Below are 72,089 nucleotides of genomic sequence, written 5' to 3'. Positions count from 1 at the left end.
GGAACATAGAGAAATGATAGTTTATTACACTTCAGATGTATTAAAGAAGGCTTAAAAAAGAAGGTGTTATTTTAGTTGAACTTTGCAGGAGGAATTGGCTTTTAATCCATACAGTAGCTGAGTATTTCAGCAGGTGCCACAGCACCCTCTCCTCTTCCTTTCCAACCCAAGTGTGTTCTTCATAGATAAAGTATAATGACAGATGACTGTAAGGCCTGATGGTCCATTCATTCAAACAACAGTCATATTTGTTCTTCCTCTGAGCACCTAATGCATGCCCAGCACTGGGCTAGGCACTGAAAAATACAGAAGTTAGGAAAATAACATTGTGTCTGCCCTCATGGGGATGAGGATGGGGCACTGATTAAACAATGCTTTTTAGATTTCCATCAACTCTAAAATACTATGAGGAATTAGCTTTCAAACTTCCTATTTATTTCTTATTGAGCTTTATTGAAAAAAAAAGTAGAAAAAACTGGTTTATGAAGTCATATGCATGGTAGTTAACTAATAATAAAATAGCTACTGAACTTAAATATACCTAACTTGAAAATAATCAGATGCTATTTCTCTGCATAGCTGAGGAATCTGCAGCAAACACTGAGGCTTGGTCCTCAGGCTTTTAATTATTTTTTTGTTTTTATCCGGGTGTGGGGTGGAAAATTTTGAAAATCCATGAACGAAATAAAGAAAGTATCCCAACTGTCTGTTTCCTTCCACATATCCCTTAGGCTGTTTTTTCTTGTGTGTGTGTTTTCTTAAGCTTCCCCATAAGAGATGTGACAGCTATTATTTATTATTGATTTCGGCAATTTGGTGAGATGGCATATTCAGGGCGTTGCATTGGAAAGTATGAACCAGAGAAAATAAGAACAAGAGGACCCCCCAAAGTTGCCAATAATCAAACCTATAGGATTTTAAGCTATACTTTTGAAACAGAACAACTGTCCCACACATGAATAGAAATGTCTTTTACACATTCCCAAATGTATGGGAAAATGTGTGGTCTATATGTGACCTCTTCCTATCCTCTGTACAAGACACACGTCATTAACTAAAAATGATGCTTTTTCCTAGCTGAGCCTGAACGCAGCATCAAAATTATTATAAAGTTAGTGCCATGAAACTATTCTCAATCAGAATTATTGAACACATGAAAACCTATTTACTGTCAGTGACCTTGACCAAAGATGTCATTTTACAGATATAAAAACAGGATAAAAGTGTATTCCTGTCATGTCCGTTTATTTAATTAATGGCAAGACATGAATAATAGCCTATGAGTTTGTCCAAGTCTTTTCCTTAAGAAATAATTCACTCATCCAATATTTATTGAATACTTGCTATTTGCTAGATGAGGCACTAGTTTCAATGGCTTTTAAAAATATATCAGTGAAATAAATTTTAGTTTTATGATTGAGGGGAAAAATTTGAAACAAAATTATGAATTTAGACATCTCTAGTAAACTTTGAAAATAAAACACCTTCTAAATTTTTCCAGAAGTGCTGTAAAGGAAATAAATAACAGATTCTTAATTACTATTTAGTTTTTCTAGACTAGTTGGTTTAAACAGGTCAAATTTTTATAATGCTGAAACACTAGATTTTTGATATTGTACTATTGTATTTATTTCATAGTTACATTGAGCTTCTTAAATAATTACACTTCTACTGGAATTATAGCCTTGGGACTTGTTATGAAGGAACTTAAACTAAGCTGGGAATCAAAAGAACAGGGTTATAATATCACCTCTGGCACTAATTAGCTATGTGACATTGCCCAAAAAATTTGATCTCAAAGGTCTTAGTAAAATTAAAGTGGAAAAAGTGACATTAAAGGTTATTTCTGGTTTTAACAATGACTAAAAGTATAGCATTAATATTTTATTATTAAATTACTTTAATTCTAAGTTTCACAGTTCTTATGTTTTAATTTTGTAGATTGTTTGTTTATATATACCATTTTATGTCTATGCTAGCCTGTTTACAAATAAAATCAGCAAATAAAAAAGGAGTCAGGATATATAATATTTGAATAATCCACATGAAAGTATTAAGAATAAAAAATATGATTGTTGAAATTAGAATTACAATAGATAGGATAAACACTGGTACAGGTACTGCTGCAGGAAGAAAGAAAAGAAGATAGACAGAAAAAAAATGAAGACAGACCTGAAGAAAATGTACAGAATGAAGTACAGGGAGAAATACACAGTCTGCACTTTTTCTTTTAGTTTAAATTCACGGACATTTTCTAAAATTGTCCACATTAGTATACTAGTGTTATATCATTGCTTAAAAGTCATAAAGTGTTTTTATTAAGTTGATATAATTTATTAACTGATCTCTATTCTTTTACAATTGAGTTTTAAATACTTTTGCTCTCTGGTATTCTGGCATTCAATATTGTGAAACAGATAGCTAAGAACAGTCTAACTCTTGGAAAAGATGATTTTTTTAGGTCATAGGTTCACAGCAAAACTGAGAGGAAAATACAGAGATTTACCATGTAAATCTCCTACCCCCATCCATGCTAGCGTCCCCCAATAACAACATCCCGCACCAGAATAGTACTCCTTACAATCCATGATCCTATGTTGACACATCATTATCACCCAAAGTCCACAGTGTGCATTAAGATACACTGTTAGTGTTGAACATTCTATGGGTTTTGACAAATGTTTAATGACATGTATTCACTGTTATAGTAAAATACAGAGTATGTTCACCACCCTAAAAATTGTCTGTGATCTGCCTGTTCATTCTTGCCTCCCCTCTAATCTCTGACAACCACTGACATTGTTTTTCTTTTTTTTTTTTTTACTATCATCACCACACTTTTGTGTTGTCCAAATGTCATATAATTAGAATCATACAGTATGTGGTCTGATTTTTTTTTTTTTTTTTTTTTTTTTTTTTTTTTTGAGATGGAGTCTCACTCTGTCTCCCAGGCTAGAGTGCAGTAGCGCGATCTTGGCTCAATGCAACCTCCGCCTCCCAGGTTCAAGCGATTCTCCTGCCTCAGCCTCCCTAGTAGCTGGGACTACAGGTGCGTGCCGCCACGCCCGGCTAATTTTTTGTATTTTTAGTAGAGCCGGGGTTTCACCGTGTTAGCCAGGATGGTCTCGATCTCCTGACCTCGTGATCCACCCGCCTTGGCCTCCCAAAGTGCTGGGATTAACAGGCGTGAGCCACTACACCCGGCGACTCTTTCACAATTCTTGTAACATCTGTTTTGCATTTTTTAATCTCAGGAATTTCCTGAAGTAATATCTAATTGTCTGCTCTTCCTTTCTTTTTTCTTATAATTTATGGATTATTTCAATACTCAAATTCAGGTCTCCTCCCATTTCAATAATGCATTTTTATTATTATTATCATCATCACTATTATCATCATTGTATTTGAATACTCTTTCTGTTCACTCTTGGAACATCAGTTATTTGTTTTTTTATACCACCTATTTAGTCTTTCATATATATTATTCTCTCTGATTCACTGAATTGTGGATGCATCTCAAACTTACTAATGTAGATCTAATTTTATGCAGAATTAATACTATTGTTCTTTTCACTGACTCTAAAGTAGTTGGTAATTTCTTTATGAACATCTCTTACACTTTCCAGTTCTACTCTGCTTGCTGGAAATGTGGCCAGTTAAAATCATATGTACATGTAGTTTCACTGCTAGCTTTTACAAATACGAAGTTAACTAGAATTTCTTTGTTTTCTTTAATCTAATACATAATAGCCATTTAGTTTGCATTTTAGTTCATGTGTTGGGAGTGGAAGTCTTTATCTATGGAGTTTGTGTGTATACTGATTTTGACAACTTTGTTCAAAATCCATTTATTGAGGACTGTTCAGAGTCTGAGGTTTAACCGTACCTACAAACTGACAAGTAATACTGCCACACTTTCATGGATGCAGGCAGAAGACTTGAGACCCCTGGGTCTGAGACAAAGTACTTTTTACTCAAACCAATAGTAGTAATGGTCATTAGCATTTTCACCAGTTCCTCTAACTCCAATTCCTTCAGAATAATATAACTAGGGCCAGGTAACAGCTACAAACACAGTGGGTTTTGTTGCAGGAGAGGAACCCCAAGCTTAGAAAACCTGAATTTTTTACAATGGACAATAAGCACACCTGAAGGAAGCATTATCTGTATTATACTTTGGCATAAGCAAACCACCCTTTGCTCTGGGAGTGAAGACAGTATGTTTATCTTCTAGTTACTTGCTATAGTACAAGCATCTTTGAAAAGACAGTCCAGAACAAAGGAGTCAATGCTTCTGCGTGCAAGATGTGCAGAAACAACAGAGACTATGAAGAGGTGTCTCCTAATACATACAAGTTAGAATTCAGTCACACATAACAGAAATCCTAACTAATGATGATGTAGATAATGACATATTTGCCTCATTCCTCATGCAAAAGTGTCCAGGGGGATGTGTTCCCACGCTGGTTTGGTGGCTCAGTGACACCATCAAAGATCAGGCCAGCCTCTTTCTATCTTCCTTTGGTTTTTATTCATAAGTATTCTGCTCCATGGTGGCAACATGGCTCTTACACTCCACACATCATGTCCACATTCAAGATGGGGAGAAAATGGAAATCTGAATCAAGAAAGCCAAAACCTGTGTTGAAGACCTCAGCTTGTGCTTATCCACCAAAATTATGTCGCATAGTTTTCATAATTGCAAAGTAGTTTGAGGAAGCAGGTATTGTTCATCTGGGCATTTTATTCTTGACTATTGTGTGATAATCCTTCTTCTTTAATGACTCTCAGTATGCCATTATTCCAAGTTCTGATCTCCAGGTGGTTGAAGAATCTCTCTGAGATTCTATAAGTGGTAGCCCCACCTCTGAGATTCTATAAGTGGTAGCCCCACTGCTATCGTTTTCTTTGTCTTGCTAGGTACAATAACTACGGCCCCTGGTGAATCAGCAAAGTAAAACAAAGCAGATTTGTTTTGCTCCATAGTTGGAGAAGTGCATTGCTGCACCCAGGGTATTTACAATGCAGAGAATCACTCCTCATTTCATAAATGTTGGAACAGGGACTAAAAGATTAAGTGATTTTCAAAATATAAATCAATATCAGAAACAGATCTAGAATGCCAGGGTGCATAATACTGCTTTGTATTTGATGCTGTTTCTATGGGTACATTACTCGTTCTAAATTGTTATTGATCTTTCTCTGAAAAAAATCTCCTAAAGCACCCTTCAGTTATCTCTTATTTGTGAATTTGTCTAGATCTTGACTGGTGCATGGAAATAAATGTGAAAATATTCTCTATATTTTTCGTATTGCCTGGGAAGTTAAATAGTCAAATACTCATCACTACCAGTAATGAGAAGAAGGAATGGATATCCTTTTCCAGCTCATCAGACTTATGTTTTATTTTTCATGTAAAAGCTTGAGTATTGTCCTGCTACATAGGAAAGTTAAAGCAAGAATTTAACCCAACTCTACCTTTTCCACAATTTTAACATTTCTACAAAAATGTCTCACAATTAAAAGATGGCCCAGAAAACATGTGTATCCTTATATATATTTGTTTCCCAAATATATCCCATGTTATAATGCAATGGTTCAGAGCAAGATCTTTGTAATATGAAAAATTTGTGTTTGAATTGTCACTCTGGCACTTAAATCAGACCATTTCTGAATAAGTAGATTTGTGTGTCTAGGTATATGCTTAATACTCAGGGCCTTGCTTAATGCCAGGCTTATATCATGGCTCAGCTAGATATAATTTCAGAGATCATTTGATCAAATAAATAAAGTGACCTCATACTTCTAGGGGCATCCTAGAAGGCAGGTACTCATTGAGAAATTCAACCCCTTCCCCGATCTAACCTATTTTTTTCCTCTTTTCAGAAGTGTTTCTATGCTGTCAAACTTTTTCTTAGTTCCTTGATACTGTCTAGTAATTCTGATTCCAAAATTCCTAAGGAAATCATGCTAATCTCCCAGTTCCACAAGGGCAGAGTGTGGCGTAAAATGAACAAGAACACTTTAATACACTGAATAAACTGAGAAATATAAAATAAAGTTTCTCTTTGAAATGTAGTCAGGATACTAAAATTAGCTCTGAGCTGCTGTCCTCACTAACTCAGTGGGTCAGAACTCTGATTTTTGTGGCTGACCACCAGCTAGTGTCCCTAAGTATGAACCACAAACTGCACATACTTTATAAACACTGAAATATATACATCAAAAATATCATCCTGGTCTTCATGAAAAATATTTGTGGATTTTGGGATAAGTAATATTGTATGTACTTTTATTACTAGACATCAGAGAATAGCATATTTCCAAATGTCTAGTAAACTTTAAAAGGACTGTGATTTTGTTTTAATGCAATAGCTAGTGGTCATAATTTAAATTTAAATTGATTTAAATTGTCTCAACACAATACCAATACAGATGATGACAAATGAAGTGTTTAATCAAACTGCTCATTTAATTTCATAGTCAATATAAGTAAGTGTTTGGCTAGTTCTGCAAGTTTTTTGTTTTATTTTTATTGACCAAGGTTAAATCTTTTATTATGTAATAAGACCGATCCAATACTGCCTCCAAAAAAGTGTTAGTAAGTACCTCCTTAATACCAGTGCCTTATTCTTTCTCTCTCTCAACAGGTAGTGTGCAGCAGTGCCTATTATCTTTGGAACATTATTCTTCATTCTAAGGAATCAAAATAATGAGTTCTTAACTCTGAGGGAGAAAGTTCACAGTATTACATGGAACCTTATTATTTAACTCAGAAAGAAAAATGAAAGCCCAATTCTTGATTATAACTGTAGGTAAACATCAATAAATGTAGTCATTTGTGAAATTACCCTAGGACATTTTACAAACTGCTTTTTAAAAATCTTAGAAAAACTGTGGAAATTGCTGAGATAGCATCTACTTATTGCTGTGTAATTACTCCTGAGGTTGTGGCAGAGGTGGTTCCTCCAAATGAGTGCACTTTTCACAGAAATGACGTCCAGTGGAGCTCTTTTAGGATCAATGTATATTCCACCTTTATCATTTGATTGCATTTTTACATAAATGTCTATGAATTAACTCTAGACTTCAATAGCTACCTTTCCTACCTGCCTCCTCCAAGCTTAATCCCAGAAAGGAGTTTGTAGCCTTAATGACCTGTCTACACCTGTTTTTACAGAGTGAAGCCTGCAGCATGGCAGAACAGTAGCAGTGTTTTGTGCTTGTCAGATAGAAAACCCAGCATCCCAGAGAGATGAAAGGACTTATGTCTATGGACTTCCCCCTATGAAGTGTGGCCTACAGCTGGACTCTTCGTGCCAGATATTTAGCCCTGTTATATGACTGCTGTGTCTCACACACACACACACATACATGAGAGAGAGAAAGAGAGAAAAAAAACTCACTGGTAGCATATGATGACCTGGTCCTACAAAATATTAATGTTGTCTGCTAGAATTCTACTGTAAAGGAGCTATAAAACAGTTTGAAGAGTTTGAGAAATCAGACTCAAATATGAAATAAGCAAAGTGCTATCAGGCTACTAGAGACCTATTTTCCCTGTCTTATTGAAAACAGGATATACAGGACAAGGGGAAGAAGATAAAGTCAAGATTCTTAATCTCTATGTGCTTGGCATCAAAATGATATCAAAATAGTATCAAAGCTCAGGCCTGGGATGCTCCACAGCACTTTGACAGTACTGAACTTTTATATCGCTACAACACCTGAAATTTCTGAAGATGCATCCAGCTCTTAGAATAATTCTATTGACTTTAATAAAAATCTATATATCTTTTGACCTAACCAGTTGGTGCCTGAAATTCTAGGAACATGGAAAACAAAAATAAGATCAAGAATTTTTTTTATTGTAAAAACTGGCTAACCATATACAGAGGAATGAAACTGGACCCCTGCCTCTCACTGTGTATGTACAAAAATTAACTCAAGATGAATTAAAGACTTAAATGTAAGACTGCAAACTAAAAAAACACAAAGGAAAACCTAGGAAATACTTTTATGATTAAGTCCCCATGAGCAATTGCAACAAAGACGAAAACTGACAATTGGGATCTAATTAAACTAAAGAGTTTCTGCACAGCAAACAAAACCATCAACAGAGTAAACAGCCTACAGAATGGGAGAAAATATTTGTAAACTACGCATCTGACAAGGTCTAATCTCCAGAATCTATAAGAAATTTAAACCATTGAACAAGAAAAAGAAACATTAAAAAATGAACCAAGGACATGCACAAGCACTTCTCTAAAGAAGATATGGAAGCAGCCGACAAACATATGAGAAAATGCTCAACATCACTAATCATCAGAGAAATGCAAATCAAAACCACAATGAGATACCATTTCACATCAGTCAGAATGGTTAAAAGAAAAAAAATAACAGATTTTGGTGAGGTTGTGGAGAAAGAAAATACTTATATACTGTTGATGGGGACATAAATTAGTTCGGCCATTGTGGAAAGCAGTTTGGATTTCTCAAAGAACTTAGAATTACTGTTAAGCTCAGAAATCCAATTACTGGGCAAAAGACAACAAATTATTCTACCAAAAAGATGTCCAGTCACATGTTCACTGCAGCACTATTCACGATAGCAAACACATGGAATCAACCTAGATGCCCATCAACAGAATATTAAATAAAGAAAATGTGGTACATATATGTCATAAAATACTATACAGCCATAAAAAAGCACAAAATCATGTCTTTTGCGGCAACATGGGTGCACTGGCGGTCATTATCCTAAGCAAATTAAAACAGAAGCAGAAAACCAAATACTGTATGTTCTCACTTATAAGTAGGAGTTAAATATTGGGTACAGTGGGATAAATATGTGAACAATAGACACTGAGGACAGCAAAGGTAGGTAGGGAAAGAGGTGAGAAAGGGTTGAATAACTTCCTATTGAGTACTATGTTCATTATCTGGGTGTCAGGATCAATAGAAGCCCAAATTTCAGCATCACGTAGTATATCCCCATAACAAACCTGCACATGTACTCCTGAACCAAATTTCTAAAAATAAATTTAAAAATTTTTTTTATTTAGGATCTTATTGGTTCAATGTGTGATTCCTCTTACGCGTATGCAAGTTACTTCCAGTCCTTATATTTTGCTTACTGACACAACTGCATTAAAACTCTGACTCTGAACAGTTCATATATATGTAGATTCTATTTTAGAAGGTAAGTTAGTTAGCAATTATTGACTGTCCTTCATCAAATATTCAAGAGAAAAAATAAATTCAGAATTTAGATAAATAAAAATCTTGCTTGATAATTATGTAAATAGTAGATATGAGTTACTAAAAGATAACTTTTTCTCTTTCTGCTTGCTGTGCATTTTTGTGTCAGTTACTTATAACGCAAAGAATGTTTTTCTCCCAGTAGATCTATACAGCCAATAAAGCTGTGGGTAGAGAAGCTGGGTATTCTCATGCTTCACCTACAAAGCTTACTTTTAATTGCAGAATTTGTGGTTTATCGATGATGCTAGGTAGAGAGAGCACAGCTTGATGTTCACATCACAGGCTGGATTCTCAGCTCTGATAGTTTTTAAAAATCAGCCTGCGATTTTAAAACTGAAAATGCACAGTATATGTAAATAAGAAAGAATAAGTATGGAAATCTTCAAGGTCAGACTCCTCAGATTCTTGTCACATTTCAAAACGAATACAGGAGAAACTATCTATGATATTATAATGATGCTTCAATCATTTATTTACTTGCTCCTCAAGTACTTTGTGAGCGTCTACTACGTATCAGGCTTATTCTGCTACCTGGAAATAAGTGATAAAATTGGCACCCCCAAGTTCCTCGTGAAGCACACAGATATAAGTATTATTAAACAAAAATGTCGGATGCTTGAGAAGTTATGACAGGAGAATCTGACTATGGACATAAGAAAACGTTTCCCCGAGGAAAGTCATTTGAGCCAAATCCAAATACCTGTAATAAGTGGAAGTTAAGTAAGTGAGGATGCCAAGGGGGATGGTTTGCCAAGAACAGCATGTTCGGTCCTCAGAGTGGGAGTAGCAATGGCTCAATAGTGAAAATGAACAGAGATTACTATTATTGGGACAGATAAATTAAGAGAGAATCACAGGAAATGACAATAATTATGTGAGTAAAAAGCTACTAAAGGTTTTTAAGCATGGAAGTAACAAGATAAGAATTAGGGCTCGAAAAGACTTGCATGCAGTAAAAAAATGAATTGGAAGGTGTAGAGCAAGAGTGATTGCATGGAGATTCATTAGGGGGCGTTTGCAGTCTAGTTTTGAGATGAAGGTGGCTAGAAATTAGATTGGAGTGGGTGATATACAGAGAAGAAGTCAGATTCTACATGGTAAAATTAGTAGGACGTAGTAGTAAGTATGATAGAGGAACTGGGGAAAAGGAAGTGAAGCAAAAGAAAATATGAAGAATATTCTCAGATTTTTAACTTAAGCAAATGAATAATTATGTTACTTCCCAAACTGAGGAATACTGGAGGAGGGCAGATTTAGGGGGAAGATCATGATACACTTTGGACACATTGCCTTAGAGGTGTTTTTGAGAAAACTGAGTCAAGATATTAAAGACATGGTTGGATTAAAAGGTCACACATTAGATGATGATACACATTTTAGAGTCATTGGCATATGGTTGGATAGGAAAGCCATGCATGTGTGATATGTTCCTAAGAAGAGAATATTAAAAAGGAAGGAGAAAGATGACTGAAACTTGAGGAGCTAAAGGAAAAAGGAAAGGGTCTAAGGTGAAAGTAAATTTGATCCAAGTTTTTGATTGTTTTAAGTTTGGAAGGATGTAAGCTTGCTATGAGCAAAGAATAAATTATTGACTTCAGAAACAGTTTCTTTTCCCAGAAGGCATATGCTACTTTTTTTTGAAATTCATTCTTTTTTAGAAAATGCATAATGTATTCCTAGAATTTTTCCTTTTTAGAGTGTTCATCATGAGAGAAATGTATCATCCATTAAAGTATAATCAGAGATTTATAAGCTAGAAAAAGGGTCAGAAACACCTTGATTTTGGACTTCTGGACTCCTGACTGGGAGAGAATAAACTGCTGCTGCTCTAAGCCACCCAGCTTATGGCACTTTGTCCTGGCTTCCCTGGGACCCGATATAGGCTGAGTTGATGTGACCACGCTTACGTACCATGCCCACATTCACAGGGAAGGGTGACACATCCCTCACATTGATCCGCTGGACATTTTCTATCAGCAGACCAGACAGAGGCAGGTGGAGGGTGGCTATCCTTGCCTGATGACTCTGAAAAAAAGACACACATGGTAAGTTTGGCCCAGGATTCTGAGAACCGAACTAAGTTTGCGCTGACCATCTCCTTTATTTGGATCCTTCCTATAAAGACAGATATTTGATTTTAGTCCCAAAACAGAGCAAAATCTTAGTGCTGTTACCATGAATTTTCTAACTGATTACTTTCTTTACACCACTTAAAATAAAGGACATTATTAATGCACATTCCTTCCATTGGGGACCACTCACCCTTGAAGCATATCTGTCATCAAAAGAATGCTTTATCAGCAGGTTCTTGAGCACACTGATGGTGATCAGACGGATCTCCCAGAACTCCTGGAGGGCTGTCCCCTCCTCCCTCAGTAACAGTCCCACCAAGAAGTGGTTTCTGCAGAACTCATCTGTTAATGAGTAGTCAAGCTGGAGGTCTGAAATGAGGATAGAAACTACTTGAGTTAGGAAAGATGCAATGCTCTTTGAATAAAAAAAAAAAAAAAACTAAGACCCATCCTCTGCATTCAGCCCAACCTGGGTATCAAGAGATGGTCAGACTTGACTTCAAATGAGAAAGGATCAATTCTACAAGGCTGCTCTACCTCTTAGCACATAAGGATCTTAAATGAAAACCAAATTTAAATACAAGTAAGTGCACTGGATTTTGGAACATATTGCATACTACATAATTAGTGAACAGTTTAAGTACCAATTTTTAGACTAGAGCACAGCATATGTTATATTACAAATATAACTTTGTTACTGACAAAGTTAAAAATGTTATTATACTAGCTAACAGAACTGTATAAGAGCAGTTTGTGCATAACAAACGTGTAATTAAATAATAAACATACATGGCTTATTAAAATGTTATTACATGAAAAAAAAGAAAAAGGGTCAGAAAAAGAGTAGTCTGGAAACAGTAGGAAAACCAGATTGTGATGTCATTGATGCAAATGGAAAGAAAGATTTCCTGGAAAGAAGAAGGGGACAATATTATTGAGTGATGCTGAGGGGTCACGTAAAGTGATCATTAAATACAATTATTTAATGGCAAAGCAATCATCAACGATTATTTTGGTAGAGTTTTAAGAATGGAAGCCAAATGTTAATGACTGAGGTGTAAATGAAAAGTGAAAAAATTGAAACTATGGGTGTAAGCTATAATTCTGAGAGACCAATGAAGGAGAGGAAAGGGTCTAAGGTGAAAGTAAGTTAGATTGAAATTTTTGATTATTTTAAGTTGGGAAGGATGTAAGCTTGCTATGAGCAAAGAATAAATTATTGACTTCAGAAACAGTTTATTTTCCCAGAAGGCATATGCTACTCTTTTGGTTTGAAATTCATTCTTTTTGGGAAAATGTATAACATATTCATAGAATCTTTCATTCTTAGAGTGTATACATAACAAATTAACTATTTTGAAATTGATCTAAATTGATTACTGAGATATGATTGAATTATCTAATCAAATGGTAATTTGTACACTCTTAGAAAAAAAGTCTCATTTGTTTTTTTTAAGTTATCATTTAGGGTTCAACCAGAGAAGAAAAATCGGCAGGAAAGATAAGATATTTTCTATACACACACATACACACATACATACATGTATATATAAATTTTGGGTAGACATAATTCAGCCCATAGCATCATGCATCTGACTTAACACTTTAAAGAGTGTATGTCAGATCCAATTACTCAAATTCTACATTTATTTGAGTGGCTAGGAATGTCAAACAGTTTCAAATCATTTGTCATTACACTCAATAATACCAAAGGTAAGAAAAGATTTTCTCTTCATCAATAGGGAGGCAGCATCCTTCCCTTCAATAATGCACACTCAAGGAAGGAAAAAACTTTCTTGGGCAGCTCTTCCTACTCACTTATCACCTTTCCAATGAGGCCTGCCATGACCACATATGCCTTATCTCACCTTCTGCCACAACCAATGTTTAACTTTGATCTATGTTTTTATAGTACCTATCATGGAACTTCTATATATATATATGTTTATTTTTTATTTTTTCCTATTGGAATCTAAGCTCCATGAGGACAAGGATTGTTGTCTGGCACTTAGTAATGCTCAATAATATAATATATCCTTATTCCACTAAAAAAGCTTCAATTTACTTATTTCAATTTTTTTATATTATTATGTAGATCAGATCATAGCCCTTAAAAATGGAAAACGAAGGGAAATTGAGACATGAACTTTCCAGGATATGAGGAAAGAATCTAAAAACCAACATCTCTGTGTAATTCTTTTATCAAACAATTAGAGAAATAAATTCAAAGTCCCTTAGAAGAGAATTTATACTGAATGAATTTATATAACTCTCAAATAATATTAGATACCTTATTTTCCTATGAGTGTTGTTTTTCCCCTTCAAGAAATATATAGTCAGTAGGGAAGATATGGAAGAAAGAAAAGTCTGTAATATAAATATAATTGTAATATGTTAAATAATTCCTTTATTTGCAAAGTAAAGGAAAGCAACATGTCTGGTTATAGAATTAAAGTGTTGCTGGAGAAGTTGAGATATGAAATAGAAGGAAATGCTATTTTGACAAGTGGAGGTGGAGGAGGGCCTTCCAGGTGGCCAAAATTAAATCAGAAAACCACACAGCCATGAAAGCCTGGGTGTAATGAACGTTACTTATGCTGATTTGACTGAACCCAGGGTGCATGTTGAGGCATAGTAGAAAATGTAACTAGAAATACACATTGGAGTGAGATCATGGAAGACCCTAAATGGCCATCATAAGTTGTTGGAATCTGGTAAGTTAGCAACAGGCAGTCATTGACTGTTTCCTGTAGAAGACTCTGCTAGTATGCAAGGAAGACTAATCTGGCAGTATTGAACTGATTTTGGAAATTTGAAAAAAAATTGATTTTTGAAATAATTTTACTGTTATTAGCTTATAACAGTGAAGCATTTAGAGAAGACAAGTGCTCTAAAATGATTTGCAAGCTTCTGTTTTCTTATCTCTAAAACGAAGGAAGTAATATTACTTAATTCACACAATAATTGTAGAAATTAAATGAGTTAATATATTGCCATTTAAAGTAGTGGCAAAAACTGCAATTACTTTTGTGCCAACCTAATAAGTAAAGCACCATTGAAGTGCTATACAAAAGTCTGTTATTACTGTTGTTGCTATCTATTTGACTCTGGACAAATTATTTAACCTTTTTGCCTTGGTTTCCTTATCGATAAGATGATGATAATAATAGTAACCGAGGTTACAGGTATTTTTAGAACTTAAATATATTAACAGATTAAACTCTTAATTGCCAGGAACATATGAGGTGATTAATAAAAGTTAGCTATTGTTATTATCATTTTTATTACTCTCAATGTATATTAACATAATTGGGAAACATCAGGAAAAGTTTTAAAGTTCTAATGTATTCATAGCAAACTTCATATGACATTTTTTCATAATTTAATACTTGACTGATTATAACTACCCACTGAAACTGTCCCCAGATATCATGATTTTCCTTTCCAAAGTATCTTTTGACCTACATTGCTTACTTATTTGGTTTGGGTCAGCACGAATATGTTGACAGGTTAATAAGTGGAGGAATTTTCCAGGGGGAAAAAAAAAGATGATATTTACCAAATACTTAGAAAAAGTTTTAAGGACTTTTCTGTGGGGGAAAAATAGACATCAGAAATAAAATTTTAGGATAATTATCCTAATCAATAAATTAATCCATCAGCAAATTTTAATTGTGTGGTTACTTTGTACAAAGTACTAAACTATGTGCACTGAAAGGTATGAAGAAATTAAGGATAAGGCCTAATTCTAATTTAGATTTTTTAAAAAATTCTTTAGAATTTAAAGTTTTCTAAAGCTGCATAGCAAATTACTGCAAACTTCACTTAAAAAAGTAGAAATGTTTTATCTCATGGTCTTTGTGTGGCAAGGGCTTGGGTAGAGTATAGCTGATTCTCTGCTCAGGGGTCCGTAGGCTGAAATTAAGGTGTTGAATGGGGTGCATTCTCATCTGGAGATTAGGATACTTTTTCCGGCTCATTCAGATTGTTGGCAGGATTCAGTTCCTTTTGAGGGAGTAACCGAGATCCCCATTTCTTGTTGGCTGTGGGGATGCGAGTGGCTTTTAACTCCTAAAAGCTGCCTTTGAGTCCTGGTCACATGCCCCTCTCACAACATGGAAGCTTATTCTTTAAAGCCAATAGGAGAATCTTTCTCCAGGATGCTAAGAAGGAGTCTTATATAACTTAATGTAATCACTTGAGTAACTATACAAACTTTGCTATGCCATTAGCATCATTAATCATATTAATGGTGCCACCTCCAGTCAAGAGTATGAAATTATACATGGTGGGCATACCAGGGGGCAGGAATTTGGGGACCATCTTAGAATTACACCTATCGCTACATGAAAATATAAAAATATCTGAAATATCTGACAGTAAAACGTAAGGGGGCAAAGCTTGGGAGGCATGGCTGACAGGGGAGAGTAGAGAGAGGGGCATTTGGGAGAATTTCCACAGAGAAAATAGAAGAGGTCAAAGAGTCTGAACAAGATTCGTGTTGGCCATCATTTCACCAAAACTGCTTGCCTCCATCAATATTCCTTCTATCCTAGAAATTCTGACTCAGCACCTACCCAGAAACAGCGTAATGGGAATTTGTATGTTATATTGGTATTTCCTGAGTATTTTCTCATGTAATGTTATTTCACATTTCTCTAATTCCACTTCAAGAATTGAAAACTTCCCATGTCTTTTTCCCCAATTTCTCTTTTTATGACCCCCGCCATTCCTAACATACAGTGCCAAACTCAGTGCTGCTGAGCTCACTACTCCCCAATCCCAATCTTTGATCAAAAATCAGAAACAGCAGGAGGATCTAGAATTGTCTTTGGCTACACAAGAGAAAGCTAGCTGGATCACCTTCGTGGCCCTTAGTTTCACTCCAAATAAGCAGACCCTTCAAACAAGTGTTTTTCACCAAGTCTTTCAACATTATCCAGTGATTAAACCAAGGAGTTGCTAAAGAATACTAAAGAAAATGGTTGAAGTAGTGAATTTTCCATTGTTGGGCAAAGGCCCTGATATTTTTTCAGTGCCCAAAGCCCCATTATGTATGGAGCTTTCTGAGGAAATATATCCCCAGAATTTTGAAGATAGAATGAAATGAATGTTTTCCAAAAATTTTATTGAGGAGCTTGTCTTTCTTTTTTTTTTTCCCTCTAGCCTTATCCATGCTCTTTGGGAAGGACAATAACAGGTTGTGTCACCTAATCTTCTGCTTTTTTTAACACAGCATCATTCAACTTGCATGCTACACATACTCTATTCATACCAAGGAATAAGAAATGTTAAGTGCCTTCTATGTACTTTCTGAGCTGATTTACTCCTCACAATTAACTCATAAGGTTAGCACATTAGTATCCCGACTTTAGGGATGAAAATTCAAGGTTAGAGAAGATAAATTACTTAAGATCACCTAACTAGTAAATTGGAGAGCCTAGTTTTGAACCCACAACAAATGGGATCAACATATTGACAATGATGAGAGAAGTCATCGTATAACAACCATTGGAAAAAAAGGTTAATTCTAGAAAAGATAGTTCAATTTGAATGTGAAAGTATTATGCTGAACATATATTTAAAGACTGTTACTCAGAGATTAGAGAGGGCAGGAGGCATTTATTTTTTTATCTTCTCAGAAACGTATTATTCTAGTCCAGATAATTTTCTACTGCTCTATACCCACTAAATGGTTCTGATGGAAGCCCCAGTTTCCATACCCTATCTCCTTGACTATAGTGATTTCTCTGGCGACAATCTCTTAATCAAAGCAGAACCAATTGTAGCACCTAAGTTACTTTCTGAACACAACTGACAAGAAAGGGTTTATTTCCTCTTAGATAACTACGCTGCAGAAATATGAATATGAAGTAGGCTGAGACCATGCTCCTTACCACACAAAGTTAGCTTGTGTGCAGAAGATGAGAATGAAGCTAACATAGAAAGGAATCAAGAGATGGGAAGAGAGATCTGACAGCTTGCCAGTCCTTGGATTCACTTGTCTCCCACATGAGTTTTACTCCTTCTTTTTTTAACCAGGTTACTTACATATGCCAAAAACTCTCCTTGTTCATTTAAACTAACTCACTCTAAAAGCCCTAAAGAATAGAAGTTGACACAATAAGAGGTCTGTACCATTTACAGGGTTTCGAGATCATGGAGAACCATACTAGAAAAATAAGCTAAATAGAAAGGAAGATCTGAAAGACATCATGAAGAAAGTATCCACCAACTTTGAAACAGGATGACCTTGACAAGATAACGAAAAACAGAGATTCCAAGTTTAAGAGAGAAGCAAGATAACTGGTTAGGGCTTGATGACATCTTATGATTTACTGTGCTGTGGTAGATAAAAAGGTATCAACTAAATTTTGCTCTATACCTAGGACACACACCAACTCTCTGTGCAAGACACTTAACGCCTTCACTAAGCTACTGCACAAGCTGACTCCAACAACTCTCCAAAGCAGCCATAATTGTCTGAAGTTTACAATTCCTTGCAGACCCCAACAACCAAAATGTCGTCATGCCACTCTTTATGAACTTACTCTCTTCCCCTTGAATATTCCCTCCTCTAAGTGGTCCGATGTAAGGTCAAATCCTGCACTTTCTGCAAAATCTCTAAATCTTTCCTGGCATCATCTTTATCAGATAGTACATCTCTATGAGACTTAGAAAATACTGTTTTGCCTTGCTATTTTTCTTGTATGTAAGTAAATCCAAACATACCTAACAAATTGAAGAGCCATCTATTTTTTGAGCCCTAGTTGCATAATGGTTTTTTTTAATATATGTGTGTGCATATGTTTTGACACATTTCAAATAGTATATTAACTACAGCATGCCCTGGACAAAGAAAAAGCCTTGAGTATAAATTTACTTAAACTTCATTTATTTCTATTTCTCTTATTTTAAAATTTCAAATGAAAAACTCCCTTTTCTATTAAAAGCAGTTCTATAGTTTCACAATATTCAGGTAGGTAGGTCATTACACCACTTTCTCTTTATTGTAAGAGACCCAGGAGTTTAGGTTTGGGCCCTGCCACTTCCTAGCTATGTGACCTTGAGCAAGTTCATTTTCCCTATATATCCCAATTTTCCTCTCAGTAAAGCTCAGGTAATAACAGCTCCTCTCTCATATGGATTTTATAAAGATTCAATAAATTAATGCATGTGAAGTCCTTAAAAGAGTTTTTGGCACATGGAAGACCTCAGTTTCATCTATAGTATTACATCATCATCATGATGATCATTTTCTATGTCTCTAAGAAATATTGTAGTAGTACGAGAGTTTTAACAAAATCTTGTTTCATATGCAGAAAGTTACTGTTTAAACAGGCACAATATTTAAATTGAAAACAATGGAAAAGAATTGAAAAGATGTTTTTCTGTGGAAAAAGAGGTCTTAGGATAAGTAATTTTTTACCACTACAAAGTGCAAAGATTCTGAGCTGAGAGATTTATGCAAATGTCCCTGAACTATAAAGTACAGAACTTTCTTGTGACCTGAATTGCTGGTAAAAATACTGGTTCTCTGTGTTTTTCTTAGTAGAAGCCTCAGGGATTCTGTTTCTGTTTGCACATTATTTTCATGATATTGTTGCTATTTTTGCAAAGAAGGAATTAAGCTTTCAACAAATCTTTATTCAAATTGGCTTCATATGTCTCATTCTTAATGCTGCAGTCAACAAAGAAAATCTGGATTTCCTTGTGCCAAGGTACAATTTTTAAAATGCCAAAAACTTAACAGAAAATGAGTTAATAAAAAGATAAACAAAGACTTACATTTTCAATAAGATAATGTCATCTGCTTTCAGGATTTTTTAAGTCACAGGGTTTAATTAATTACAATTAGAATATACCTGCTCATTTGAATAACAAGTTTCTATATTTTAAGTTTTTTAAAATAATTTCCTTTCATCTTCAGACAGTGTCAAAACTATGTAATGCCTTCTCTAACAACTAATCCTTTCCCTCCCCCCTTGAAAAATAAATATATGCTCACTTTACAAATTTTAAACAAACCTGAAAATTATAATTTAATGTTCATTTAATATTTAATGTTTTCATTAAAATATTTAATGTTTAAACAATTTTATGCAATCAGAAAAATACATTTTTGTTAGAAAAACATAGTACATATCAATTTTAAAATAATACAAAAATTAAAATTTGATAGGTGCCCACTGCTCAGTAAATATTTAGCTAACATTTTGATGTACGTACTTCCCCATGTCCTTATATAAGCATGTTTTCAAGTAGTAGAACAATATTGGGGTTTTTTTTTTTAATATTCTGCCTTTCAACTTTACGAATAGCATGCATATTTTCCCATGTCATCAAATTTTTATTAAGGCAGTTTTTCATTTTCATAAAGTATGATACTTGTAAAACAAAAATTATGTGACAACGTGTTATTTGAAAACCAAACATTCTGTAGTAGAATATATTTGGGAGAAATCAGGTTAAATGGAGTTAACCATACTTATTTATTGCAGTACATCTCAGCTTTTCAAAGCTAATCTGCATTGATTCTCCAAATGATAGATTTGTTTCCCGGATATGTTGGTCACGGCCCTTTTGTATTAGTCAGGGTTCTCCAGAGAAACAGAACCAATATGACACACACACACACACACACACGTATGTATGATATATACATGATCTCACACACACACACACACACACACACACACACATATATATATATTTGGAGAGAGAGAGAGACAAAGAAGAGAAAGAGATATTTAGTATGGGAATTGATTGGCTCACATGATTACAGAAGCCAAGAAGTCCCATGATCTGCTGTCTGCAAGCTGTAGAACTGGGAAAGCCTGTAGTACAATTCAGTGAGATTTTGAGGACCTAAGAACCAGTTGGAATGGAAGGTTGAGGGAAATCTGATGTAAGACCTAGAATTAAAAGTCCTGAAGACCAAGAGGTCCAATGTCCAAGGCAGGAGAAGATGAATGTCTCAGCTTAAAAAGAGCAAGAATTGTCCCTTCCTCTGCTTTTTTGTTCTGTTAGAACCCTCAACATATTGGATGATGCTCACCCACATTGGTCAGGGCGGATCTTCTTTACTCAGTCCACTGATTCAAATGTTAATCTCTTCTGGTAATGCACTCATAGACATACTCAGAAATCATTTTTTACGGGTTATCTGGGTATCTCTTAACCTAGTCACACTGACACATAAAATTAATCATCACGACCCTCCACTCTCTACCTGAAATGTTTCTCTTGGAGTACTGTTTGTCAGAACATCTTCTAGGAAATGTTATTTTAAGCAATAATTTAGTTAGAATGATTTCATGGTATTGCTTTGTTTGCATAGACCATAATTTATTTGACGATTCTTCATCTACTAGACATTTATTTCCAAATAATTGCTATTATTTTTTAAAATGAACTTACTTTTCCAATATCATGTCTTCCAAAATGTGTATGAATTTGCTTTCACACCAGTAGAATTAAAATGCCATAAGCATTTGCTAACATTAGGCATTTGTTATGAGTTTTATAAATATTTGAAAATAGGTCAATTAGGCCAAATAGATCAATAGAAAAGAATGAGCCAAAAATAAATGAAGTAAAGCTATCTTTATCGAAGGATACATGATAATATACCTAGAATGTCCCAAAGAATTAATAATAAATTAATTTAAGCATTAAAAGAATGCAGTGAAGTATTAGGATTAAAAAATTTACATATGAAATAGCTTTCATGTACACAAACAATAACCATTTTGATAAAGTAAACTTCATTTATAATGGAAACACAGAAGATTATATTTCTAGCAATAAAGTTGACAAGAAATGCGCAAAATCTATTTGAAGAAAATGTAAGATCCCTCTTGAAAGATGAGAATAACTTAAACAAATTGAAAGACATTCCATGTTCTTGGATAGGACATCTCAATATTATAAAGCTGTCAGATGTCTAAGTCTGTAAAGTCAATGGAATCTCAGTGACAACAAAAACACATTATTTTATTGAATTAGAGAGGTTGAATCTAAATTTTATATGTGAAAATAAACATGCAAGAGTGGCCATAAAAACATCAGAAAAGGATTTATTAGTATTTATTAATAAATCTTAGTATTAATAAAATACAAAGATTAGTATTTATTAGCCTATTAAGGCCCTATAATTAAAACAATGTTGTACTGACATGTGAATAGACAAATTGATCAATGGAATAGAATTAATTCCAAATTAGACTTACATTTGTGTATAAATGTAACATAGGATAAAGGTAATATCACAAATTGCTGAAGGTAAAGATGAAATGTTTAATAAATGATATTAAGAAAACTGAGTAGCCATTTGGAAAAATTTGATCCATAGCTCATACCATACACAGAATATGCTCCAAACAGTTTAGTAATCTAAATGTAAAAATGGAAACCATGTAATTTCTAGAAGAAAATATAGGTAAATTTTTGTTTAAACTGTGTGTGGGGAAAAGCTTTCTTTCTAACTATAACTCAAATTTGAGTTAATAAAAGAATAGATCATTATAGTTGTCTATGTAAACATGATATTGCATATAAAACAATCATTGCTCATGTACAAAAGATTTGGGCAAAAGAAATACAGGAAAGAGAAACCAAAAACTAAAGAGATTGGTAATCTACATGTAGCAGGTAAGAAAGGGTGGCAAGAAGGGGGCGATGGGAACAGAGTAGCAGGAAAGAAGAGGGAGTAACACTCCCTGAGTATATCTTATGTATATGGACTCTTAGAAATTATCCTATACAGCCAACTTATTTTTTTTAATTTACATCACTAAAAAACACCATATGTAAACTGGCAAACTAGGGGAAAATGTTTGAAACATATACTACAGAAGAAGTGCCAATGTCACTTATATATGAAGAATTTTATAAATTGAGGAACAAAAAAAACCCCACAAAAATCTGATAGAAAAATGGGGGAAAAAAGACATGAACAGACAATTTTTTTAAAAGAAACAAAAGTTGCTCTCGAATATATAAAAATATCCAAATTCACTCATAATTAAAGAAATACAAATTAAAGCAACATATGATATGCCATTCTAATCAATCACATTGGCAAACATTTCAAAACTATGAAAATACTTTCTGCTGGTGAAGCTATAGGAAACAGACACTCACATATATTGCTAATGGGCAAGCAAATGAGTACAGCCCTTCTGGATGGTAACTTGGCAATATCTAATAATAACATTATATATTTATTTATTTTTGGCCCATAAACCTAACCTGGTACATTTTTAAAAGACTAATGTGAGTGCAGCCTGGAGAAATACTTCAGCTGGGTACAAAGCAGGTCAAAATGTATAGATTTTATAATTTCTGGGATTACCCACATTTCCCGAGTAACTAAGTTATTATTTACTTGAGGTAATTAAGTTTAAATGTTGCTATAATTTGTGCCATGATTTTAGTTATTAACTTATTTGGTTACAAGAATAACTGTATTTGTTAAAATGAAATCCTTCTAGTAATGAAGCTAAAAGTCATCTGTAAACAAAAACAAACGTAAAGGAAAGAATTATGAGAAATGCCCTTACAATAATGGTTTTCAAAATTTTTTTCTCTTGGACTAAAATTTAGGAAATATTCATCCTGCTTGGAATCAACTGAAAAATGAGCCTTGCAGTCAGGATTTGGCCATGAGGGAAGGTTAGTGAGCCTCCAGTATCATGAAGTATTGGCTGAGTTTCAGAAACTTAAAATGGCAAATAGAATTCCAGAGAATTACAGAATTAAAATCTAAGGGCTTTGTATGAAATGATTCTAATTTACAATAAAAATATATGATATTAGATATGTGTATTACATTATAAAACACATAATAAAACTCAAAATTTCCTAAGTATCATTTACAGACTTATTACCTAATATTATAAAATAAAGAAAATCTTGTGACACTTGCATTGCCAAATGTTGATAGTGGACTGATGCTGACAGAAAGACCAGACAAGACCAGTACTTGAATATATAAAAATGTACTCACCTAAAAGATACAAAAGGAAGTAGAAGCACAACCTTCCATTGTCCTAAAATTCTCATCAGGATCAACGTGCCCAGTTGCAGATGATAACATCTGAGTGAGTGAGTCATACAATACATTCAGGAGGGACAGCTGCTCCCCCTAAACCCAATCTCATATTCATAAGGCTAAAGAAGTTGTGCCTTCTAGTGTAGAGAGCACCTGATCTCAGCCAGGTATAGTTTATTCTTAGGGTTATACAATAGAAACTATGATTACAGAGTGTGATGCATTATCTTATATCCAGGCACCAGCATTGTTCCTCTATCACTTTCAGCCTCTCCTGACTAATGTGGCCTGGCCCAAGTGCATTCATAGTCTTAGACTTGAGGACCCAGAACAAAGTTCATCTACCCAGTTTCAGGTATTCTTTTACAGCAACACAAAATGGACTAAGACCCAGTTTTCTCAGAAAATAATGTTAACAGCCCTTGAATAAATATAAAGCTCACCCCAAAGGTAAATTATGGATTTATTTTTTTCTTCATTCTTAAAAGCTAGTTTGTTATCAGTATCGTGTGCTTGATCTCTGTGTTAATCATGAATTTACCATTACTAAGTAGATTATATTCAATTGTATTTGTATGTAATAAATAAAAATACAATTGATAATTGTTTTAATTGAAATGAACAAGTGTTTAGTAAGTTGTTCATGGGAAATAAAGACAATATTTTGAAAATTAAATGAATTACTTAAATATTTTGGATAAAAATTAGATGGAAACATTTTCCCCTCTGGTGATAGTAAAAGTTTTCTTCATTAGATATATTCTAAGCAGAGAACATCTGCCTACTGTAGAATTATCTCTGGCTGAAGGTTGTGAAACTTCCCTACCGTGGCATACAACAGGGATTCTGATTAAAATGGGTTTAGTAGTATGTCACCATCACATCCTTTAAAAAATATTACAAAATGTAATTATGATAGATGGGGAAGGATTCTTACCAGCATCAAAAGCAGGTTTCAAATTAAAACATGGCCCATATGCTGATTCCTTTAACACTCACCTCTACCCTACTAAATACACACACATACTGTACACACCTACAAAATTCAGACACACATTGTCTTAGTCCATTTTCTGTTGCTGTAAAGGAATACCTGAAGCTGGGCAACTTATTTTTTAAAAAAGATGTATTTCACCTGTGGTTCTACAGGCTGAGAAATACAATGATATGGCCCTGGCTTCTAGTGAGGGCTTTCTTGCCGCATCACAACATAGTTCAGTAAGTCAAAGGGGAAGTGAACACATGAAAGAGGGGGAAACCTGAGGGGCATCCTGGCTTTATAACAACTCACTCTCATGAGGACTACTCCAGACTTGCACGAGTGAGAACTCATTCACCACCAAGAACAGCACCAAGACATTCATGAGGGAATCTGTCCCCATAAGCCAAGCACTTCCCACGAGGCCACATCTCCCAATACTACCACACCAAGGATAAAATTTCAACATGAGCTTTGGTAGGGACGAACCATATCCAAACCATAGCACACATGCACATACCCCTTAAAAAGGGGGGCACAAAACTAAGAGCAAACTAACATAGTTTAAAATATACATAAAAACAAAAGGCATTCCATATACTTTCTTTTTTTCTTGACTTGGGCTTTTTAGGCCCCTTCTTCCCATCTGTACTAACTCAAAAATAAGACAAAAGTCAACATAATGAGGTCAAAATCTCTCCTTTGTTAACTTGCAAAATTTAGGCTAGAGTACATAGCCTAATATACAGCCAAGTAGACTTTCTAGTACTGAGTTTCAGAATTAGAATAAATTGCTTTATCCGTCAAGATCCATCAAAGGGGTTTTCAATAGATGTAGTCTGAATGTGGATAAACCAACAAGGGATAAAAGACAATAGTTAGGAACAAGAAAGAATGGAGCTGTATTGCCCCTAGGACTGAAGATGGAGGAGAGTAGGCAGTAACCAAAATCCAGGAGAGAGTTGCCTACTGAAGGAACTACCTCGAGCAAAGCCTCACTCAAGGGATACATGCAGTTCATGGCAACCTAATGAGGAGAGACCTAAAGGAATAAATACCTTGACCTCACTCTCCTTTCTGATCTCCTGTCAAGGCCTCCCTTTCACTGAACCCAAGTGGAAGTCAGTGATAAAGGTTGCCTGTTATGGACCCCAACACTTAGCCTCCTGAAGCAGAAACCAGGGTTAAGAAGGGTAAATAGTTTTCTAAAGGGACAAACAGAAGACTGGCACACTTATCAGTTATAGACATTCCTGAGTCAGAGTAGTAGAAGAGAACCTTACTCCCTGCAGCCACCTAGTTTCCCAAAGAAGGATGAGGGCCTCAGCTATGCAAGCCTATTTTTTTCTTTCCAGCATCACCAGACATGCCATTACTCCCTCCCACTCAGGGGGAAAATGCATAAGGTGATAGAGGTTGAAGTGCTGCCCTAATAGGACCCTTTTCACACTGAGGGAAAAAAATAGGGCAATGAAAATTCCCCAAAAGCCATTCCTCCAATTTTTGTTCTAATAACCAATTGGGCTTAACCATTAAGCTTTTAGTCAACTAGAGATCCATCTGTCTCCCACCAGTGAAGAATATCAGTTTCTAGTAGGACAGCTTCCTCTCCCCCAACCACATACCCTTTGTGATACTATACCACCAATACCAACCACTGCCACAGTGGAATATTCTTCAGGAACCTAGTAGGCAATGCGTTGAAAAGCATAAGACATTAATTAAATCAGTCCCAAGCCATTCTTAACTCAAGGCTAAATATGTATCCACTATTCACTTCCCATTTCAAGTTATGTCTAGCCATGTTGTCCAGTAGAGCCCACAAGAGATTTAATGAGATTAAATTTCAACATTAATATATTCAAGTTAAAAAAGACGTAAAAATAGAAATGTCCTAAATTTGGATGTAAATCTCCTCTATGTATCTAACTCCCAGAGATAAAATCAAGTCCAAAAATTAAATCTTCTTTTAAATTAAAGCTAAAGTGTCTTAAAGATGTTAAAGTCCAAGGGAAGTATGATCCGAAAGCAAATCAACTTTCTCTTATAATTTAAAATTCAAAAAAGTTGAAGTTCAAAATTATTCCTTCCCAACTTGTTTTGCCCAGTCACATTTCAAAGGGGTTCTCAGTGTTCTTTCAGCAACAGTAGCCTGGGCTGATTCTCATCATTATGTGTGTAATTACTTTAAGGTCAGCTCTCAAGAATTGTACTGGTTTTGTGGCAAATTGTCATGACCCTACAATTTCAAGTACATAAATGCAAGATTATGAGAGCACTGACCCCCCACTGACCCTCCACCCCCTCCCCCCCCCCACAAAGGCAGTTATCCCAGGATTATGTTCTAAGTACTGCCAGTACTAAGTGTTGCCAGACTACAGCAGAGACTCAGTGGGTTTGTCAGTGGTACGGATCAACAAAGAAAATCTGGTTTCAGTTTCCCCAGGATGCCAATAAATCTCCATCCCTTTTTCAGAATCCATTATCTGTGATCCTAAAAGCTACTGGGAGAAATCTCTTAGCAAGAAGTTAATTTGGGCACTATGCATTTAACACATATGGAGAAGAAATTCATACACACTTTTCTCGAGCATGGAATCTGAGACATCGCAGACTTATGGCAAAGTTAGATATTTGCCAAAGTAGTGGTCCCATACTGGGTCTAATTTAAGGTACTGTTTTTCTATAGACAATAGACTTTAAATGTTTTAACTTCCATCTTGCCTTTGGGTCCTGTGAGTTGAGTGTGGAAGTTCCCTAGTGACACAGCCATGTCACTCTTGAGCAGTTCTGGGCTACAGTGGCTGCTCCATTGTCTCTTGCTATGGAAGTGCTCAGTCCTGAGAAACCTGCTTCATAAGGACGTTCTCTCACTCAAGTATAATTATGAGAAATAAAAATAAAATCCAAAGCCCCCCCAACCAACTGAATGGACATTCTCTTGGCCAAGGGGACCCCAGAGAAACTTTGGAAGCTGAATTTCCAGTCATGACAGCATGGGAAATCAGACATACCTTGCCTTGTTATATTCTCTCCCTCACTAACTGTCATTAGGCTTCCTGCTCTAAGGGCTAAACGGAAACCAGCCCTTTTGAAAGAATCCACCACTGATATAAACCAACCACCTGCCCCTGCCCCTCCCTTTTGCAGTTTTGACACAACAACTAACCAGCATTCCTTCCTGGTAGGAGACCTCCAACCACGGAGGGGTTCTGACCAGTCTTCGGAGGATGTGCCGTGAGAGTTTTCCTCTCCTCTGCTTCACCTTTTGACCTCAAAGGGCCAAAAACTCTACCCATGGATGATGCCATTTTTTGTACATGCAACTTATAAAGGGGCACGAAACTCAATTGCATATACACCTGTTTTTCCTTTCATAAATATTGATGACTTCTCCTATAGCTTACTAAATATGAATATTGGGCCACCCTACTCAGCATAAATTCCTGTTTCCTTTGCCCCTTCTTCCAAGTGTCTGTTTCCAGCTTCTGGTCAGAGGCTATAATTTCCCAGCCTGTCAGAACGACCACCGTGAGTTTAAATTAGTTCAACCATTATGGAAGACAGTGTGGTGATTCCTCAAGGATCTAAAACCAGAAATACCATTTGACTCAGCGATCCCATTACTGGGTATATACCCAAAGGATTGTAAATCATGCTGCTACAAAGACACGTGCACACGTATGTTTATTGCAACACTATTCACAATAGCAAAGACTTGGAACCAACCCAAATGTCCATCAATGATAGACTGGATTAAGAAAATGTGGCACATATACACCATGGAATACTCTGCAGCTATAAAACAGGATGAGTTCATGTCCTTTGCAGGGACATGGATAAAGCTGGCAACTATCATTCTGAGCAAACTATCACAAGGAAAGAAAAGCGAACACTACATGTTTTCACTCATAGGTGGGAGCTGAACAATGAGAACACATGGACACAGGGCGGGGAATATCACACACTGGGGCCTGTTGTGGAGGCGGGCTGTTGGGGGAGGGATAGCATTAGGAGACATACCTAATGTAAATGACGAATTGCTGGGTGCAGCAAACCAACATGGCACATGTATACCTATGTAACAAACCTGCACATTGTGCACATGTACCCTAGAACTTAAAGTATAATTTTAAAAAACTCCAGAAAAACAAAAAAGAAAAAATAATAAGTCAATCTATGGATTAATGCCCCCCCCCGCAAAAAAAAACAGAACAATCACCCTGCAGGCTGCAAACCTGTATGAGAAACAAAGCTCTCCTTTTCAGATTTATGAACTTCATCATTCTTCAGACAATTAGCAAGATTTGAGCCAACTTGAGACCACATAATGTAGTAGGAAGCAGTGTCTCTTGGGTCTGTAGAGCAAGCTACATGTTTACAAAGTTAGTACATTCCTAGGCCCTAAGTGCAAAATTGAGTTTAGGGTAACCAATGAGCATTGCCAATCCAGCACCAGTGAATTAAAGCATCTAGTTTTCTCTGTGGGATAGTTGGAGCTACAAAATTTTGAAAAGTAAAAGCAACAAATAATGTTCTCTCCAAAGCATCAAGAGCCTATATACATAAGAATTAGTTTCTGTATAATTGATAGTTTTGCATCAGCCAAGCCTGCACAGGAATTGGTCAAATTTATCTGAACTACACCCTATGCCTTTGCTGAGTCCCATGCAACCATAGGATGAGGGCTGAGCTGCCTCATCCTCATATTCAGCAGTCTCTCACAGGCCTCTGCTTTGTTAATGCCCTCCAAGTCCCATGCATTTTCTAAGGCCCAGAAAGATCTTCAACTTACTTAAGACCGGAGTGGTCATGTATCTTCCCTAAGGCTGTGAGCCTAATCCATCCACTCATGCCTTGTGTTACTGCTACATTAGCTGTCACCTGCAGCTGATGGCAGTTTTAATACACAAAGAAGTGGCTGCTTTCCTCTTAATGGAGAAGAAAAGTCTATTTTGCCTGCTCTTGAATCTTGACTCCCCTCTGACTGTTTCTTTGGAGTTCACAGGCCTCAGAGTGAATAGGTCTACTTTTCTATACTTCTACGTATTTTTTTCTTACCTGGGATAGTCATAAATCAAAGAACTGCTTGGCCAGGAACATCTGCAACATGCTTCATGTGGCCAAAAAATATATCCTGCTGTGTGTGTTACTGATATTTATGGTATCAATTAGCCTATAATGGTCTAATATATTGATCAACCCAGGCTGTCATTTTTTATAGTGAGAAGAAATAGAAAATAATTCCACAACAAATGATAATCAGCAGCCTGAATGTAAAAAATGCATATATATTGATTATTTAGAAAGGTTTGATTGAAAAGCAGGGATGATATTTTTAAAATGCACAATTTGTAATTTCAGTGAAAATCAAAAGGATAATTAATTTATCACTAATAAGAATAGGTTATTAGGAAAATGAAGCAGTTATAGAAAAATAAAGATTTCTTACAATGATAAAAATAAATATCTACCAAAAATAATTCAAGAAATACTAATAAAATAATCACTATCAACTATTTCAGTAGTTCAACAAGACATTTAGGCAGCATTTAGGCAGAAATATGGTATTACTACATAATAATACAATATTCATTTTACCAGGAATATATGAGCATTTTAATGAGGTATGCAAATAAGAAGTGAGCTTTGAAATATATAAAAAATTAACACAAATTTAAAAACAATAAACTTAGCCACCAGGGAATTGCATATTAAAACCACAGTGAGATACTACTTTATACCCTCTAGGATGGCTAGAATCAAAAATACAGTAAGTATTGGTGAGAATGTGGAGAAATTAGAACATTTTCACACTGCTGGTTGGAATGTAAAGTGATGCAACTCCTTTGGAAAATAGTCCGGCAGTTCCTCAAAAGGTTAAACATAGATTTATCATATGACCAGCAATTGTACTTCTAGCTATATGCCCAAGAGAAACCCATGCAGAAACATGTATATAAATATTTATGGGCCAGGTGCAGTGTCTCATGCCTATAATCCCAGCACTTTGGGAGGCTGAGACAGGTGGATTACTTGAGGTCAGGAGTTTGAGACCAGCCTGGCCAACAGGGTGAAAGCCCATCTCTTCAACAAATACAAAAAATAGCCAGGTGTCGTGGCACATGCCTGTAATCCCAGCTGCTCAGGAGGCTGAGGCAGGAGAATCACCTGAACCAGGGAGATGGAAGTTACAGTGAGCAGAGATAATAGCATCACTGCACTCCAGCCTGCGACAGAGTGAGACTCCATCTCAGAAACATGAAAAGAATAAAAATTTAAAAAATAAAAAAAGTAAATATTTATGGCAGCATTATTTATAATAGCCAAGGAGTGGGAAACACTCAAATGTCCGTTAACTGATGAACGGATAAATCGAATGTGGTGTATCCATATAATAAAATATTCGGACACAGAAAAAATGAAGTATGGATACATGTTATACATTAATACATTGAAAACAATATGCTAAGTGAAAGAATGCAGACACAAAACACCACATGTTTTATGACTCCACTTATATAAAATGTCCAGAATAGGCAAATTTATAGAAACAGAAAATACATTAATGATTGCCTAGTACTGTGGTTAGGGAAGGAGGGGAAGGCGGAAATCGGGAGGGACTAGTAGTATGCTTGATGTCTCTTTTTGGAGTGGTGAAAATGTTCTAAAATTGTTATGATGGTTGTACAACTCTAAAACTACTAAAAATTATTGTATTATATGCTTTAAATGAATGACTTTTATGGTATATGAACTAAATCTCAATAAGCATTGTTATGATGGACTGAATGTTTGTGTCCCCTCCTCCCAAATGTATATGATGAGTCTCTAATCCTCCATGTGATGATATTTGGAAGGAGGTCTTTAGGAAGTAATTAAGTTTAGATGAAGTCATTAGGAGCCTCATGGTGGGATTAGTGTCCTTATAAAAAGAGACTGGCCAGGGCAATCAGGCAGGAGAAGGAAATCAAGGGTATTCAATTAGGAAAAGAGGAAGTCAAATTGTCTCTGTTTGCACATGCCGTGATTGTATGTCTAGAAAGCCCCATTGTCTCAGCGCAAAATCTCCTTAAGCTGATAGGCAACTTCAGCAAAGTCTCAGGATACAAAATCAATGTACAAAAATCACAAGCATTCTTATACACCAATAACAGACCAACAGAGAGCCAAATCATGGTGAACTCCCATTCACAATTGTTTCAAAGAGAATAAAATACCTACGAATCCAACTTACAAGGGACATGAAGGACCTCTTCAAGGAGAACTACAAACCACTGCTCAGTGAAATAAAAGAGGATACAAACAAATGGAAGAACATTCCATGCTCGTGGGTAGGGAGAATCAATATCGTGAAAATGTCCATACTGCCCAAGGTAATTTTTAGATTCAATACCATCCCCATCAAGCTACCAATGACTTTCTTCACAGAATTGGAAAAAACTACTTTAAAGTTCATATGGAACCAAAAAAGAGCCCGCATCACCAAGTCAATCCTAAGCCAAAAGAACAAAGCTGGAGGCATCACGCTACCTGACTTCAAACTATACTACTAGGATACAGTAACCAAAACAGCATGGTACTGGTACCAAAACAGAGATATAGATCAATGGAACAGAACAGAGCCCTCAGAAATAATGCCGCATATCTACAACCATCTGATCTTTGACAAACCTGACAAAAACAAGAAATGGGGAAACGATTCCCTATTTAACAAATGGTGCTGGGAAAACTGGCTAGCCATATGTAGAAAGCTGAAACTGGATCCCTTCCTTACACCTTATACAAAAATTAATTCAAGATGGATTAAAGACTTAAATGTTAGACCTAAAACCATAAAAACCCTAGAAGAAAACCTAGGCAATACCATTCAGGACATAGGCATGGGCAAGGACTTCATGTCTAAAACACCAAAAGCAATGGCAACAAAAGCCAAAATTGACAAATGGGATCTAATTAAACTAAAGAGCTTCTGCACAGCAAAAGAAACTACCGTCAGATTGAACAGGCAACCTACAGAATGGGAGAAAATTTTTGCAATCTACTCATCTGACAAAGGGCTAATATCCAGAATCTACAATGAACTCAAACAAATTTACAAGAAAAAAACAAACAACCTCACCAAAAAGTGGGCGAAGGATATGAACAGACACTTCTCAAAAGAAGACATTTATGCAGCCAAAAGACACATGAAAAAATGCTTCTCATCACTGGCCATCAGAGAAATGCAAATCAAAACCAAAATGAGATACCATCTCACACCAGTTAGAATGGCGATCATTAAAAAGTCAGGAAACAACGGGTGCTGGAGAGGATATGGAGAAATAGGAACACTTACACTGTTGGTGGGAACATAACCTAGTTCAACCATTGTGGAAGTCAGTGTGGTGATTCCTCAAGGATCTAGAACTAGAAATACCATTTGACCCAACCATCCCATTACTGGGTATATACCCAAAGGATTATAAATCATGCTGCTATAAAGACACATGCACACGGATGTTTATTGCGGCACTATTCACAATAGCAAAGATTTGGAACCAACCCAAATGTCCAACAATGATAGACTGGATTAAGAAAATGTGGCACATATACACCATGGAATACCATGCAGCCATAAAAAATGATGAGTTCATGTCCTTTGTAGGGACATGGATGAAGCTGGAAACCATCATTCTCAGCAAACTATCACAAGGACAAAAAAACCAAACACTGCATGTTCTCACTCATAGGTGGGAATTGAACAATAAGAACACATGGATACAGGAAGGGGAACATGACACACCAGGGCCTGTTGTGCGGTGGCGGGAGGTGGGAGGGACAGCATTTGGAGATACACCTAATGTTAAATGACGAGTTACTGGGTTCAGCACACCAGCATGGCACATGTATACATATGTAACTAACCTGCACATTGTGCCCATGTACCCTAAAACTTAAAGTATAATAAAAAAAAAAAAAAGAAGAGACCAGAGCACCCTCTCTCTCTGTCTCTGTCCCTCTCTCCCGGACATGTGAGAAAACAGCAAGAGATAGCTATCAACAACCAAGAAGAGGGCCTCACCGGACACCAAATCTGCCAGCACTTTGATCTTGTACTTCCCAGCTTCAAGAGCTGTCAGAAATGGATGTCTGTTGGTCAAGTCACCTAGTTTATGGTATTTTGTTATGGCATCCCAAGCTGACTAAGATAGTTGTGATATTAAAAAACATAATCATACTTCTCTCAGTAATTAACAAACCACATAAAAATATATAGGTATAGAAGAGTTGAACAATATACTTAAAAGTTGTTCTTATAGACATATACTTGACATGGCATCTAACAATTAGAGACTATATTCTAGGGGCAGGAGACTATTAAAATATTACTCCCATAAAGCATGATAGCAAATTACAAAACCTATCAGATGTAATCAAATTACATTCTCTGATACAACTCCAATTAAGTTTCTTATAAGAAAAACCAAATTTTAAAATAAGAGAATTATAAAAATTGTAGTTCAGCTTTTAAAACTTAAATGTAAAAACATTTATATTGTTTTAAAAATATATTTTTAAAACAATATAACTTAACAAAATGACTTTAGTAGAAGTAGAAAAGCTGAATAATCTTGTAATAAGTAATAAAATGAATAGTTAAATATGCTCAAAAAAAGCCCACATAGTGTCAGTGGTAAATTTTACCTACTATATAATTAATTCCAAACTTACACAAAATCTTTCAGTCAATAGAAAAGGAGGAAAAAACTATACAATTCATCTTATGCGCCTACAATAACAGTGACATAAAAAAACTTAGAAAGGACCAACTGAGAGAAAATTACAGAAGAATCTGAGTTAACTATACATGCAAAAATCATAAATAAAATATTAGAAAACCAAAATCAGTTGTTTATAAAAGTATTGGCTCTTGCTCAAGTTGGGATTATACAAGAAATATAATCAGGCGGATCACAAGGTCAAGAGATCAAGACCATCCTGGCCAACACAGTGAAACCCCATCTCTACTAAAATTACAAAAATTAGCTGGGCATGGTGGTGTGTGCCTGTAGTCCCAGCTAATTGGGAGGCTAAGGCAGGAGAATCACTTGAACCCAGGAGGCGGAGGTTGCAGTGAGCTGAGATCATGCCACTGTACTCCAGCCTGGCAACAGAGCAAGACTCCATCTCAAAAAAAAAAAAAAAATATATATATATATATATATATATACACACACACATAATCTTGGTTTAATATTTTTCAATGTGTTAACATAATTTACCTTGGTAACAAATTAAAATTATTTAAATATATGCATTGAAAGCTTCTATCTGATAGCCAATTTCTGAAAAACATATATGATATAAGCCCTTCAAAACTTAGGAATAAATGTAAATGTTCTTACCTGATAAAACAAATCTATATCAAACATATAGAAATGCAATGACGAACCACAAAAAGGATTAACCATAAAGGAAAAGATTGTTAAACATAACTACATTAGAAATAAGACTCCATTCCTCAAGAGACATCTCAAAATAAGTGAAAATGTAGCCCACAAACTGGAGCTTGCACTTTTTGTATGTGTTGCATATATATAAAAAATAATACTTTATATCATGTGCAAAGAATTTCTATGAATAAATGAGAAAAGACAATCTAATAGAGAGTATAGCAAAAATATGGACAGATTTTCATTGAAGAGGAAATGCAAATGTCAAATAAATATATGAAAAGATAATCCATCTTATTAAAGATCAGAATAGGCAAACTAAAGGCATTTCATTACACTCAAAAAGTTGAAAATATAGTTATGATCAAATATTAGCAAAACTGTACAGCAATAAGAATACTCAAAACTAAAGCTTGGGCTTATTTGTAGTGTTTACCCTAAACCCAAGGTTGGCTAATACCCATATGGACAACTTCATAATCTCCAAAACTTTCTCCCTTCTCTAGAATTTAAATTTGTCTAGTCCTACTTTTATGTGTATAATTTTTGTAAAATTTCTGGCTTGAATAGTTGTTTCAAGGGAAGAATATGCCTGCTCCAAAGTATTATATTCCACTAGGAAATGGAACTTGCTCTTTTTCAGCTCTATTTTTTTTTTGAGACAGAGTCACACTCTGTCACCAGGCTGGAGTGCAATGGCACAATCTCAACTTACTGCAACCTCTGCCTCCCGGGCTCAAGTGATTCTCCTGCCTCAGCCTCCCTTAGCTCTACCTTTTAAATATAAATTGATAGAAGTAATTTATAAATGGATGGACAGTAACATAATGAAAAGGTGAATTAGTAACAATGGTGAGTTGTGGCAGAATTGTAAATTAGTTTAACTAGTTTGGAAAGTAATATGGCATTACTTTTGCAAAATGAACATACACATATTTTATAATAGAGTAATTTTTTTCTTAAGTATATTATATGTATGTATTAATAGACATTGGATTTGGGCCAAGATGGCCAACTAGAAGCAGCAATGGTATGTAGCTCTCACGGAGGGGAACAAAAGGGGTGAATGAATACGGCACCGTCAACTGAAACATCCAGGTATTGCACTGGGACTAATCAAGGAAAAAAATCGACCCATGGAGAATAAAGAAAAGCAAGACAGGATGATGGCTCACCCGGGAGTGACATGGAGCCAGGGGAACCTCCCCAACCTAGGGAAGAGGTAAGTGAATGTACAAGTCAGGAAAGCCACACTGCTCCCATGGATCTTTGCAACCCTCAGGTCAGGAGATCCTCTCGTGAATCCACTCCACCAGGGCCTTCAGTTTGAGAAACAGAAGAACTGTGTAGAGTCTCAGCAGAGCAGATGCTTAGGCACATGCAGAGACCCAGGAGCTTTACATACTTCGGCTCCAGTCTTCCTGGCAAAAGTGACTGCATTTCTGGCAAGGTGGGAAGTTGGACCTCTGTACATACTTCTAGTAAGGATGCTGAATCCAGGAGGCTAAGCAGCGATGGTCTGCTGGCCCCACTTCCACAGCACCTCACAGGGTAAGACCCACTGGCTTGGAATTCCAGCCAACCACCAGCAACAGTGTCACCCTTACCTGGGACAGAGTTCCTGAGGAAAGGGGTGAACCGCCTTCTTTGTTGTTTGGACAACTCAGCTATTCCAGCCTGCAGGCTTTGGAGAGTCCAAACTGACTGGGGATGGAAGGGATCAGTTGCTCTACCAAAACGTGGCCAGACTGCTTATTTAAGTGAGTCCCCAAACTGTTCCTCCACACTGGGTGGAACCTCCTGACTGGGGCCTCTGGCCAACCCTGACGGTGTTCTCAGGCCAATAGAAATTTGAATTCTCCCTGGACAGAGTTCCCAGAGGGAGGGATGGGCCACCATCTTTGCTGTTTGGGCAACTCAGCTATTTGAGCCAGCAAACTTTGGAGAATCCAAACTGACTGGGAGCAGAAGGAATCTCCTAGTACAGCACAGCTACTCTATGAAAGTGTGGCCAGACTGCATCTTTAAGCAGATTTCCAATCCTGTTTCCCCTGACTGGGTGAGACCTCCCAAGCAGGGTCTCCAGCCACCTCCTACAGGTGTATTCCAGCTGGCAACAAGTCCATACCTCCCTGGGACAGAGCTCTCAGAGGAAGGAGCAGGCTGCCTTCTTTGCTGTTTTGCAGGCTTTGCTGGTGATATGGTTTGGCTCTGTGTCCCCACCCAAATCTCAACTTGTAGCTCCCATAATTTCCACATGTTGTGGGAAAGACTTGGCAGGAGATGGTTGAATCCTGGGGGTGGGTCCTTCTCATGCTGTTCTTGTGATAGTGAATGGGTCTCACAAAATCTGATGGTTTTTAAAAATAGAGTTTCCATGCAAAAGCTCTTTGCCTGCCATCATTCACATAAGATGTGACTTGCTTCTCCTTGCCTTCCACCATGATTGTGAGGCCTTCCCAGCCATGTGGAACTTTTAGTCCAATAAATCTCTTTCTTTTGTAAATTGCCCAGTCTCAGGTATGTCTTTATCAGCAGCATGAACATGGACTAATACAGCTGGCAATACCTTTAGGTACTGGAAAATCTAAAGTGACTAGGGACTGGAGCAGACCCTGAGAAAACCGCAGCAGCCTCATGGAAAAGCAGCCAGACTGTTACAAAACCAACCAACCAAACAAACAAAAAACCATCCAAAGGTCAGCAACCTCAAAGATTGGAGGTAAATAACTCCACAAAGATGAGGAAGAATCAGTGCAAGAACACTGAAAACTCAAAAAGCCAGAGTGGCCTCTTTCCTCCACATGACCACATCACCTCTCCAGCATGGGTTTGGAACTGGGCTGAGATTGATATAGCTGAAATTATAGAAATAGAATTCAGAATATGGATAAAATCCTTCAACTTCACTGAGCTAAAGGAGCACATTGTAACATAATGCAAGGCTAGAAATCATGATACAACATTTCAGGAGCTGACAGACAAAATAGCCAGTATACAGAAGAATGTATCTAAACTGATAGAGCTGAAAAACACAATACAAGAATCACAAGCACAATCACAAGTGCAATCACAATCACTAATAGCAGAATAGACAAAGCAGAGGAAGGAATCTCAGAGCTTGAAGACTCTTTTTGAAATAGACAGGCAGACAAAAATAGATAAAAGAATAAAAAGGAATGAACAAACCCTCTGAGAAATGTGGGATTATGTAAAGAGACCAAATCTATGACTGACTGGTGTACCTGAAAGAGATGGGGAGAAGGGAACCAATTTGGAAAACATGTTTCAAGATGTCACCCATGAGAATTTCCCTGACCTAGATAGACAGGCCAACTTCAAATTCAGGAAATGCAGAGAACCCCAGTAAGATACTCCAGAGGAAGATAATCCCCAAGAGTAATAATCATCAGATTCTCCAAAATCAAAACAAAAGAAAAAAATGTTAAGGGAAGCCAGAGAGAAAGAGCAGGTCACCTACAAAGGTAAGCCTATCAGACTAGTACCGGACCTCTCAGCAGAAACTTTGAAAGCCAGAAGAGATTGGGGCCCAATATTCAACATTCTAAAAGAAAAAATTCCAATCCAGAATTTCAAGTCGGCCAAACTAAACTTCATAAGCAAAGGAGAAATAAAATCCTTTCAGACAAGCAAATGCTGAGGGAATTTGTTACCAACCAACCTGCTTTAAAAGAGCTCCTGAAGGCAGCATTAAATATGGAAAGGAAAGACTGTTACCAGCCACTACAAAAACACATTGAAGTACACAGACTAGTGACACTACAAAGCAAACACATAGGAAAATCTGCAAAATAACCAGCCAACATCATGATGACAAGATCAAATCCAAACATGTCAATACTAACTTTAAATGTAAATGAGCTAAATCCCCAATTAAAAAACAAAGGGTGGCAAGCTGGATAAAAAACAAGACCCGTTAGTATGCTGCCTTCAAGAGACCCATCTCATGTGCAATGACACACATAGGCTCAAAATAACGGGATGGAGGAAAATCTACCAAGAAAATAGAAAACAGAAAAAAACAGGGGTTGCAATTCTAGTTTCTGACAAACAGACTTTAAACCAACAAAAATTAAAAAAACAACAAAGAAGGGCACTACGTAATGGTAAAGGGTTAAATTCAACAAGAAGAGTTAACTATCCTTCATGAAGATAATTACTGCTATGCAAATTTAAATGACTTTAAATCATGGGTCCACTTTTTATTCTGCATAGCTTATTGACCATGCATTCACACACCTTTCTAAGAACTGAGATAGTCATAAAGTATCAGATCACAGGTAGGGTTAGAATTGGGTCTAAAGTCTTCACATAAAATTTAAAAACAGGATGGAGTAAGTATTTACAGCCATTACTTATTTATAGAATTTGGCAGAACTTTTTCTCTCCTGTTTTTCAAATATATATGTATCATCTGCTAAATAAATAACTAGATATATTTTAGCTAATTTGTTGTCAATGTCTATGTCATAAATCTAAATAAGCATCTTGACTCTGAATTACTTTCATCAACCCCTAAAATGTAATGATGATACACTATACTCAAATACTTAGAGCATATATTTTATTTAACATGCTCAGTTTACTTGCCAACATGAAGATTAAAAGACTGCTGTTTTTAAGATATTTACCCATGAGAGCACACATTATCATATTGCCTGCTAAATAAATACTTCTAATGGTTTCTATTTGAAATTTATCAGAATCAATTTGACAGCACTTAAGTGCATATATTTGGTAATATAATGGACTTGCTGTAGAAGGAGACATATCATAATGCATAAAAAAAAAGAAACAAAAAAGATATGTAAAATATTAAAAGTAGCTTGCATTAAGAAAGACAAGTAAGGGGAATAAATGACCCAAGTCTAGAAGTCTACAGGGATAATAAAAGAAGATCTGAGCCTGCAATTTCTCTAGGAGCACTTGGGAATCTACAGTGGCCCATAACCTCAGTTGTAAAGTGTTCATTGGATGGGAGGACAGGAGACAAAATCTGAAGACTGAGAATGGTGAGAGGTTAGATTGAAGACATCTACATAAAAATAGGGCCATGGAAGGATGACACACTAGAGAAAAAGTGCTGAAATGGATACTTTCCTATGTCAGCATTGTCTATGAATGAAGAGAAAGAAAAAAATAAGTTCCCCTTAAACACATATTCATATGGGTTTGAAGTTATAATTCAAAGCCATGTGAAAAATTTAAACTTAAGACTTAATGAAGTATCATAGGCAAAATTGCTAAAATCATGAACTCATGATAAAACATACACACAAAAAGAGATGAGAAAATAAGCCTTCCTGAGCAAGAATATACAAAAGCCACAATGGCAAGAGATATGTAAAGAGTGCAGAAATTGAAGGCTACAGAACATAAAATGCATACGCTAACATCGTAAAGGAATTGAAAGTTAAGTTAAGAGATGTATAAAAAAGTGTTACATGTAACTAGGCAGAGTGTGCGTGTATGTATGTATCTGTAAGCATATGCAGGTGTGCCTCATTTTATCGTGCTTTGCTCTATCACACATCACAGATATTGTAGTTTTTCTTTTTTTTTTTAAAACAAATTGAAGGTTTGTGGCAACCCTGCATTGAGCAAATCTATTGGTGCCGTTTTTCTAACAGCATGTACTCACTTTGTGTTTCTGTGTCACATTTCGTTAATTCTTGCAATATTTTAACCTTTTCATTGTTATATTTGTTATGGTGATCTGTGATCAGTGATCTTTGACAGTATTATTGTCATTGTCTTGGGGTGCCATACACTGAGCCCACAAAAGATGAAAATTCTAATTTATAAATGTGTGTGTTCTGAATGTCCCATTGATCAGCCATTCCCTTATCTTTCTCCCTCTCCTCAGGTCTCCCTATTCCCTGAGACACAACAATATTGAAATTAGGCCAATCAATAACCCTGCAATGGCCTCTAAGTTTTCAAGTAAAAAGAGGAGTCACAAGTCTCTTACTTTAAATCAAAAGTTAGAAATGATTAAACTTAGTGAAGAAAGTTTGTTGAAAACCAAGATAGGCCAAAAGTCAGGCTTCCTGCAACAAACACTGAGTTGTGAATGGAAAAAAAAAGAGTTCTTAAAGGAAATTAAAAGTGCTACTCCACTGAACACCTGAATGATAAGAAAGTGAAATAGCCTATTTACTGATATGAAGAAACTTTTAGTGGTCTGGATAGAATATCAAACCAGCCACAATGTTCCCTTTAGCCAAAGCCTAATCCAGTGCAAGGCCCTAACTCTCTTCAGTTCTGTGAAGGATGAAAAAGGTGGGGAAGCAGCAAGTGCCGATATAGAAGCTGCAGCAAGTATTCAAGGAGGTCTAGCTAAGATCGTCTAGCTAAGGTCTAGCTAAGATCTAGCTAAGCATCTCGCTCTGTTGCCCAGGCTGGAGTACAGTGGCACCATCTCAGTTCACTGCAACCTCTGCCTCCTGGGTTGAAGCAATTCTCCTGCCTCAGCCTCCTGAATTGGGACTACAGGCACATGCCACCACACCTGGCTAATTTTTGTATTTTTAGTAGAGATAGGGTTTCACCGAGTTAGCCAGGATGGTCTTGATCTCCTGACCTCAGGTGATCCGCCCACCTCGGTCTCCCAAAGTGCTAGGATTACAGGCATGAGCCACCACACCCAGCCAAGCAATAGATTTTCTATGTAGATGAAACAGCCTTCTATTGGAAGAAGATACCATCTAGGACTTTCATAGCTAGAGAGAAATTAATGCCTGACTGCAAAGTTTCAAAGAACAGGCTGACTCTCTTATTAGGGGCTAATGTAGCTGGTGACTTTCAGTTGAAGCCAAGGCTGATTGACCATTCCAAAAATCCTACAGCCTTTAAGAATTATGTTATATCTCTTCTGCCTGTGTTCTATAAGTGGAACAACAAAGCCTGAATGACAGCACATCTATTTATACCATGATATAAATTGACTATTTTAAGCCCACTGTTGAGACCTACAGGAAAAAAGATTCAAGATATTACTGCTTGTTGACAATGAACCTGAACACCCAAAATCTCTGATGGAAATGCACAAGAAGATTAGTGTTGCTTTCATGCCTGCTAACAAAACATACATATCGTAGCCTATGGATCAAGGAGTAATTTTAACACTCAAGCCTCATTATTTAAGAAATACATTTTGTAAGGCTGTAGCTACCATAGATTGATTCCTCTTATGGATCTGGGCAAAGTAAATTGAAAACCTCTGGAAAAGTTTCACCATTCTATGTGCCACTAAAAACATTTGAGATTGTGAGAGGAGGTTAAAATATCAACATTAACAGGAGTTTTGAAAGTTTATTCCAACCCCCAGGGATAACTTTGAGGGATTCAAGACTTTAGTGGAGAAAATAACTGCAGAGGTAATGGAAATAGCAAAAAAGCTAGAATTAGAAGTGGAGCTTGAAGATCTGGCTGAATTTCTGCAATCTCATAAAACTTGAATAGATGAGGAGTTGCTTATTATGGATGAGCAAAAAAGGTATTTTTTTAAGATGGAATCTACACCTGGTGAAGAATCTATAAACACTGTGGAAATGACAACAAAGGACTTAGAATATTACATCAACATAGTTAATAAAGCAGTGGCAGGATTTGAGAGAATAGACTTAAATTTTGAAAGTTCTACTGTGGGTAAAAGCTATCAAACAGTATCACATGCTACAGAGAAATCTTTTGTGAAAGAAAGGCTCAATTGATGTGGCAAGCTTCATTGTTGTCTTATTTTAAGAAAATAGCCACAGGCCTCCAACTTTCACCAACCATCACTCTGATCAATCAGCAGCAATTAACATCGAGGCAAGACCCTCCACCAGCAAAAAGATTATGATTCAATTAAGGCTCAAATGGTCATTAGTATTTTTAGCAATTTATTTGGCAATTTAACAAAGTATTTTTTAATTACAGTATATACGTTTTTAAGAGTTGATCCTATTGCACACCTAATAGACTACAGTGTAAACATGACTTTTATAGGTACTGGGAAAACAAAAAAATTGTGTCACTTACTTTATTGCAATATTCACTTTTATTGCTGTGGTCTGGAACTGAATCCACAATATCTTCAAGGTCTACCTGTACACACACACACACACACACACACACACACACACACACACACACAGAGAGAGAGAGAGAGAGAGAAGAAAATGTTGTAATGAAATTAAAAACCTGCAGCATGTTAATGGAATATCAGGCAAATAAGCTTCTTTCAAACTAATCTTTTCTGATAAAAATAACCAAAAAAGATGAAAACAATATTTACAAACATCTGTTTAAAAGTATCAAAAAGCTAACAAGGCAGTAAGAATGTGAGGAGCTAAAATTCAAGGGTAAATAAATACCACTTAGGCAGGCCAGATGTGTGGCTCGGTTATTCCCCTTGAGGCAATTGTACATATGAAAGTCCCTGCAGAGTGACTGAGAATCTGAACAAAGATTTTTAAATTTCATGGGCTGGAGAGACAAAAAATTGATTTTAGGACATTCCAAGAAGGGCTTTTGTAAACCTCTCTGACTTTCATTTGAAATTGTGGAAAGACTACACCCAAAAAGGAGATCAGCATTTACAAAAAAGCCCAATCTCTGAATTAGGTGGTCTACCTCTATCCTAAGTACCTACCAGAAATAGAAGTAAATGCTCCTTAGAAAAAGATAACATGAGTCAGAGATAATTTTCATACAAATTCCCAGCATTCAATAAAAAATAACCACAATTACAAAATAATTATAACTCAGAAAAATTAAAAGGAAAAAACCAATCTGTAAAAAGATCATAGAGAACCTAGTTACTGGAGTTAAGATACATAGATTTTATAAAAACTGTTACTAATGTGGCCAAGAAACTGTGAATAAATAAAAAAATTTTAGCAAATAATAACTGTAAAAGAAAAATTGAAATTCAAGTGTTATAAAATTCAATAACATATATTGTGACTAAATTGTTGGGTTTCACTATAGATTAAAAACAACTTAGGGGAGAGTAAGTGATAGAAGAAAGTCATAAGAAAATATTAAGTCTGAAGCATTGGAAGACAAAATATGAGAGAAAGAGTAAAGAATATGAGATCTATGAGACATGATAAAAAGTCTAACATGTATAACTGAAGTCCAAGAAGAAAGGAGAATATGTGGAAAAGAATGTATAAAGTGATAATAAAAAGATTTTCTCCAAACTGATAAAAGACATGAAAGTAAGGATTCCAGAAATCTGATTCAAACTCAGCAGGATAAATAAAGTCACACCAAGGCAGGAACACTGATAAAAACTTCCTCAAATTCACAAATAAATTACATATACACATTACCATCAAACAATATGTTTGGTTTAACACTGAAAAATCAATCAGTATAATATACTCCATTTACAAACAAATAAGAAAAGTTAAATGTCTCAATGAATGTATAAAGTACTTGATAAAATTCAATGTGTTATGTTACAAAAACATGGAATAAAAGTAAACAACCTTAGATATAAAGTATGCCCAAAATATCTATCCAATATTTAATAGTAAAATATTGAAAGCTTTTCACTGAGATGAGTAATGATACATTTTATCACTTAACATTACATCGGAGGACCTAATTAGCATGATAAAGCAAGAAAAGGGATTACAAAGTATAAGATTAGACAGAAAGCAATACAACTGTCATAGCTAGTAAATTATATGATTGCACGCAAACAATTAATCCAAAATAATCGAATAACAGAGAACTCAGAAATAAAGTTGCACACCTAGAACCATCTGATCTTCAACAAAGGCAACAACACCAAGCAATGGGAAAAAGACTCTCAATTTTGTATATAGTGAGTGGTGGGAGTACACTGGGATAACTGGCTAGCCACATGCAGAAGAGTAAAACTGGACCCCTTCCTCTCACCACATACAAAAATTAACTGAAGATGGATTAAAGATTTAAATTACAGGCCTCAAATTATAAAAATTCCAGAAGAAAACTTAGCAAATACCATTCAGGAGATTGGCCTGGGCAAAGAATTTATGACTAAGTCCCCACGAGCAATTGCAACAAAAAATCGACAAGTGGGCCCTAATTAAAGAGCTTCTGTACAGCAAAAGAAACTATCAACAGAGTAAATAGCCTACAGAATGAAAGAAAATATTCTCAAATGATGCATCTGACAAAGGTATAATATCCAGAATCTATAAGGAACTTAAGTCAACAAGAAAGAAACAAATAATCCCATCTTTAAAATGGGCAAAGGATAAGAAGAGACACTTCTCAAAAGAAGATGTACATGCAGCCAACAAATATATGAAAAGATGCTCAACATCACTAATCATTATAGAGATGCAAATCAAAACCACAATGAAATACTATCTCCTACAAATCAGAATGGCTATTATTTAAAACTCAAACAATAACAGATGCTGATGAGGTTGCGGAGAAAAGGAAACTCTTATGACCTGCTGGTGGGAATGTAAATTAGTTCACCCTCTGTGGAACACAGTTTGGTGATTTCTCAAAGAACTTAAAACAGAACTATCATTCGATCCAGCAATACCATTACTGGGTATATACCCAAAGGAAAACAAATTATTCTAACAAAAAGAAACATGCACTAGTATATTCATCACAGCACTGTTCACAATAGCAATCTGTGAAAATCAATTTTCTCCAAATTGCTTCATAAATTCAGGAAAATTCCCATCAAAACCCTAGCACAGATACTTGTGGAAACTGACAACCTGATTCTCTGAAAAAGGTAAGAATAGCCAAGACTATCTGGGGGCTGGAGGGAAGTATTCTAGAGGATATTAAGACTCTTCATAAAGTTGTAGTAATTACAACAATGTGGTGTCCAAGAAAAATGACAAATGAATCAAAGGAACAGAATGAAGCGTTCAGAAACAAATCCATAAATACATGACCACTTGAAATATGGCAAAAATTGACAGTGCAGATAGTAGCGAAGGAATAGAGTCTTTCCAATAAATGGTGCTGGATAATTTATATGTTCATGTGGGAAAAATGAAAAGAAACTGTACATCACACCATAACAAATTAATATCAGAAAGACTGTGAGTCTATATGTAATAAGTAAAATAATAAAGCTTTTAGAAGAATATATTCATGAACTTGATGGGATCAATTTATGGAATCAGAAACAAAAATAATTATAAAGAGTGATACTTTCAAGTATGTGTTCATATTGTAAACATTATCTACCTGTACAATTATCACTTGAGAACTTCTCTTAATATATGTTCTGCTTCAATAAAAATGATGAAAATTCTACAACAAATTTTAAACTCAGTGTTGTCTTAAGAACATTTCCTTTAAAATATGAGGAATGCAAGGATGCCCACTATCAATACTTCACTACAACACTATACTAGAAGTTCTAGAAATGGAATAAGAAAAACCATTGTAAGAATTGGCAATGTATACACAAAGCTGTAATCATTTAAAAATGATATAATTGTCTATAGGAAGTTCAGAAAAAGTAAACATAAAATATCAGAATTAATAAATGCAAGGTTCTGCATATAGGATAAAAAGCATAATGAATATTTTGTGCATTAGCTGAAAACAATTGGAAAATAAATTTTAAATGATGTCATTTTTAGGAGTGACAAAGAGATATACTACCCAGGAGTAATCAAACAAAACATGTACAAGACCTGTATGTAACTGTGAAAAAAATATATTACAGAAGAGTTAGATATATGGCAAAACATACCATGTTTATTGATCTAAAAATTAGTTTCAAAAAAAAAGCAATGTACCCAAAATGCAATTCCAAATGGGATTTCAACACTATATTTTACAGAATTTGATAGTAATTCTAAAATGTGGAAGAATAAAGATTAAAGCATTTCTAAGACACTGATGAAAGAAAACAAAAGGACTTCCCCTACATGACTCAAGACTTCAATATAAAATTCAGTAATTAAATCAATGTGGTGAAGGAATAGGATAGATTAGTAGATAAAGAAACAAATGCAATAGACTGGTAAGTTAAGAAATAGTCACATGCACATGCAGAAATCTGATACACAGCCAAGCCAGCATTGCAGAATAGCAAGTAAAGGACTGACTGTTCAAGAAATAGTGGTAAGATAATTGGCAATCTATAGGGAAAAAATAAGGAATTGATACCTCACATAGAAATCAGTATTAGAGTGATAGGCACATACATGTGAAAGACAAAACTTTAAAACCTTTAGAAGAAAATAGAGTATCTTACATATGACATAGGAAGCAAAAATCATGAAGAAAAAGAGTGATATCAACTATATTAAAAATAAGAAATTCTGCTTATCAAAAAACATCATAAAGGACTTCTGTCACAGGTCAGGAGGGGTGTCTCACACCACAAACAATTAGAAAACTGGGCAAATGCATATGAAATCACTCTTTGCAGCCATTAAACTGTAAGTACTACTTAACTAAAATCCCTAAAAGAAAGAGAAAAAAATGAAATCATTCTTTTGATTACCCCATATTTCTACTTCTAAGCAATTTTTAGACCAAGGAAGTGGGATGCAAAGAGAACCTGATGGTCTCTCAGTGAGTAGAGGAGACAGAGATGCTAAGATGGTGGGAACTTACAGGACAGAGTAATAAGAGGAAGGAACTACACAGAGAAAAATCTCCATATATCTGTGGACCTTTGGAGTCTTTGGCCAAATACTAAGTTGTTCACTCTGAGGGTAAAATAGGCAGGTGAAGAACAATTTTCAGGAAAATAAAATATTCTGGAGAGCTATAAGCCAAACAATTCCAAGGGGCTCACACAAGGCTTGGACTCATCCAAGGCCTCACAAGCCAGAATGGAGAGACCTTGCCGAATACATGGAGCTTAAAGTAGAGACCCTAAACAACAGTAATGTAATGGGGGAGGTAAATTAGCCCTAGTGTAAAGACTACAACATACATGTCCTTAAAAAGGCTTTAAATGAAACGTCTATGCCAGAACTGTAATTCCCTTCAGGGCAAAAGGCCAATAGTGGCTATCTAAGTAAATACAACACATTATACATATGGACAACATTTACGATGTCTGAGATCCAATCGGAAATTACCAGTCAGGCAACAAAAGAAGGAATATGTGACCCATTTCCAGGAACAAAAAAACAATCAGTAAATAAAAAGAGATTTGGGAATCACAGAGATGATGAAATTAGCAGACAAGGACATTCAAATACCTATTGTATTACTCAGCAATTAAAGGAAATGAATCACTAATACATGTCGTAACAAGAATCACCAAAGCATTGAGTGAAAGAAGCCAGACACATAAGATTACACACAACATTATCCCCTGTACTTAAAGTGACAGAAAATGCAAAATTATGGGGACAGAAAACAGATCAGAGGTTGCCAAGGGCCAGAGATAGAGATAGGGAATTTGTTGCAATGGAGCAGGAAAAAACTTTGCAAGGTGATTAAATAGCTTTGGACTTTGGTGGACTTAAGAGCATTCTTAATTTGTGAAAATGTTTCTTGATTGTGGTGGCAATTACATGATTATATACTTTGTCAAAACTTACTGAACTGAATATGTTGAAAGAATAAGATTAATTGTATATAAATTATATTTTAATAAACCTGACTTTTTAATAAAAGAAGGTACAGTCATACATTACTTATTGACAGGAATACATCCTAAGAAATGCACCATTAGACCTCATTGTTGTGCAAACATTTTAGAGTGTACATACAGAAACCTAGATGATATAGCCTACTACACATCTAGGCTAATGGTATAACCTATTGTTCCTAGGCTATAAACATTTACAGCATGTTACTGTAATACTCAATAGTATAGGCAATTATAACACAATGGTAAGTATTTGTGTATCTAAACATATCTAAGCATAGATAAGGTACAGTAGGCCAGACGTGGTGGCTCACACCTGTAATCTCAACACTATGGGAGGCTAAGGTGGGTTTATCACCTGAGGTCAGGAGTTCGAGACCAGCCTGGCTAACATGGTGAAACCCCATTTCTACTAAAAATACAAAAAATTAGCCTGGCATGGTGGTACACACCTGTAATCCCAACTACTTGGGAGGCTGAGGCAGGAGAATCGCTTAAACCCGGGAGGTGGAAATTGCAGTGCAGAGGCCAAGATTGCACCATTGCACTTCAGCTTGGGCAACAAGAGCAAAACTCCGTCTCAAAAAAAAAAAAAAAAAAGATAAGGTACAGTAAAAATACAGTCTAAAAGATTTAAAAAATGATATACCTATAAATACAGGGCACTTACAAGAACGGAGCTTGGAGGACTGGAAGTTGCTCTGGGTGAGTCAGTGAGTGAGTGGTGAGTGAATGTGAAGGCCTAGGGCATTATTGTACACTACTTTAGACTTCATAAACATTGTACACCTAGGCTACACTAAATTTATAAAATAACAAAGCAATTGATCTACAATGGTAAGATGGCTACAACATTACTAGGTGATAGGAATTTTTCAGCTCCATTATAATGTTATGAGACCACTGTCATATACTTGCTTAGTCACTGACCAAAACATTGCTGTGCAGCACATGACTATAACTGTGTGAAAACAGATAGAATAAAAACAAGAAAAATGGAAAATTAAGAAAACAGAGAGTACCAAAAACAAAAATCTCAAGGAACAGGACAGATAGCAGATTAGACACTGTAGAAGAAAAGATCAGGGAAATATAAAATAACAGAAACTACCCAAAATCAAGTTCCGAGAGAAAAAAATAAGAGTAAAGCCGCAATGACTTGGGAAAAGATACTACATTTTCTAGCATGCATGTCATTAGAGTCCTAGAAGGACTAGAGAAAAGGAGGAGAATGGAAAAAACACATATGAACAAATAATTGGGCTTCTTGTTTGTGCTTAGGTGGTCAACATCTGGAAAGAACTTTGCTTTAGCCCTAACAAAAAGAAGCCTGAAGATAACAGTCTTTGCTGCTCTTCCTTTGTAGTCCTAAGGCTTTTGTTCCACAGGGGAAAAGGATCTGGACAGGGCTGCCTGACTTGACCTGACTTCATTGATGCCCCATCCTGGTCTTTGATTACCATGTGGAAATCTGCAGAAAAAAGCCTTTGGGGGGTGCAAACTTCCCTTGTATCTCTGGGTCCCAGGAGGTCCTCTGGAGTTCTGAGACACTCCTAGGATCCGCAGGAACTTCAGAGGAACTCCTGGGACCCATCGACACAAGGGGAGTTTGTATCCTTTTAGCCTATAGAATGCTGGTATAACAGAAATATCATAGACCAGGTGGCTATTTTGTATAAAATCTACAAAAACATACTGTTTAATGAACCAATTGAAGAGTTAAAGTTGCACAAAATCAACTAGACTAAAAATCTAAGGAAAGGCAGGCACTTCCAATAAATACTTGGGCATGAGAACTGACTCATCAGGAGCAGAACACGGGAGATATATGAACAAGCATACAAGCGGATAAGCTAAAATTTTTAGCAGGGTACTAAAGGCCACACATGTAGGTGAGTGTGAGAGACTAGAACTCCTGCATCTACAGACTCAAGGAGAGTTTGCATCCCCTCACAGGATCTTTTCTGCAGATTTCCACGTGGTTATCAAAGATCAAGATTGGGCATCAATAAAAGCAGGTAAGTCAAGCAACCCTGTCCAGATCCTTCTTCCCTGTGGAACAAAAGCCTTAGGACTACAAAGGAAGGGCAGCAAAGACTTTTATCCCCACAGCTTAAAATCCACCGCAGGTGGGGAAAGAGAAGAGAAGATGTCCTCTATGCTAAGGAGAAGGCAGAAAACTACTGGCCTGGGCCTACACCATTGTAGGTCTGCGCTAGGAGAAATCATTACCAGTAGGCCTACAGTTAAGAGATGTTCTTCGGCAAAAAAAATAAGTAAATAAATAAATTGAAAGCTTGAATCTACACCAGGGGTCAGCAAACATTTTCCATATAGAATCAGTAAATAGTTAAAAAGTAGGTTTTATGGGCTGCACAGATTCTGCTGCAAGTCCTCAACTCTGCCATAGTGGCATGCAAGTAGCTGTATACAATATCTTAGTCTGTATTATGCTGGTACAATAGAAATATCATAGACCGGGTTGCTATTAAACAACAGAAATTTATTTCTCATAGTTCTAGAGGCCGAGAAGTCCAAGATCAAAGTGCCAATAGATGTGGTATCTGATGAGGATCTATTTCCTGTTCATAGATGATGTCCCACATGGCAGACAGAAAGCACTAGAAGTCCCTCTCAGACTTCTTGTAGAAGGGCATTAATTCTACTGATACAGGCAGAGCCTTCATGAACTAATCACCTCCCTAGGACCCCACCTCCAAATACCATCACTTGGGGGGTTGGGACTTCAGCACACGAGTTTTTGACGGACACAAACATTCAGACCACAGCCTACAATATGTGAATGAATGAATGAGTCTGCATTCCATAAAACTTATTTACAAAAGCAGGTGGCACACTGTCTTGTGTGTTGCCCTGATCTACATGGGAAGAAGAATGTCAGAAATGGTAAATTCACAGGTAAATATAAAATACTTATTTTCTCATTTTTTTAATTAAAAACTTTCATTACCACTTCCCTAGAGCAAATTTTAATGAAGTAAATACAAGACATAAACTAATAAACCCAATTGTGGAAATAAAATACAATACTTAAAATAACTAGTAAATTCAAAAAAAAAGTCAAAAATGGAAGAGAAAACAAAAAATGAAACAAATAGCAGGAAAAAAAGATGTTATAAAATTTTAATTATGTAAAATGGAAATAGTCTAAATACACCAATAAAAAAGCAGAGGTGCCAGGCACGGTGGCTGACGCCTGTAATCCCAGCACTTCGAGGGCTGAGGTGGACAGATTACTTGAGGTTAGGAGATCGAGACTAGCCTGGCCAACATGGCGAAACCCCGTCTCTACTAAAAATACAAAAATTAGCCAGGCGTGATAGCAGGTGCCTGTAATCCCAGCTACTCAGGAGGCTGAGGCATGGGAATTGTTTGAACCCAGGAGGTGGAGGTTGCAGTGAGCCAAGATCACATCACTGCACTCCAGCGTGGGTGACATAGTAAGATTCTTGTCAAAAATAATAATAAATAATAAATAAATACATAAAAAAACAGAGATTGTTAGATTGGTTTAAAAGGCCAGCTGTATACTAGAAGTGTATTTTTAATATAACAACATAGATGGGTTAAAAGGAATGAAAATAATATAACATATAAACATAAATTACAAAGCAGGATTGGCTACATTAATATCAAAGTAGACAAGGACAAGGACAGGGAGTATTGCCAGAGATAAAGAGGAACTACATAGTTTCTGACAAAAGGTCTGTGAACATTCTTATCAGTACTGGCTGCTTTTAGTATTTTAATATTTTCTTTGTTACCAGTTTTCAACAATTTGATTAAAATGTGCCAGGTGTAATTTTCTTTGGAAATAAAGAGGGTTTGGCCAGGTGCAGTGGCTCACGCCTGTAATCCCAGCACTTTGGGAGGCCAAGGCAGGCAGATCACTTGAGGTCAGGAGTTCGAGACCAGCCTGGCCAACATGGCAAAACCTCATTCCACTAAAAATACAAAAAAATGTAGCTGGGCATTATGGTGCACACCTGTAATCCCAGCCTCAGGAAGCTGAGGCAGAACAATCGCTTGAACCCAGGAAGCAGAGGTTGTGGTGAGCTTAGATCGTGCCACTGCACTCCAGCCTGGGTGACAGAGTGAGACTCCATCTCAAGAAAAAACAAATAAATAAGTAAATAAAAATAAAGAGGTTCAATTCATCAAAAAGATGTAATAATCCTAAATATGAATGCACCTGAAAACAGAGCATCAAAATATATGAAACAAAAACCAGTGAAATCAAAAAAAGGTACAGATAGATACATGAGAATTTTTAAAGAATGGAAATGAGGCTGGGCACAGTGGCTCACCCCTGTAATCCCTGAGGAAGGCAAATTACTTGAGGTCAGGAGTTCCAGACCAGCCTGGCCAACATAGTGAAACCCGGTCTCTACTAAAAATATAATAGAAAAAAATATTATCCACATGTGGTGGTGCATGCCTGTAATCCCAGCTACTTGGGAGGCTGAGGCAGGAGAATTGCTTGAACCCAGGAGGCAGAAGTTGCAGATTGCTCCACTGTATTCCAGCCTGGGTGACGAAGCAAGACTCTGTCTTGAGAAATAAATAAATAATAAAATAATGGAAATGAAATAATCTAATAAATAGAGGATAAGAAACTAATAGGGATATAAAAGACTTCAATAATACAATCAAACAAAATTACTGAATTGATATAACATTTCACCCAATACCAAAAAATACACATCTTTTCAAAATGTACAATTCAGTGGATTTTAGGATATTTTCAAAGCTGTGAAACTATCACCACTATAATTCCAGGACATTTCCTGCATCTCAGCAAGAAATCCAGGACCCATTAGTAGTCACTCTTCATTCCTTTCTCCCCTTTGCTCCTAGTAGCCGCTAATCTGTTTTCTGTCTCCATATATTTGCTTATTTTGAACATTTCATATAAATGGAATCACCCAGCATGTGGCCTTTTGTGTCTGGCTTTTTTTTCTTGGCATATGTTTTTAAGATTCATCCCTGTGTAACATCAATCAATATTCCATTTCTTTTTATGACTAAATAGTGTTCCATTGTACAGGTATGCAATGTTTTGTCTATCCATTCATCCGTTGAGGATTTCTTCAATATATTTCATTTGTTATTAATTTAGTTTCATTGTGATATCAGAGAAACAAAGAAAATACCAAGGAAAAGAAGAGTTAAAAACAAGGAGAAAAAATGATACTTAGTTTAGATGTTAGGCCACTTAATTTTCACTTGCTGTAAAAATTAAAGCCCTCTAGAAAAGATCTGGTTCACCATTCTACCTCATTGTATTCCATCAAGTTCAGATTCCAAAAATGATATATCATATTCAAAAATAAAATCATAGTTTTATCTATAATTTTTTACTCTCCTTGAAGTCACACTGATTCTCAAGGGAAAGCTTTTTAAAAAAATTCTGAGCATTCTGAGAATAATTTCTTAAATAAAATATTAAATTGAGATCACAGTACTGCCCTATAAATCAACTGCAAATGAAATTAGTTTAAGCTGGAAATATCTTAGTTATTTTATATGTATTTATTACAAATTGAATGGTAACTGATTGGCAGAATCATTCAGGAAAATACTTTCTTAACAGGAATATATTTGTCCAAGAATTTTCTATAAGTCTATGCCAGTTTTATGGGTCATGACGGCAGTTCTCGATCTGCATTTTCCTAAAGAGTTATAATAAGAATGTTCTTCAGGGATTGGCATCTAAAGTCTAATGAAGGACATTGTTAAAGAAAGTATCTTTTGGGGTTAAATTAAGTATCTCTAGAGGCTGAGTGATAACAAAATGCATTTTTCACATGCTCACCAGAGAGTGAAAACATCAATAACACAAACTGGAATTCTATTCCTTGTTCAGAAATGCTATTCTTCTTACGATAACTTTCCATCACTTTAAACGTTGTCAATTAGTAATACAAACATTTAAACAGAAATAAGTTATATTTTACGTTTCCTATGCAAATTGTACCTCTATTTTTGAAGTATTATAAACAAGACTGTAAGGAAAGACTGCACCTGCACAATGGGTTGACCTTGCCTGCTGCCTAGACAGAGCCTATTTATCAAGACAGGGGAATTGCAATACAGAAAGAGGGCCTGCTGTGCGGGAGACTGGAGTTTTATTATTACTCAAATCAGTCTCCCAGAGCATTCAGAGATCAGAGTTTTTAAAGACAATTTGGTGGGCGGGGAGGGGCAGTGAGTCAGGGAGTGCTGATTGGTTGGGTTGGAGATTAAATCATAAGGCGTTACTGTCTTATTGCGGAATCAGTTCCTGGATGAGGGTCACAAGATCAGATGAGCCAGTTTATTGATCTGGTGGTGCCAGTTGATCCGTCAAGTGCAGGGTCTCCAAAATATCTCAAATGCTGATCTTAGGAGCAGTCTAGGGAGGGTCAGAATCTTGTAGCCTCCAACTGTATGACTCCTAAACCATAATTTCTAATCTTGTGGCTGATGTTAGTAGTCTAATCCCCAAGATAGAAGGAGGTTTGTTTTGGGAAAGCACTGTTATCTTTGTTTTAAACTATAAACTAAGTACCTCCCAAAGTTAGTTCAGCTTACACCCAGGAAGGCTTAAAAGTTAGAAGCAAGATGGTGTCAGTTAGGTTAGATCTCTTTCACTGTCTCAGTCATAATTTTGCAAAGGTGGTTTCAAAACTTTCAAAATGCTTTAATGAACAAATCATGTTCCAGAAACACCAACAATACCTTCTACAAACATACATATAACAAGTACAGTTTAGAACTGTAGGGTAGAAGGAAAATGTCCCTCCCCCTGCTGCTCTCTGAAGGTTCACTGCAATGACTGACAAGAAACAATAGGAAAATATTCATAGACATTTGTTAATGTGCATAAGCATGGAAGCCATATAAAATATGAAACTCAAAGAATACACAGTAGATGAGGCTTATATACCCTCTTCATAAGAGAAAAGGAGAAGGGGAAATATAGACAATTTGAGGGGTTCTAAATGATTTTTAGTGGAATTGAATAAATCCAAGAGGTAGATATTATCTTGTAAATTATTCTTTTAGGAAACTGAATGGGACAGCAAGTTGTGGGAAGGTGAGGGGGCAAAGCTATACTGTGAATAAAGGTTTTATTATTATATAGATAAAGTCTCTCAGATGATCTCTTGAAGCTGCCCTCAGAAGAACGGTTGAAAAGTCTCTCTCAGCATGGTGACGGCTTTTCATCTCTTCTCTTCTCTAGTGGTTAATCTTTTCTAGTTATTTGATGATATTCCTAGGGAGGGGGTCTTAAGACAACTGCCTTTCTTTTAAAAAGAAGTTTCGTTTGTCAGATAAGGAAATGCCAGAGAGGGCCTATTCTTGCCCTTGAGGGAAGAAGAAATAAAAGATTAGAATGTTTTTGCTGAGGCAGCCCCTAAGGCCTTCTATACTTTGGGATCTTGTTCTCTGTACCCTCACAATAGCTTTTGTTTGTTAAAATGTATCTTCTAAGAAACACTTATAAACAATACTTTGTTCAGTCAATATTTACTGAGCACATACTCTGTCATTTTTAGGTACCTGGGATACACCCATGAATAAAAAAATAGGAGAGGGGAAAGGTGAATAAACAGTAAAAAGAATGATTAAGAAAATTATCCAGTATCTCAGAAGGTAATAAATGATATGGGAAAAAGAAAAAGTAGAGCTAATTAAGAGGCATCAGAAATGGTGGACAGGGTGTGGGAATGGTACAGGATACAATTTAAATCTGATGCCCAAGATACCCCTCATTGATAAGGTGAAATTTTTAAAAACGATTTAAAGTAGGTAAGGAAGTGAGCCATATTTGAATATCTGGAGGGAAAACAGTCTAGGCAAAAAGAAAGGTCAATGCAAATGTCCTTAGGCAAGTGCATGTGTGGTGGGTTTTGAGATCTCCTTATTTTGGATAATATCTTTGCTTTTCTCCCAATCCTGCAGGAAGAATTAAATCTTTGGGCCTTCTCTTTTCTTTCTTCATGTGGAGTTACTTGGCCCTTCCTGACTGCTGTCCATTATATCCTTCTTGGCATTACCTTCTCTCAGCACTTTTATGACTCCTGCAAGGATGTCTACAATTGCATCCAAAGCAATCCCCTTGATTTCTCAATCTCACTGTTCTGATCATGGATCTTTCTTACTCTTTCAGTAACTCTCTACCACCTCTAGAGAAAGTTTGAATTTCTTAGCAGTTAAGGATTTCTTGGCTCTACTCTCTCATGTGCCTTTTTATCTTCATGTTCCCATTCCCTCCCTCTAGGGCAAAATTGGACCACTAACTTTCCATAATGGTACTGGCACTTCCCCACCCTTTATTTTTCTCATGCTCTTCTCTCTCCCTATAATGTCCATTTGCCTCCATCTCATCCTATTGAAATCTAAATTCTTCTTAAAGGACCCACACACCACCTCATTTCTTCAATGTTTTCTGATTTTCCCAACTGATATGATGGCTCCCTCTTCTGAACTTTCAGAGCACTTTGCACCACTCTTGGCTCATGTATCATGCTCTGCTTTGTATTATGTTCGCTTTTAATATGAATTTGTCTTCCAGTAAATTGAAGTCTCATAAATTTGGGCACCAAACTTATACATTTATAACTTATACAAAAATGTATCATACATTTTTTAGCATCGACGATAGACAACACAAATATGCAATCAATATAATGGGATGAACATGCAACTGAATTTTTTATGAAAAAGGAAATATACATTTAATTGAGATTATGTTTGTCATGTTGATCAAGCTTTATAAATTTGGTCTGTACAAAGGAGTATAAAGATAGCTATGAATGACTATAAGCCTCTCACCAGAAAGGTGTTTTTAGCAATAATAAAAGTAAAAAACTGACTCTGGGACTATTAACTTATTTGAAAGCCAACATTATAATAATGAACCATTATTAAATGAGTATTATATGCTTGGCACTGTGGTTAGTACTTATTGGATTTACATTATTTATTCCTCACAAAACCCTTGAATTATGTATTCTTATTATTCTCTTCATTTTCAGTTGAAGAAACACAGGATATGTTTGGTTGAGTAAACATATTAAAAATTGTGTTTTCACAACATCATAGGTATCTGTTCTGAGGAATTAGAAGACAAATTTTTCTTCATATATAAATGTATTTATAAATTTTTATACATTTAATGCTTTATGTTGCTCTTCTATGAGCACTCTTGGACTGTACCAGAATCTCACTTTTATTAATTAAAAAAAGTAGGATGGCTTAATTTTAAGAATTAAAGTTTCAAAGTACAAATCTGGATTAATAAATCTAGAAGGGCTTTTTTTTTCATCAAATGACCACAGTTATATGTGTTATTAAAAGTGGCCAATGATAAAAACCATATCCTTCACAGATTTTACTGTTGAGGTGAAGGAGAATGAATTTTTCCACTGAAAGTTGGAGTGAAATTCTTAAGCCACCTTCAAGTAAAATATTTACATGTGAATCCAAGTTGTCAGGATAGACTAACTTTTTTTTTTCTTCTAGACAGAGTCTCACTCTGTCTCCCAGCCTGGAGTGCAGTGGCGCGATCTTGGCTCACTGCAACCTCCGCCTCCCGGGCTCAAGCAATTCTCGTGTCTCAGCCTCCCAAGTAATTGGGATTACAGGCATGTGCCACCATGCCCAGCTAATTTTTTGTATCTTTAGTGGAGACAGGGTTTCGGCATGTTGCCCAGGCTGGTCTGGAAATCCTGAGCTCAGGCAATCTACCCACCTTGGCCTCTCAAAGTGCTGTAACTTTTCTTTAATTGCTAATTATCTCCTAGAGAAGGGGGTGCTCCTACTGAAAGGCACAGATATAGACTATAATAACAAAGCCTGTGTCTGCTTCATGAGTAATATTTGGCTTCACAATACAAATGGCAGACTCTAGTCCTTAAAAGTCATTAGCCAGAAAGAAGGGGCTAGAATATCTGGTTCTTTGGCAGGCCTTCCATAAGAAACAATCCTTTGAACCAAGCAATCAAAGACGTCTAAGCCCCTGGGTTTAGAACTGGCAGAGACTACTGGCAGAGCATGTTTTTAACCTTAACAAATTACTTCAAAAAAAACAAAATAAATTATTCTAATAGATGATGTACAGTATCCCTGGTGAACAACAGAAAGCTGAATACAATGGGAAATATCGTGAGTATCAAAGAGAGAGAAAAAAACTGTGTGCAAAGCAAGAGGGGTTTATAACTGGGTGACATTGGGAAAATTACTTTAGTAACTGGAATATCAAGAAGGGCATCATTTTTATGGAAAAGATACAAACCACAAATTAAAAATGATGTTACCTCTATATAGCAAAAAATCCTGGTCACTTAGTGTTTTATATAAAGAAAAAAAATATATGAAGCAAAACACTCTCTCACTGATCATTCAGGTGAGCAAGTTTAAAGCATTCTAATTCATTTCACTATTATGCTAAATCACTAGCAATACAGTTGTAAGAACCAATTAAGTAAGAAACTTTTCAAAGTTAGGAACTGTGTGTCTAGTGAAGGAATTTTGGCATCTACTGAAGTAATATGTATGATGATTTAAAATCAGCATGCACTTAATAAATTCTTATTGAATAAATTTTTTGTTATCTTTAGATTGTGGCTGTAGGAAGTTTATGTTTATAGCTTGAACCAACACTCCTGACCTTGGTTTCACACAGAAAATTTTAAATTTGGCATTCAGTTTCTCAACTAGAATTTCTAAATGCGTAAAATGGAATTTTGACCTAAGTGTCTATTATCATAATTAGCACAAAAAAAAGGACTTTAGCTCTGTGGCTCACTTAGCAAATAGTGCAAATCCCATAGTCCAGAAGACCTTGAATAACGTTTGCTAAAGTGTGCAGCACATTTTACAAAGCAATAAAATTTGTAGAAAATCCCTAGCCTCCTAGAATGGAATAAAATTTTCTTCCCTCTATGGTCCACGTCTATTTGCAATGGAGAGATGTGTATTGATCTATCATGCAGTGAATCTTTCTCTCCGGCCACTATTGGTTTCAATTTACCAATTGACAAGGTTCACAGACTTAGTTTTAAATGTGTTGAAAGTATATGTGCTATCAAAGGACAACTATTTATCAAGGGAGCCTTGAAGCCATTGGATGAAATCAATTTGCCAGTAGCCTGTCACAGTCTACTAAATCTAGCAGAGTTGAAGGAGCGTGGAAAAGTTTCAACTGAACAAGCTCTTTAGTCCCCCCTTGTTATAATATTCTAATGCTCCAACCAATTTCTAGGCATCCACTCTAATTAAATAAACAAGTATCTTCACTTACTTCACTTACTATGTACAACAAACTGGGCTAACTCTCAGAAGGTGGGGTTCTAATAATGACCATTGACTCATCTTGGGGCCCCAGGAAATCCATGTCATGTCCGTGCTCCAGTTTCTCCATCTGTACAACACATATGGTAGCAGCTGTTCTTTTCAAACTTGCCATCATTCTCATCCTCCTCTAATTCACAGGGAAACACTGAAGATAAGTGAGAAAATGGATTCTATCCCCAAGCCAAAGGTCATTTCAGTGGTACTCTTAAGAACAAGGAGATGAGCTTCTATACTTATACTTATAGGATATTATGTTATACTTCTATAGCATCCTCTCTATTGCCACACCGTATGCTCCCTTCCCTACCCCAACATCTATTAATATCTAATCACAAAAATACAGAGCTATACTGGCCTTAAAGGGAGCAGAGTTTTATTTTCTGAATTACTGGGCAGAGAATCAACCCTTCTCATGCTGGTCAGTTCCCTCTTGTAGTCTACTTTCCAAGTGAACATCAAACTGTTTGCTAAGTGAGTCACAGAGCTAAAGCCTTATTTTTTTCTTATAAAACACTAAGTGACTGGGATTTTTTGGTACATAGAGTTAATATATTATTTTTAATTTGTGGTTTGTATTTTCAATAAAAATGGTGCCCTTGTTGGTAACCCAATTATTAGAATAAATTTTCTTAAGTCAGTATAGCTCCCTATTTTTGTAACTAGATATTAACAGATGTTAGGGTAGGGAAGAGATGCACAAGTGTAGCAATAGAGAGGATGCTATAGAAGTATAACAAAGCTCATCTCCTTCTTGTTCTTAAGTGAAGTAAGTAAAGATGTGTGTTTATTTAATTAGAGTAGACGCCTACAAGTTCACTTGTGACTTGTAAGTAAAAGTAAATCCAGCCCATCTCTGTTCTTTGTCTTGGCTAATAGTATTACCTATCCAAGCACCAATTTTTGTTTCAAGTGTTGCCCTGGAACCACCCTGCCTACATTCAGCCTAGTCAGTACAATTTGCCATTTCTTCTATCACAAAGTATCTTAAGTCTGTGGCTTCTCTTAATATCACCTCTTATATCTTGTTTAGGCCCTTATTATTTATTTTCTAAATTATTACAATAGCTACAGATAGGAGGAATCACTCTTGCATTCTATTATTGCTAGAATTATTTTGAAGGTACTAAACTGACCATGTCATTTCTCTACTTACAGTCCTCTGATGACTTCCCATCACTTCTAAGAGAAAGTCTGAAGGCGTTGGAATATAAGTCTCTCTTACCATTTTCAGCTACACTCTCATGATGACTAAATTCTAGTTACACCATTATACTCCTCCTCTAGGTTAGGTTTCCCAAGACAACGACCCTGGAACAGGATGGAATGGCAAGAATTTTATCAGGAAAGTGGTCCCAAAAAGCACCAGTAAGGAAGTGTGAAACTGAGAAAGTCAAGAGAAGAAAGTCGAGTAGAGCTTGCTAATAAACTATTACTTTTGTGGGCTCAGATGCACACAATTCCCCAGCAGATACTGGGTGGCCATGTGGAACACACTTCAGAGTTACCCCATCCAAAGAGCAAGGATGCTAGGATATTAATTTTTCACTCCCATCTGTCACACTTGAGAGCAGCTCCAGAGCACATTCATTTGCCCTCTCTAACACTTCCAGCCTGCAGGCTGTACAGGTTCCTACGGTCAGAGGGGCCTTCAGACAGAGCTTAAGGAGCCACCAGCCTGAATATAAATAGGATACACACTAAGAGTGCCTGCTAGCTCACAAATCTGCAAAAATGCCATGTTCTTTCCCACTTCTGGCATGCTTTTCTGTATTTCTGTTCATTTTTAATGCTGTTGTTTCTATCTCTAGTGTCTTCACCTAACTTTTCTTCCAAGTATAAAGCCCACATCTCTTGAGACTCTCCACATACACCAGGTTTGTTGGCCCCTCTGTCTTCTGGGCTACATAAGATTCTACTGCAGGATGCAGGCAGAATTGTGTGCAGCAGAAGAGTGGCTACATTACTGTAAATAGTTTTTACTTCCATCCTTTCTCTGTTCAACGTTAATCATTCAGAATAGATAATGGTAATTTATGTTTGTATCCTCATTATCTGTCTTGCTCCAAGTACCCAATATCTACTCAGTCCTTTGTAAATACCTTAAACGAAAGACACATGAAAAAATTACTCATGTCTGGTTTTCTCAGGAGGTATGCTATTTCCTTGGAATTTAACTTTTTACAGAGAATGGTCCATCATATTTTAATGTTTATTAGTATGTGAAAAAGTCATTCACTCAGGCAGACCCACACCTCCCTTAAAATTGTAACTGTGAACCTGCATTTTCTGTTTCTTGATGTTATTTTGTGACTGTATCCCAAAGTCCCAAGGATGTATTTTTCTTGCTCTTTTATGTTATGTCTTACTAGTTGCTAAAATCATTTTAATTAAAGTTATGCCCTTGCATTATAGACCAGTTAGGTGGAGTTACCACACTTATCATAAAATGTGTGCCTGACCATCGAGAAAAGATGGTGTTTGGGGCAAATACAACAAATTCCACCCTCTTCCCATCTTATTTTTAAAGTGATACTGCAATTAATCTGAAAACTTGACTATAAGAAAATGATGTATCTAAATAAAAACAAAAATTTTAAAACTTTCTGGTCTAGACCTTTAGTCTAAACAATTTGATACAGATTGTGAGTCAGCAAACTTTTCCCATAAAGGACCAGATAGTAAATATTTTAGAACTCTTTTGCAGACATATGACTTTGCTGTTGTAATATGAAAGCAGTGTTAGGGCAGAGAAATCTTCCTTCCCACGCTCTGAAAGTTCACTGATCTGGCTGACAAGACATTAATAGCAGAAAAGGCATATAAATTTATTAACTTGCACACGGACATGTGAATTCCACAAATATGACACTCAAAGAAGAAGGACCAGATGGTTGAGGCTTATATACTCTCTACATAGGGGACAGGGAGATGAGAGAAATGTAGGCAATTTGAGGGGTTCTATGTGATTGTTAGGGAAATTGAATAAACTGAAGAGGCAGACATGATCTTGTAAGTGATTCTCTTAGGAAACTTAGAGACCAGTAAGATTTGAGAAGGTGAGAGATATAACTGCAGCATAGACAAGGGTTTCCTTATTATATAGTCTCTCAGGTAATCTCTCAAAGCTGCCCTCGGAAGATTAGATGAAAAGTATATCTGGTCAGGGTGATGACTTTGAGTCCCTTCTTATCTTTGGTGGTTAATCTTTCCCGATTATTTAACGAGATTCCTAGAGAGGTAGTCTTAAGACAATTGCATTTATTTTGAAAAGAAGTGCCCTTGGTCAGTTAAGAAAATGCCAGAGAGTCTTTCCTTGTGCTTAGGGAGAAAAGAAGCAAGAGAAGATGAGAGAGTCTTGGTTCTGAGGCAGCTTCTAAGGTTTTATAATTTCTTTTAATTCAAAGTGTTCAGCATGCCAAAGTACCACATTTTGGGGTCTCTTTTACTAAACCCCAGTAGTAGTCATAAAAATATATAAATCAGCTGCTTTCTAATAAAACTTTATTTACAGTAACAGGCAGGAGACCATATGTGGCCCATGGAACATAGTTGTTACCCCTGATCAACAGGATTAAAGTAGTCCACTGGCACTCTACCCTCCTCTACAATTTTTCATCTTCAATATCTGGTGACAAAAAAAAAAATACGAGGCAAGCTAAAAAATAAAATTAATTCATAGTGAAACAAAAGCAGCAAAAAGACAGTAGAAACAGAAACACAGCATGATTAATTATTTGAATTCTATAGTTACAAAATGCCTAAAGCACTCAGAACCTTTAGTTTTGGAAATGAGAACTTTTAAGCTTAATTTTATCTTATGTATTTATTTTTAGAAGAAAATTTGTCTTCTGTCACATCAACGATAATTATCATTTTTCTCTCTGCTTTAAAAAATACATAAAATAAGACTTTTAAAAAACACTTTTGAGGATATTTTTGGTTTAGAATCCATCGTTTGTTTGAAGGGTGAATAAAGCTCATAGAATTTACTTATGGAGCACAAATAGGAAATGTTAAATTGCTAATGAATGAGGGGGTGTTGGCAAATTGTTGCTGTAGACAAAAAACTACTGAGGGATTTTTTGATAATCTTATGTTTAAGAGGTGCTAACTTTACTGCTTCAGAAGTGAATAGCATGCACCAAAAACTCCACAATTTATGAAAATAGGGATTAGGTTTCAAGATACTATTTATTTAGGGTATTTGCAGAAATGTACTTCTTTAGCTTGTAAATTTAAAAGTTTTCATTGGAGAAGAGCAGTGGCTGGTCAAATTCAAATGTATTAATCTTGCACAGAATAACAAACAGTGATGACAATAACAAAAATCCAAAAACAAAACTTTCACTGTTTTTGTAACTTCTCTTAACGATTAAATGTGGCCCGACCACAAGACACCTTAGTTAAAATTCAGAAACTGTTGGATATTGTTTTGGTTCCTCAGGCCAAGATATCTTGCTATATCAATTTGTATGCTCAGAGCCTGCATGAATATAATGAATACAAAGGGGGCATGATTTTTAAAAAGCGTGTTACTGTGCTTCAGCCATTTCCCAGGTAATATGCAGGAGCTGAAGCAAAGTGTCAATAATATAAAGCCAGAGGCTCTTGGAAGTCTCTTTGTTCAGGAAAGAGTACATTCTACTTGTTCAATTTCTGGTAGTTTATATTCCTTTTTCACCAGAAATTCAACAGTCCAACCAATTTCTAAAACCAAATTAGAATGGCAGTTTCAGAACTCGGACATGAGGGAAACAAACAACCTTTTCCAGAAGCATCAGTGTAGACATTTTATTAATGAATACAGATGTGATCTTTAGAGATAATGTCCTAAAATGCTCGATTTTAAATCATTAACTACAATTATCCCTCGAAATAAGTTTCTTCCAAAGCATATGAAGCCCATTTTTTCAAATTCTGCACACTTTCAATTTGTTAAGGAATGAAAAGTTTGGTAGTATTGTGAGAAATTATTAGAAGGCAAAGTTTTGATGGTGACTCACTTGGCAAAATCTGACCAGACAAATATTTTGTGGTTGTGTTGAGCAGCAAATGCATCAGGTCCTGGGCTTCTTTTTTTAACAGGAGACTTTATTACAGCTTCTATCTCATTACTCATCACTAGTTTATTGAGGTTTTCTATGTCTTCATGATTCATTTCTTGGTAAGTTGTATGTGTCCAGGAGTTTATTTATTCCTCATACATTTTCTGGTTTGTTGGCATATAGTTGTTCATAATAGTCTTTAATGAGTCTTTATATTTCTGAGGTCTCAGTTGTTACAGCTCCTTTTTTCTGATTTTATTCATTTGGGTCTTCTCTTTTTTTCTTAGTCTATCTAAAGGTTTGTCAATTTTATCTATCTTTTCCAAAAACCAACTTTCCATTTTTATCTTCTGTATTGTGTTTTTATTCTCAATTTTATTAATTTTTTGTATGATCTTTATTATTTTTTCCCTCCTACTAGTTTGGGGTTTGGTTTGTTCTTGCTTTTCTACTTTTTTGAGATTCATTGTTAGGTTGTTTGCTTGCAGTGTTTCTACTTTTTTGAGGGGTGTTTATTGCTATAAACTTCCTTCTTAGTGCTGCTTTTGCCATATCCCATAGATTTTCTTTTTTTTTTAAGAGATGATACCAGCATTGTTACAAAATGGTGACTTTTTTTTAAATTAATTAATTTATTTATTATTATTATACTTTAGGTTTTAGGGTACATGTGCACAATGTGCAGGTTAGTTACATATGTATACATGTGCCATGCTGGTGCGTTGCACCCACTAACTCGTCATCTAGCATTAGGTATATCTCCCAATGCTATCCCTCCCCCCTCCCCCCACCCCACAACAGTCCGCAGAGTGTGATGTTCCCCTTCCTGTGTCCATGTGTTCTCATTGTTCAATTCCCACCTATGAGTGAGAACATGCGGTGTTTGGTTTTTGTTCTTGCGATAGGTTTACTGAGAATGATGATTTCCAATTTCATCCATCTCCCTACAAAGGACATGAACTCATCATTTTTTATGGCTGCCTAGTATTCCATGGTGTATATGTGCCACATTTTCTTAATCCCGTCTATCATTGTTGGACATTTGGGTTGGTTCCAAGTCTTTGCTATTGTGAATAATGCCGCAATAAACATATGTGTGCATGTGTCTTTATAGCAGCATGATTTATAGTCCTTTGGGTATATACCCAGTAATGGGATGGCTGGGTCAAATGGAATTTCTAGTTCTAGATCCCTGAGGAATCACCACACTGACTTCCACAAGGGTTGAACTAGTTTACAGTCCCACCAACAGTGTAAAGTGTTCCTATTTCTCCACATCCTCTCCAGCACCTGTTGTTTCCTGACTTTTTAATGGTGACATTTTTAATAACAAATTGCAGTAGCAATGCCTTCTGTTACTTCTCTCGGAAAAAAATGAGGAGGATTGCAAATTTTTGGAGGATTTACGTAATAAGAATATTAGTTATCTATGCTATTTTTCAATGCAAAACAAATTGACAATAAAATCACAGCCACATTTTTCTATTTTTACAAAAGGGATTTTAGATTAGATACAATTAATTAGGCTGGCAAAAAAAGATTGTAAATTAAATCTAAGTGTCTGTTTTCTTAGAAAGTTTGTTTTGAAGTGTGAGAGATTGTTCCTCTGGCTTTGTATTTTCAAATAGCTGATCTTCAAGTCCACTGATTCCATCCTCTACTTGGTTCATTCTGCTGTTGAGACCCTCCAAAGAGTTCTTCTGTTCAGCAAATATATTTCTCAGTTCCAAGATTTCTGTTAAATTTGTTTTTTATTATTTCAGTCTCTTTGATAAATTTCTAAATTGCTTTTCTGTGTTATCTTGGAGATCACTGAATTTCCTTAAAACTGTTATTTTGAATTCTTGGTCAGAAAGCTCACAAATTGTCATCTCATTAAAATCAGTCACTGGATTTTTGCTTTATCATTTTGGGGAGGTCATAGTTCCCTAATGCTGTTGTTTCCTGTGCATCTACATCTGTATCTTTTTATTGAATGATTGTTTTTCCAGTTTTCTCTGGCTTATTTTGGTTTTTATTGAATATACTTACTTAGCAAATCTTGGTCATTAGGTTGCTTCCTCCTTTTTGGCTGTAGGTGGTATCTTAAGCCCACATTCACCTCAACTCGAGTAAATGGTTAGAGTGCTGCCTGTCCCAAATGGGGGAAATCCCAAAGGAATTATCCTACCAGTGTGGAAAGTCTGGATAAGGGTTTGTGTTCAGAGGACCTGCAGAATGTACTTGCTACAGCATGGTGTTGCTGAACACTCACTCCAATTAGGTACCTCCTTTGGCTGAGTTACAGAAAAGAATTTCGGCCGGGCGCAGTGGCTCACGCCTGTAATCCCAGTACTTTGGGAGGCCAAGGCGGGCGGATCATGAGGTCAGGAGATCGAGACCATCCTGGCTAACACGGTGACACCTCGTCTCTACTAAAAATACAAAAAATTAGCCGGGCGTGGCGGTGGACGCCTGTAGTCCCAGCTACTCGGGAGGCTGAGGCAGGAGAATGGCGTGAACCCGGGAGGCAGAGCTTGCAGTGAGCCGAGATCACGCCACTGCACTCCAACCTGGGCGACAGAGCGAGACTCCGTCTCCAAAATAAAATAAAATAAAATTTCCAAGGCTGAGAATGGGAGTCTTGCCTTCCTCTTTTGTCTATGGCTATCGTTACGGGTATTTCCTTCTTTAGGCAGTCACAATGCTTCCTGTGGGAAAAGATGAGGACAGGTCTGCCAGGGAAAGGACGAAGATGGGGAAGCTGGTTGACCACCTCAAGTTCACTTTTTCCAGTGCAGAAACCATGAATTGGGGAAAAAATTTTCACATAGTTGGTGCCAGGTTGAATGAGGGGGAGGGGCATCATGGACGTGGAGGTCCAATTCTGTTACTGTCTGCTCAGAGTTTTTCTACTTCTCTGCGGCCCCGGGAATTTTCTCATCCTCATAGTTGAGTTCCAGGTTGTTGCTGACGAAAATCTCAGCACTGTGTATTTGTTTTTGATTTTCTGTGAGGGGAAATGAAGCTAGTTTGGCTCTACACTGCTATTTTGGAATCACAATTTCATGAATGATTGTACTTTTGAAGCAACTACATTTTGGGCTGATTTGTTACACAATAAAAGCAAACTCGTGCCATTTGAAATCTTTATTGACATTATCTAATTTTTCTAATCTAATTAGATCTAATTTAAGATCTAATTTCTAATTTCATTCTAATTTGAGATCTAATTGAATAAAATTAAAAGACAGATTCCAATGAAGACATTTATGTTCTAACTGATCATTCAGAGTTTTAAGGCATCTTGCTACATAGCAGAGTAAAAATTATTCTAAAAAAAGCTAAACTATAGCTGCTTCTAGTTCTGGATGAGTGTAAGACTGGAGCAGGGAAAAGATAATACATAAGTATGGAATACCTTATCTCTATATTGCCTTCTAGACACTAGTGGAACAGGGAAAAGGGAATGGTTGAAATTCCAAAGTTTTTGTCTGTTCTCCGTGAACATCTCAAGTAAACAGCTTTTTTTATATTCATACTTTGCAATATATGGAAACAAGGAGCAATTAGCACAGAAAATAATAATAGGGTTTCGAAGCTTGTCAAATACTTCCTTTTTTCAATAACATCACTTAATGCTCACTGCCAGTATTAGTCTGAAGAGAACTATATGTTGAAGGTGAGGTTGCTGACAAATAAATGGAGGAATATTATATAAACTAAAATAAAATTTTAGTTTATATAAAATTTTATATAATTTTCTTAAAAAGAAAATTTAAGGGAAGGCCCCAAATTATTTGGGCATCCCCAAAAGTCCATGCCTGCTAAAAGAGGAGACATTGGTTCAAATATCATAGTATTACTATTCTTAGTTTATACAGAAACTGAGGCTAAAAGAAGTAAAACAACTTAATAAAAGTTCCTTAGCTCACAAATTTCAGACATTACAATGTCAGAACAATCTCTTACACTTCAAAACAAGCTTTCTGTGAAAAAATTAGATTTAATTTACAATCTTTTTTTTGCCAACCTAATTGTATCTAATCTAAAATCCCTTTTGTAAAAATAGAAAAATATGGCTGTGATTTTATTGTCAATTTATTTTGCATTGAAAAATAGCATATATAACTACTATTCTTATTACACAGATCCTCCCAAAATTTGCAATCCTCCTCATTTTTTCCAAGAGAAGTAGCAGAAGGCATTGCTACTGGAATTTGTTATTTAAAATGTTGCCATTTTGTACCAACACTGGTATCGTCTCTTAAAAAGAGATTTTGAAATTTGCAGGCTGAACTTGCATGTGTCATGCAGTTTCTCAAATCTGTAGTTCATATTTAGCATAATTTGCTATGAAATATAATATTCCAGCTGACTTCCATATTCAATTAATTATCCTTTAAATTGTAAAGTAGATCACACTCTGAAATGAAAATAAGAGAGGAAAGCAAAACGGTATCTTTGAGTCCTTGTTATGGGACTAACATCATCCTTTGTAACTTTTTTTTTTGTGCTTAGCTTATTTCATCATCACTTTCGGGAAAAATTAAAAGATTTTAATTTTCTTGACATGAAGTTGACAAATAAAAACTGGATAGGTTAAACTTTTCTGGAAAATGGACATCTTAATAAATATCTGTGCCATACTGCTATGGCAACCATGTTTAGAAAACAAGTGCATTTCCTTGAGAATAAAAATGTCATTGTTTGTTGTGTTGCTAAATAATACCAAACTGTTTGCTAATAATATTCTAGCTGACAGAGAACAAAAAAAGTGACAGAAATTAACTTGTGATAAAGACAATACTGAAGTACTAACTTTGATGTTTTTCATATTTCCAATAGATATTTATTGAGCATCTTTTTATATTCAAGGAACTATGCAAGGGATGCAGGGGCAATAAGACACAGAGCCTCAAGGAGCTCAAAACCTGAAAAGATAGACACATAGTTAACCTTAAGATAAAGAAACAAAGCTAAAAGTGCCATTGGAGAATAATAAGAAAAGAGCTATAAAGGAATTATTCAGGCAGTAAAACTGTTGATTGCTACATGACATTTAGATTAAATGTACTTCAGCCACCCCATGAATGCTTGTGTAAATAGCTAATCCAAAAAGCATATGATGAAATTCTGAAATTTGTCTGCTACTTATAGCTGTAAAGAAGATGTCTCTAGTGAGAATTTTATTCCAGAAATTCGCTTCAAAATCCTAGTGGAGAAGGTGGAACTTACAGAACAGTGTAAGAAACAAATAATACACAAGCGTGGGATACCTTATCTGAATATTTCCCTCCTTCCATTTCTAGAGACTGGTTGGCAGGGAAAAAAGGAAGGACGAAATTCCAAACTTCTGTCTGTTCTCTGGGCTGCTAACAGTTGACACTCAAACTAAAAAAACTTTTTGTATAGCCATTCTCTACAAGACTAAAGAAACCAAATGTGATTAGCATAAAGAAAAGAACTTGCCAATCCTTTCTCCAAAAAGCAACAAGACAGTTGAAAAAAAAAAAATTTGCAAACAACCATTTCAAGACTTCGGAAATCAATCAAAGCCTTGGAAAAATCTAGAAGCACTTATTCAAGAAAAACTACTAAACCTTCAGCAAAAAACAGTGACAGTCTGTAGCTTTCTTGGAGGAAGCTTCTCTGCTGACACTGCCAAACTGGTGACCAAATTCGTCACCACAGCAGTTCTATAATGGCAGGGCAAGTCAAGAGAGCTGGCAGCTGCCAGCTCACTAGATTTGGAGCAGAAAGTAGAAAAACACTCAGGCATGTGGTCATAAACAGTAGTAATCTCAGTAACAAACAGGAAAGGCCAACTGCATGGCTAACTTGAGGTTGCACTTCTGATTGGGGGAAGCAATGGAATGACAGAGTAGCTAGATATTTAACAGGAAGAGCTAAGTGATGGGATAGACATAGGGAGTTTTGATAAGCATTTCCATATCCTGACAGGTTTAGAAAGCAGAGTTCATTTGCAAGGCTCTGTGCATGCACAGAAGAGGTAAGAAAGTGCCCTAGCCATCACTTACCCCTGGCTGAACACCATGTGCACACGCAGGGAAATTCAAGAGGAACCAATGGAAAGTAGTAGCCTGAGATGTGCACTTATTCTCCAAACCACACACAGATTTCATATGGAGGATGGAAGGCTCACTTGATCTAAATGTTTCGGTACGATTTCTATTCAATCATTGGCTGAGTTCACACAGAGGTGACCATTTGGAATCTGGATTTACAAAAAAGAACAAAAAAAATTTTTGAGCAGAAACATTAGTGAATGCATACTGGCAGGGGTTGGGGGGAAACAGACAATACAGATTTTGTTCAAGTAAGTAACTAAAATATTAAAAAATTAGAATCCAGAATTTCTATATTATTTAAGATCATTTTTCAACAAAAATTATGTGAGACATGCAAAAAGGTGGAAAGTGTCACTGATACTCAGGAAAATAATAGCCAATAGACACTATCTTTGGTGGGTAGGGTACAGATGTCAGATTTAGTATATAAAAACTTTAAGTAGCTATTATAAATATATTCAAGGAAATTTTTTCAACCATGTATAAAGAACTTTTTAACAGCCTTATTAAGATATAGTGCAAATAATGTATAAGTCACCTATTTAAATATACAATTCAGTGTTTTTTTTTCTGTACAGTCAAACACGTGCAATCATCACCTCAATAGTCAATTAGAGTCGTTTCATCACCTCAAAAAGAAATGTTGTACCCTTTAGGTATCACCTCCTATGCCCCAGACTACCCACCCCCCAGTCCCAAGCATTTTAATCTACTTGCTATCTCTATAAATTTGACTATTCTAGACATTTCATATAAATGAAATTATATAATATCTAAGTTTTTTTTTTACTGGTTTATTTCACTTAATATTTTCAGGTTCATCCATGTTTATCTTGGAAGAAAGTATAGATGTTGTACCATGTACTTCTTCATTCCTTTTATGGTCAATCTTCACTTGTATGGATATTCTGCATTACATTTAACCATTCATCAGTTGATCTGCATTTGAGTTGTTTCTATCTTTTGGCTATTATGAATAATACTGCTATAAATATTCATGTACAAGTTTGTGTGTGCATATATGTCAATATTTCTCTCAGGTATATATCTAGGAGTGTAATTGCTATAACTTCTATGTTTAGCCATTTATGGTACTGCCAGACTGTTTTCCAAAGTGGTGGTACCAATTTGCATTACCATCAGCAGTGTATGAAGATTCTGATTTCTCCTGATGTTCACCCACACTTGCTATTATCTGAC

This window comes from Pongo abelii, chromosome 4, assembly GCF_028885655.2.
Source record: "Pongo abelii isolate AG06213 chromosome 4, NHGRI_mPonAbe1-v2.0_pri, whole genome shotgun sequence".
Classification (NCBI taxonomy): Eukaryota; Metazoa; Chordata; class Mammalia; order Primates; family Hominidae; genus Pongo; species Pongo abelii.
This window is presented reverse-complemented; position numbering follows the sequence as displayed.